We start from the raw sequence: 72089 nt of genomic DNA, 5'->3' as shown, positions 1-72089 counted from the left end.
GTGAAGATCAGTGACAAAAAAAATCTCAATTTATATACACTGGCGGAGCCTACCCGTCGCTTCGCTGATGGACGAATTAGTCATCCTGTTTGCCAAAATAAATTTCCCCTTGCGAAGAGTGCTTACCTCAGCATTACCCAGGTAAAAAAGGGATTGTAATACCCTCTGCCACCACCACCAGGTGGCGCGACACAGTACCATTCACCAAGATAATTTACGCATGCACACCACACCCCCATGTGAGGCCACAGTCACGAAGCGCATGTTACCCTCCGCCCCCCCCCCCCCCCTACCCACAAAGTTGTATTTGTACCCTGAGTTTGGAGTTTGTAACGATGACGTGGCATTGAAAAGATAGAGAGAGAGATTTTTGCCTTTTATCGGTATACAACAGGCATTTTAAGGCCATTTTCCCTGCTAGAGCGGGGGTTAGCCTTGCGGTCCCCATGACAATCTTCTCCATTTTGCCCTATTTTCTGCATCTCTCCTTGTTAACCCCCTTGCCCGCATTTCTTCTTCCACCACCTTTAGCCAAGTCTTTCTCAGTCTTCCCCGTCCTCTACTTCCTTCTACGTTCATTTCCATGACTCTTCTCAACCAGTCACTTTCATCCTTCCTCAACACATGACCAAACCATCTCAACCTGTTTGTCTTCACAGCATCCATCACAGGCTCTATTCACATCATCTTTCGCAATTCATCATTTGTCTTCCTCTCTCTCAACGATACTCCGCACATCCACCGAACCATTCGCATTTCCACCCTTTCCAGCCTTCGTTGCTGCTCTACGTTCATTACCCATGTCTCGCTCCCATAAATCATACACTTCTCACACATGCAGCATACACTTTTCCCTTCAGCTTCAACGACACTCCCGTCCTCATCAGCACGCCACTCAGTTCCTGAAACTTCTTCCATGTTTTATGACAACCACACGTTAACGACACTCAAACTCCTTTTATCGGTATGAGATATATATATATATATATATACACACATAAATATATACAGTCACGTGAAAAAGTAAGTACAGTAGTACACCCCATGTAAAGTTTTGACTTTTTCAACATATTTCAACATACAGCTATTTGATTTTCATTTCAACAATATTGATAGATAAAGGTGACATAATATAATAAATATGATGAAATATTTGCATTTTGTTGTCCATTGTATAATTTAAATAAACATAACTGAAAATTTCGCATGTAGAAAAAGTAAGTACACCCCTACATTTATCACTACTTCAAATACCTAAAATTAGAATCAGGTGCACCAGCTCAGGTGCAAATGATTAGAACATCGTTAGAGAGGATCTTGGAGGAACCTGTCTTATTCAAACCTCAGACATTTAGTTTGATTTTCTCTTTGTTGTTGAAGTGTGCAGTGTCACCATGCCTAGATCAAAAGAGCTCTCTGAGGCCTTCAGAAAGAAGGTTATAGATGCCTACGAGTCTGGGAAGGGATTTAAAAAGATCTCCAAACAATTTGAAATCAATCATTCGACTGTCCAGAAGATCATCTACAAGTGGAGAAGATTCCAAACAACTGCCAACTTGTACAGGCCAGGCCACTCCAGCAAGTTCAGCCTGCGAGCAGACCGCAAGATGCTGTAAGAAGTCTCTAATAACCCCAGAATGACATCACGGGACCTACAGGTAGCTCTTGCCACTGCTGATGTCAAAGTGCACGAGTCTACCATTAGAAAGAGGCTGCACAAATTTGATCTACATGGGAGGTGTGCCAGGAGGAAACCTTTGCTGTCCAGAAAGAACATCAGGGCAAGACTAAAGTTTGCCAATGAACACCGAGGCAAAGACCAGCACTTCTGGAACAATGTGCTCTGGACAGATGAGTCAAAGGTAGAGCTATTTGGCCACAGTACCAGAAGACATGTTTGGCGAAAACCAAAGACAGCATTTGACCACAAGAACCTGATACCAACTGTAAAGCATGGTGGGGGAAATATTATGGTTTGGGGCAGCTTTGCTGCATTAGGGCCTGGGCAGCTCACCATCATAGAATCCACTATGAATTCTTCATTGTCCCAGAGGGTGCTTGAGGATAATGTGAGGCCATCTGTCGGAAAGTTGAAGCTCAACCGAAGGTGGACCTTGCAAAAATGACAATGACCCTAAACATACCAGTAAATCCACCAAGGAATGGCTGAAAAGAAAGAAATGGAGGGTTCTGGAATGGCCAAGTCAAAGCCTGGATCTAAATCCCATCGAGATGTTGTGGGGGAATTTGAAACGAGCTGTGCATGCAAGAAACCCCTCAAACATCGCACAGCTGAAAGAATTCTGAATGGAGCAGTGGGCAAAAATTTATCCCCGTCGATGTCAGAGACTGGTACACAGTTATAAGAAACGCCTACTTGAGGTTGTGTCTGCCAAAGGGGGCAATACCACCTATTAGAGCCAAGGGTGTACTTACTTTTTCCACATGCGAAATTTGCATTTATGTTTATTTAAATTATACAATCGACGACAAAATGTAAATGTTTCATGATATTTGTTCTATTATATCACCTTTATCGATCAATATTGTTGAAATGAAGATCAAATAGCTGTATGTTGAAATATGTTGAAAAAGTCAAAACTTTACATGTGGTGTACTTACTTTTTCACGTGACTGTATGTATTATATTGTTAGTTACTCTGTTGAGTTACGAGGGTGAAAGCGCGCCGTTGATTAATCACGCTGTGAGGAACCGCCGAGCTGGGCGAGATACGCCCTGCGAGGATCCCTCCCGCCTGCCTGCCTGCCTTCATCGAGGGACGTGCTGTGACCGCAGAGGGCCGCGGTTCGGGCGAGCAGTTCCTGAACAACAAAGCCGGCGCGATCAGCACATGAACCATCCTTCCTTCATTCCCCCCTGTGAGTGTGAACGGGCCTGTTGTCTGGGTTATAAGCTAAGACTGCTTAAGTGCCTGCTCTGTGTCTCTGTGACTTGTATAGTTGTAAATAAACCTGTGTTCTTCCTTCTATTTGATCGTTCCCATCATTTCCCTCTATTGACTAAGCGTGGTACGAATTATATCACTCTAATCGGGTTCCAATAATAAGGTAACTGCACGGACCACGTGGTACGCCATTCGCTCGGACGCACTCAAATTATGCATGGTTCGTGCGAGACTTGATCCCCGCTTCCACGGCGGCGTAGGTACTTAGGTACGTGTGAGAATTGTCCCGAAACCCTATCCTGCGTCTGCTCGGGAGTGGCGACTCGAGTCTCGCGGTTGTGACGACCCAAAAAGAACAAGGGGCTTAATCTCCCCTTGGTAAGGGAACGAGGGTCGCGCGCAAAACCGTAGCATTTGGTGTCAGGAGTGGGATTTGGAACCCTGGAAAAAAAAATTTGGACACCAAGTTGTACATATTGGCCGTAACATTTGGTGTCCGGGAGTGGGATTGGACCTGGAGTGCGCTTCACGCACTCGAAATTACGAGCGAACGAAATTTAGTGTTAAGATCCAAATTGTATTCGTACCATGGCTGGCCAAGGCGGTCAAATGCCAGTGGGGGTAGAAATAAAGGAAGATTTAATGACCCAGGACTCACAAGAGAGACAGTTGGTAATGGAGGAAGCCGAAGAGGGGGCGGCAGCAGGGGTAGAAAATGGCGGCACCTCGCACATGGCGGTGGCAGCCGGGCCCGCTGTGCAGACCGGGCTCGACATTGGGTCATACCAGGCCCAAATTATGAAGGAAATGAAAGAAATGCGCGACGAAGCAAGGTGTAACGGGGACAAAACCACCAAGGAAATGAAAGAAATGCGGGACGAAGCAAGGTGTAATGGGGACAAAACCACCAAGGAAATGAAAGAAATGAGGGATGAAGCAAGGTGTAACGGGGACAAATCCACCAAAGAAATGAAAGAAATGAATGCAAAAATGGATGCCGAAAAGAATGAAATGGATAAAATGAATGAAAGAATGGACACCCAAGGGGAGACATTGGAGAAAATGAGGGTGGCGTCGAAGAAAGAAATAAAAGAAATGGGGGAGGACATTGGGCGCAGGTTGAGCGGGAAGGTCGTGATGGCGCGCGACGAGGTGACGCGGTGTGAGGAACGCATGGGGAGCGAGTTGAGGCAGAGCACAGCCAAATTGACCGGGGATATGGAAATCGCGACGCGGGGTGTAGAAGAGCTGATGGTCGCCGAATTGGACAAATAAATTTTAAGGGTGCCGGCGGTCGTCAAAGAAATAGTTGGAATTGAAGAAATAATTGGGGCCGAAGAGACGGTAGAATCGGGGAGCAAATCACGGGAGAAGGTAAAGGAATGAACACAAAGTTCATATTCACACCGTGATGCCGTGCTTGCTAACCCCAATAATAGTTTGCAGGTGCTGCCGGGGAAGGGGGACCCCGAGGTGAGTGGAAATAATGGCGCGAAAGTGTTTGGCGCGAACGGGTTTTTGGCACGCTTGGGAGAGAGACGAGACAGGGGCGGTCGCGGAAGGTCCATTGTGCGGTGTACGAGGGCGACTGGTGCGCGGTATGAGAGAGAGTGTGTGCCGAGGTGTGAGCGAGAAATGTGTGCGCCAGGGTGTGCGATGATTGGGTGTGTAACAGGAGAATTAGATTCTTTTCAGAATCATTGGAATCTCCCGCGATGACGCTATCTCCGAGGGCCTTTCACTTACTCACCGCAGGCAGGTTGGTGGTCTTTCCGTCTTCTACCGACTCCTCTCCGGCCTTGCTCCCCCAGCTCTCTCTGGGCTCTGTCCCCCAAATATTCCTGCAGGTCGCACAAGATCTGCCTGCAACCCTCTTATGGTTAAACTGCCAAAATCAAGACTCTCTGCTCACCTTCACTCCTTCATTCCTCTTTTCTCCCGCCTCTGGAACAAACTCCCTCACTCTCTTCAATCCCACTCCTCCCTCCAGGTCTTTAAAACAGCTGTTCACCACCATCTCTTATCTTCCCCAATCCAAAACCTTGATCTTTTCTACCCCCGCTAATTTCACCCCAAATGCACTTTTCTGAGGTGACTTTTGTCTTCTTTCCTGGAAGTCCATGGTGTCCTTGCGTTTTATACCTATCCTGCCTCCCCCCAGGCCCTCTGCCTCCCACACATCTCCCGATGTCCCTGCCCTCAAATGTTGTGTTTGTGTGCTTCCTCCCCTTCTCTCCCCATCTTGTCGACCGCTCCCATTTTTATATACTTTGTTTACTTGTTTGTTTGATTTGTTTGTTTGATAAATGTAAGCTCTTTCACAAGCCTTGACTCTGTATAAAAAATTTTTTTTTTTAAATGCACACCCGAGAGTGTGGTAAAGGAGCGTGTAATGGGGAGAGTGTGTTACAGAGTGTGTGCAGGAGTGCACACCTGAGAGTGTGGAAGAAGAGTGTGTGATGGCCGAGTGTGTTACGGAGTGTGTATCAGGAGAGTGCGCACCTGGTAGTGCGGTAAAAGAGTGCGTGGAGGAAGAATGCACACCAGACTGTGTGTGGGAAAACTGTGTAACAAAGTGCGTGAAAAGCGTGAGTGCGCCTAGGTGTGCAGGTACAAGTATGGGGTGTGAGGGAGAATGCACACCATAGGATGTGGAAAGAGAGTGTACGGTAACGGAGTGTATGGGAGGCGCAGGGACGCCTGGGTGTGCGAGTGCGGAGTGGGTCGCGAGTACTGAGGACGCGGCTCAAGCATCGACACCGACCGGGGTAGCGCCTAGCAGGACGGGTAGCGGACGCGAGCCCCCGGTGAGTTGTGTGCAGCAGGGACCGGCTGGGATCGGTGCCACGGCGGTTTCACAAGGACCGACGTGCACGATTCGTGCCGGCCACCGGGCCGTGGCGGCAAAGCCGGGGTTGGTGCCGGGCCGTGGCGGCAAAGGCAATTGGCGAGTTTCAAGGGGAGGTAGGAGATTTCGGAGCCGCGCACCCTAGCGGGTGCGGTGCTCCGACCGTGGGTGGTTGGGTCATCGTGCGTGGGACCGCGAGGCCCCGCACAGGAATGGGGCCCTGCACCTCGGCTCATCCATACCTCCTCCCCTGGATCGAAAATGCCGGACGGACCCAACATACAGGAGACCAACCACCCACATGGATCGCTCGGCCCTCCGAGGCCGAGCCATGACGACAATGTACATCCACTTGGTGAGGCTCGAGTGTAGCGGACTGATGAGAGTAGTGTACCCTACATGGAGGAATGGTAATTTCACCATTCCTCATACAGGGCCCATGAGCATTAGTTTAGGGGGATGGCAGTGATAGGCACATGGGGGTGCCAGCAATGGTTACCTCCATGGGGGACCGAAGCTAGCCGAGGGAGGGCTAGGATAATGTTAGGGAATTAGAAGACTGTAGAGCCAAGATTTAAGTCATGACTCTTGTACTGTAGAGGGGACGTAGAGAGATTAGATGGTTGATAATGACAAAGGGAGTGCTTAGTTTAAAGGGAAGACGGGGAAGCACGAGTTTTAGGGGAAGTAGTTAGCTTGATGATGCTGTGTGTGTGAGGAATTGTATTGAGACAAATGGAATTGTGTTGAGGGGTATGGAAAGTAGTGTGCGAGACAAAAGGTGTGCGAGATAAGTGGTGTGTGAATAAGTGGTGTGGAATGCTTGGTGTGGGAATAAATGGTGTGGAATGCATGGTGCGAAGGAGTGAATGGGGGGAGGTGGAACCCATTTGCAAAAGCCCGGGGGGGTAGTGTAAAGCCAGGTAGAGGGCATAGGCAAAATTTGTATGGATATTGACACCTGTGGTGCGGGTAGTGGAAAAGTAGTGTTTTGTTGGGTGCATGAGTATGTGGAATGGCTGGGCATGTGGCTTAATTGGTGAGTGTGGTTATTGGGGCACTCCGCCACTGGTAGTTTGTCAGCCAGGTGAGGCTGCAGGTAGGCTCTGGGAGCCAGTTAGGGTAGTTGTGAGTGGGGCCCGAGGATCCAAAGGAAGGACCCGGGTTGCCCAATGCCAAGGTGGGCATCAGGGGGTAAAGAGCCAGGAGGGGCCTTCCCCAGTTTAAGTACTACTGTGTTCAAAAAGTATCCGACCTTTATTTTTCGTGCGTAAAAAAAAAGAAGCTAGGGAGGCGTTGATTGGTGCACGTATGTAGGCGATCCTAATGCACATGCGTGAATTTTTTCCCACCTGCAGAAGCTGTCATTCGACGGCAGACCGCCGATGAGTGAGGACATGTAAGTGAGCGCCGTCGGATTTTCGTTTTTGACAAAATGACGGAAAAACTTGAACAACACTGCTGCATCAAATTTTGTGTAAAGCTTGGCGATTCCCAAGTGGAAACGATCCGCAAGATTCAACACCGTTCATTCCATAATGAAGGAGGATTTGGGCTTCAGGAGAATCTCAGCGAAGTTCGTACCAAAGCTGCTAACGATTGAGCAGAAGCAACTCCGTTTGGAGATCGCACAGGACATGCTGGAGACTGTGAACAGCGATCCCAGCTTCCTCAACACAGTGATCACTGGCGATGAGTCCTGGGTTTATGGGTACGACCCAGAAACCAAGTTGCAGTCATCACAATGGAAGCATCCAACATCCCCGAGGCCAAAAAACACAAAATTTGATGCAGTAGCGTTGTTCAAGTTTTCCGTCATTTTGTCAAAAACGAAAATCCGACGGCACTCACTTACATGTCCTCACTCATCGGCGGTCTGCCGTCGAATCACAGCTTCTGCAGGTGGGAAAAAATTCACGCGTGTGCATTAGGATCGCCTACATACGTGCACCAATCAACGCCTCCCTAGCTTCTTTTTTTTTATGCATGAAAAATAAAGGTCGGATAATTTTTGAACACACTACGTAGTTGCAGGAGCAGGTAAGCTTGGGTGGCGACTTCAGTGGCGGAGGTGCGCAGGTAGGTAGACCTGCTAGTGGAGCCACACGACCCAGCCCCGAAATTGTGCAAGGGCACAGAGTGAAAATTTGTGGGAGTGAGACCCAAATTTTGGAGGGCACCAGGTGGGCAATGGGAATTCGGGTTCTTAGAACCACATAGTTTAAAGATGGCCGATTGGCAGGGTACAACCCCGGGCAGTTTAACAGAGTAAATGTCAGTAGTGTATTTAGGATGTGAGAAATCCCTTCGCACCATCCACAGCCAGTCACCAAGGAGGACGAAGCTCCACACCAAGGCTCTGTGAAACTGTTTGAGTGGTGGGACGCATCGTGACGTGATGTGACATTGTGTTTGTTCCATTCCTTCCTTCCTGGGAGGGATTGGGAGACGAATTTGGAATAGAGGGGGATATGGGAGACAAGACGTAGTGACGAATTGTAAATACAAGGAGGGCTAGGGTAGTGTAAGCCGACGGTGGGGGGTACGTGCGGCTAGGGACGAGCCTGCTCTGCTCGCTCTTCCGCGCCCCTCGCGTTGCATTACCTTGTGTTTTTCTGTGCCGTTGTGCCATTTCCGCTTTGCTGGTCATGCTTTGTCTCTCCCCCCACCCCAGGACCATTTTGGAGGTGGAACTGTGCAGCACCATCGACCTGTGCAGCATTCCTTCTGCACCTTGTTACATCTGTGCAGCCGAACGGCGCAGCACTTTGCTGCCGTATCCTTCTGCTGCACCCTTGTTATATCTGTGCAGCCAAACTGTGCAGCATTTGATGCCATATCCTTTTACTGTAACTTTGCTGCACATGTGCAGCACTTTGCAGCCACAAACACTTTGCTGCACCTTACACACTCATGGACCACAAGCTTTGTGGCCTTGCACCTCTGCTGTGCAGCACTTTGCTGCAAAATCATCTTGCATCTTCGGACCACTTGTTTTGAGTGGCATTAATGTCACGAAGTCGGACCACGTAAGGTTGGCCCTGCCTGGCAACGAAATGAAATAAAAGCATGTTGTGTGCATTTTTATTACTAGGGCATGCCCGTACTATATATATATCTAAAATTATATCCCCCCCCCTCTATTTACATGAAATGGTTTGGTCCATTCGCAAAGCCAAAGCGAACGGCTTGCGAGTAGGGTGACAATCCCCCCCCTCTATTTACATGAAATGGTTTGGTCCATTCGCAAAGCCAAAGCGAACGGCTTGCGAGTACGGTAGAACCCCCCCCCCCCCCCTCTATTTACATGAAATGGTTTGGTCCATTCGCAAAGCCAAAGCGAACGGCTTGCGAGTACGGGTAAATAAATCGCCATAGCTCGGTAACTACTTCTCCGATTAATATGAAACCTTGAAAAGGCACATCCTCAGGTCCCCAGCAATATACCTGGCAAGATTCAAGTATATCGGACCCGTGGTTGTCGAGAAACAGCGGTCACAGACAAACGACACACACACATACACACACACATACACACACACATACACACACACATACACACAGAGATTACTGGAATTATAGATAGACTAGGGCATGCCCGTACTATATATATATCTAAAATTATATCCCCCCCCCTCTATTTACATGAAATGGTTTGGTCCAAAGCGAACGGCTTGCGGAGTTTGGTAAATAAATCGCCATAGCTCGGTAACTACTTCTCCGATTAATATGAAACCTTGAAAAGGCACATCCTCGGGTCCCCAGCAATATACCTGGCAAGTTTCAAGTATATCGGACCCGTGGTTGTCGAGAAACAGCGGTCACAGACAAACGACACACACACATACACACACACATACACACACATACACACACACATACACACACACATACACACAGAGATTACTGGAATTATAGATAGATGGTGTGCTAGGGATGAGAAGATTTGTAAGTTTAGTTAGCCCTGAAGATCAAAAATGGCCTGTATGCCGGTTCGGGGGCTAGCCGGTTTGATATATGCACACAGAAGAAGCAAGAAGCAAGATGCAAGAAGCAAGCAGCAAGTGTTATGATTTAATTGATGAGTGTTTTGTGTTTTTGCTGTGCTTTCTCTCCCCTCCAATCTTCTCTTCCAAAAAGGACAGGTCCTGGGTCATAGAATTGTAAATAAAAGTACGTTTTTGTGCTTGTAAATATAAAAATGCTACCCACCGGCTATGTGTTTAGTTTGACAAATTCCGGAATTCGGTTAATTGTGGGCATGAATCTGATAGGTAGCTGCTCAACGCAATAGGGGGGACATATTTAGTGTTTTAAAACTGTCGCATACACGGGTTAGAGTAAATGTTAGGGGGAACCACACCTATATGTCACATGTAAAAGTAAAGTTAATTTTGCATGTCATTCTCAAAACCGGTCGTTTCAGTTGTTGGGTTCGACTCGGGGACGAGTCTGACGAGGGAGGGGTGTAGTGTTGCGGTTTTGTGTTTTTACAAATAATGGTTAATTTCCCCCTCATAGTTTAGTCACACTACAACACATAGCCTCGCAATAGTTGTTATTTCATAATAAATGTAAGCATAGTCCTTTTCCTGTGTTAGTTTTGCGTCGAGTAGAATAATGAGAGTTAGGTCCCCTTCCAATGCTTTATGCCGCCTCGATGCTTTGAGTTTTGGCGCAAATTACCACGAGGCCGGCCTGACAAGTCGAGGCAAGCCGAAGGAAGGCGGGACAGTGGGAGTGACTGGTAAGCACGAGCCGCCAATCAGGGCTCGGAGGGAGTGGCTTAGCACTGCGTCAAAAGGCGTGGCTTGGAACATTCGATGCGGGCTAAGGGCGTGGCAATATAACCCTTTGCGTGAAGCCCCCAAGTTAGTTATGAGCCGGGGTCCTCTGTTGAACAGTTCTGAGAGTACGCGGTGTTGAATCAAGTTACAAGTTAAATGCTCGGTTGAGCTTGAGGCAGATCCTCTGTTGAGTTACGAGGGTGAAAGCGCGCCGTTGATTAATCGCGGTGAGGAACCGCCGAGCCGGGCGAGAGACGCGCATATTCGCCTGCCTGCCTTTGTTCGAGATACGCGCTGCGAGGATCCCGCCTGCCTGCCTGCCTTCATCGAGGGACGTGCTGTGACCGCAGAGGGCCACGCCGGGCGAGCTGTTCGTGAACAACAAAGCCGGCATGTTCAGCGCATGAAACATCCTTCCTTCATTTCCCCCTGTGAGTGTGAACGGGCCCGTTGTCAGGGGAATAAGCTAAGACTGCTTAAGTGCCTGCTCTGTGTCTCTGTGACTTGTATAGCTGAAAATTAACCTGTGTTCTTCCTTCTATTTGATCGTTCCAGTCATTTCCATCTATTGACTAAGCGTGGTACGAATTATATCGCTCTAATCGGGTTCCAATAATAAGGTAACTGCACGGACCACGTGGTACGCCATCCGCTCTGACGTACTCAAATTACGCGTGGTTCGTGCGAGACTTGATCCCCGCTTTCGCGGCGGCGTAGGTACTTAGGTACGTGCGAGAATTGTCCCGAAACTCTGTCCTGCGTCTGCTTAGGAGTGGTGACTTGAGTCTCGCGGTTACGACGACCCAAAAAGAACAAGGGGCATAATCTCCCCTTGGTAAGGGAACGAGGGTCACGCGCAAAACCGTAACTATATATATATATATATATATATATTGTTGCGGATATGGGATTTGGCCTCCATATCCGCTTGTAAATATTCCCCTATTTCCCCAATACTCCCCAACTATCCCCAATCCCCCATTCCCTAGTCCCATTGTCTGTAAACAACACTCTGTAGAACCGACCTTCCCCTTCTTCCCCCATTAAATGTCGTGCCCAGGTTCACCGCATCTCACGTAGACAACTATAGGACATCTTGCTAGTTATTCTTAGTCTATGTCAGTTAAGGACTCGTTTCCATTAATTCTGACTCTTCGTTGCACCAGAATGTGATTGTATGGCACCAGTAGTGAGTTTAGGACATCCCCATACCTCCTCCCATCTTCCTCATGAAACAACAACAACAACAACTACAACAACAGCGCGCGGGGAGTGTGCGTCCTCACACCGGCTTGGTTAGCCGCCATTGCCCATGTGCTCTGACGGGGTTACCACGAAGGGGCTGCCTGTCAGCTCCTCGTCAAGGGCGGAGCCCGGTAACCCCCCCGCACCCAATAAGAAGCGGCGGGCCGATTCCATCTGGGGCGGAGCTAACGAGCCGAGGGCGTGTCACTCCCCGCTGGATATACGCAGCGACTTACCGGAGGTGACGTGAGAGATGCGCCCCCAGCTTGGAAAGAGAAGTCGCCACCTCCGAGCGCTGAGAGACCTCCCGCATCTCTGGACCGGACCGGGTCGATTCTGCCCCTGAGCCAAGGTGCACCTTGTGCTGTCCATCGACTACCTGCCCTTCCTTGCCATCAATCCCTGTGTGAGTCAGTTTTGTCCTGTTTATCTGTGGTCTGTCGGGGCTACTATAAGACCGTGATTAAGTGCCCACCTTCCTATGCTGTCCCTCTTGTCCTTGTAATCTAAACGTTCCGCATATCCCATATTATAACCTCCTCCGGAGGTCTTGAGAACTGTACCCCTGGTGTCGTGTCATCTAACCCAGCCGTTGTGTCCTTTCCTTCATTGATCTAGCGTAGCGCGACTCGGCCAACGTTCGAGTATAATCGGGTAAACTGTGCAGACGCGGTCATACCAAACCGCTCGGTAAACTAACATCCAAAACCGCGTCTGTAACATTTGGTGTCGAGGAGTTGGATTCGGACCTGGGACTAAATTTGTTAGGCCCAAATTTTGGAACACCAATTGTACCATTAGGGTAACATTTGGTGTCGGGAAGTGGGATTCGATCCGGAGCGCGTTTCACGCGCTCGAAATTATAACAGCGAAATTTAATTGTGTTTTACAAAAAAAAGAAAAACCCGAATTTTGAAAGTCGCGCTATGGCAGACCAAGACGGCTGGGTTCCGGTAGAAGAGAGTGAGGCAGGGTCGATCCAGGACCAAATTGAGGGTCATAAGGAGAGCGAAGCAGTGAGGGTGGCAGGTTCGCAAAATAGCGTCGTCGCGCACGAGGTATCAGACGCTGCTCTGTGTTCAGTCTGTCAGTCTGTGTTCGGATCGTGATGATGTGCTCATTAACCGGATGAGGGATTCGCAGGTGATGGAGGAGAAGCGAAGAGGAAGAGGACCCGGTGTAAGTGGTGACCAATATGGTCGTGCGTATGATGCGCCAGGGGATTTAAGGAGCTTGGGGGTCGAGATGGACCCGGGTGTTCGTGAGAGGCCAAGAGTGAGGTCTATGGCTGGTCCGGAGGGTATGGAACGAGAGGTGCGAGGTGTGGGTGAGCAAGGTTGTGGTGGTATGGAATGGGTAGCGGGTTGCGGAGGTGTGACCCATGCATCGACACCAACAGGGGTAGTTGTTGGAGGGACCGGGGAGGCACGAGAGCCCCTTGGGGGTAATGTACTGTGGGGGCCCGGCCGGTTCGGCCCCGCGCTGACCCCGCAAGGGGCGACGCACGGGGTCCGGCAGGCGGGCAACGACTCGCATACGAGGTGGTCCCACAAGGTCCCACTCGCGCCGTATGACGGTGGGTAAGGGTGGCATCCCTGCCACCCTTCCCATAGTGGGGCAAATGCGCAATAGCTTATGGGGTTTAGGGCAGTGAAAACTAGCCCGGGTGGGTTAGGTTATATTGTGTGTAGGGATCTAGCGAAGATGACATTAGGTAACGTTAAGTTTAGTTAGTGACTGATACCTGTAGTGGGGACGCAGGTAGGTTAGTGTGGATGATAATGACGTGGGAGCGCAATAGTTTAAAGGGACGACTGGGAAGCGCAAGTTTCAGAGGGGAGTAGTTAGATGAGATGATGCTGTGTGAGAACTGGACAGGTGTGTGGAGCAGTGTGTGGAGTAGTGAGTGTGTGGATCAGCGCGAATGCGCTTGGGGAGAGAAGGGTGCAGGTGGCACCAAGAGTGAGAGCACAGGTGTGCAAGTGCAGGTGTGTGGAATATATGGAGCAGAGAATGAGGTGTGTGGAGAGAGTTGGAGTAAGTGGTACGGAGTGGTGTGCATGGTGCGAAGGTGTGGATGGGGGAAGAGTGGACCCCTTTCACGAGTACCCGGGGCAGATAGTGTAAGTGTTAGGTAGAGGGTATAGGTAAATTGTGGTTGGATATTGGCATCTGTGGTGCGGGTGACAGAATGGTATTGTGGATGGGTGCATTAGTGTTGTGGAAATGGCTGGGCGTGTAGCCTGGTAGTGTGTGTAGTTGGTTGGGCACTCCACCACTGTGAGGATGTCGGCCAGGTGAGGCCGCAGGTGGGCTCTGGGAGCCGTTAGTGTCAGTGGGGCCCGAGGATCCGGAGGACGGACCCGGGTAGCCCAGTGCCAGAGAGGGCACCGAGTGGGGAGAGCGCCAGAGGGCCTTCCCCAGGTAGTTAGGTTAGGGTAAGGAGCAGGTAAGCTCGGAGGCAACTGCAGTGGTGGAGGTGTGCAGGTGGGTAGACCAGCTGGGAGAGCTACACGTCGCGGCCCAGAAATTGTGCGAGGGCACCGGGAGATGAATCGGGGGAGTGAGACCCCAAATTGAAAAGCACCACAGTTTGGGCAATGGGAATTGGTTTTTAGAACCCATAGTGTAAAAGGGCCAATGGTTTGGCAGGGGAAAGACCCCGGGTAATGTAAAGTTGTTAAAGTCATTTAGGAAATAGTTAGGATTGATGAACCTGTCGCACCATACGCAGCCACTTACCTGTGGTGATGATGATGACTCCACACCTGTGTTTTCTTTGTTTTGTGTTGCAGGAAGTAAGGATTGCTGTTGGATTTGTGAGATGCATCACGACGTGGATGAGACATTGGGGTGATTCCATCTCTCCCTCCCTAGGAGGGACTGATGATGGGAGGGACTGATGATGAATTGGTGATAGCAAATTATGATGTTGAGTTGGAGATGGCAAATTTTGATGAGAGTTGAAAATGGCAAATTTGATTGGTTAGGAGGGAGAGAAGACGAATTTGGTTTATGGGAGGAACGGGGAAGACAGTAGGGATGTTTGTTGATTTGTAAAGTAGATGTTTATGGGTAGTGTTGTGTTTTGTGGATACAGTAAGGGGTAAGGGAGGGGCAATGTAGGTTACCTGATGGGGTGGGGGGGGGGCGTACGGTAGGAACGTACCTGTCTCACCTGGTTCCCATGTGCCCCCAGTGTGCATTACCTTCTATTGCGTGCACTTTTGCGCCCTTACCACCTTACTCACTTGTCTTCTTCTTTTGTCTCCCACCTCCGAGGATCTGGTTTTGGGGCAGAGAGAGAGGAGAGAGAGGTGCTGGCTCCGCAGTTGTGGGCCTGCACTTTCGCTGCTTGCTGCCGGGATCGATACACCATATGGACCGCAATTTTTGTGGCCGCCCACCATGGACCGCAGTTCTCTTGCGGGCAAGCACCACCCGTGGATGGACCTATTGGTCAACGTGGCACCTATGCCATACAGGTGAACCACTAATAGTTGGCCCCCTGACGGCCACAATTTAGAAATGGACGCGGTTGGCGCCTTTCTTTATTTTTAAAGAAGCCAGAAGGCCAAGTGCACCACACGAAGGCAAGACCAGCGGCAGAACATCGGCCGGCTGCGACACCACCGGTGATTATTGAACACTTTATTGGTGCACCGGATGGTGCTGACTGTATGAATAAGGGTGGTGCTTTTGGTGCTTGGATGGGGTGCTCTGCACATTATTAAAGGCCGTAAGGCCACAGAGCACTCGTGGGTTGGTGTATCGATGCTGGCATGCGTGCTCTCTCTCTATGCATAACATCTGCATGTGTTCCTCCAAAAACAGGTCCTGGATCGTAGTGTAAATAGCAGCGTAGTCTTGTGTAAATAGTGCTCCCTACCGGCTGTATGTTTAGTTGCGAATTCTTTCCGCGATTCGGTTATCCTGTGGGTGTGTTTCTGTGAGGAGAAGGGTGCAACGTCGCAGGGGGACATATTTACTCATTTGTGAACATCTGTAAAACTGTCGCACTCAGGGTAGAGTTAATAGTAGAGGGAACTACATCTGAGTGCCACACTAACGTAGGTAAAAATTTATCGGGTCGGGCCGCCCCGAGGGTAGAGAAGGGTGCAATGTTGCGGATATGGGATTTGGCCTCCATATCCGCTTGTAAATATTCCCCTATTTCCCCAATACTCCCCAACTATCCCCAATCCCCCATTCCCTAGTCCCATTGTCTGTAAACAACACTCTGTAGAACCGACCTTCCCCTTCTTCCCCCATTAAATGTCGTGCCCAGGTTCACCGCATCTCACGTAGACAACTATAGGACATCTTGCTAGTTATTCTTAGTCTATGTCAGTTAAGGACTCGTTTCCATTAATTCTGACTCTTCGTTGCACCAGAATGTGATTGTATGGCACCAGTAGTGAGTTTAGGACATCCCCATACCTCCTCCCATCTTCCTCATGAAACAACAACAACAACAACAACTACAACAACAGCGCGCGGGGAGTGTGCGTCCTCACACCGGCTTGGTTAGCCGCCATTGCCCATGTGCTCCGACGGGGTTACCACGAAGGGGCTGCCTGTCAGCTCCTCGTCAAGGGCGGAGCCCGGTAACCCCCCCGCACCCAATAAGAAGCGGCGGGCCGATTCCATCTGGGGCGGAGCTAACGAGCCGAGGGCGTGTCACTCCCCGCTGGATATACGCAGCGACTTACCGGAGGTGACGTGAGAGATGCGCCCCCAGCTTGGAAAGAGAAGTCGCCACCTCCGAGCGCTGAGAGACCTCCCGCATCTCTGGACCGGACCGGGTCGATTCTGCCCCTGAGCCAAGGTGCACCTTGAGCCTCGACTACCTGCCCTTCCTTGCCATCAATCCCTGTGTGAGTCAGTTTTGTCCTGTTTATCTGTGGTCTGTCGGGGCTACTATAAGACCGTGATTAAGTGCCCACCTTCCTATGCTGTCCCTCTTGTCCTTGTAATCTAAACGTTCCGCATATCCCATATTATAACCTCCTCCGGAGGTCTTGAGAACTGTACCCCTGGTGTCGTGTCATCTAACACAGCCGTTGTGTCCTTTCCTTCATTGATCTAGCGTAGCGCGACTCGGCCAACGTTCGAGTATAATCGGGTAAACTGTGCAGACGCGGTCATACCAAACCGCTCGGTAAACTAACATCCAAAACCGCGTCTGTAACAATATATATATATATATATATATATATATATATATATATATATATATATATATATATACGTATATATATATTGTTGCGGATATGGCATTTTCATCCATCCATATCCGCTTGTAAATATTCCCCTATTTCCTCACTACTTCCCAACTATCCCCAATCCCCCATTCCCTAGTCCCATTTTCTGTAAACAACACTCTGTAGACCCGACCTCCCCCTATTTCCCCCATTAAATGTCGCACCCAGGTTCACCGCATCTCATGTAAGACAACTATAGGACATCTTGCGAGTTATTCTTAGTCTATGTCAGTTAAGGACTCGTTTCCATTAATTCTGACTCTTCGTTGCACCAGAATGTGATTGTATGGCACCGTTAGGAAGTTTAGGACCTCCCAATACCTCCCTGCAGCTCTTCCTCACGGTTCAGCAACAACAACAACAACAACAGCAGCGGCGGGCGCGGGGAGTGTGCGTCCTCACTCCGGCTTGGTTGGTAGGGGGTGTTGGGAGGGCACCAGGCCTTTCCAACGAGCCGCCATCGAACATGTGCTCGACGGGGTTACCAAATAGGGGCTCTCTGTCAGCTCCTCGTCAAGGGCAGAGCCCGGTAACCCCCGCACCCAATGGAAGCGGCGGTCCGGTCCCATCTGGGGCGGAGCCAACCAGCCGAGGGCGTGTCACTCCCCGCTGAGCATGCGCAGGAAGAGGGAGGTGACGTCAGATGCGCGCTGAGCTTGGAGAAAGAAAGACGCCACCTCCGAGCGCTGTGAGGCCTCCCTGCATCTCTTGGACCGTGCTTGATCCTGTCCCCGAGCCAAGGTGCACCTTGTGCTATCGAACTACCTGTCCTTCCCTGCCATCAATCCCTGTGTAAGTCAGTCTTGTTCCGTTTGTCTGTGGTCTGTCGGGGATAAGATAAGACTGTAACTAAGTGCCCATCTCTTCTGTGTCTTTTACCTCACTCTACCTTGTAATCTACCCCTTTTCTCCACCACTAATTATATCCTCCTCCGGAGGTCTTGAGAACCGTACCCCTTGCGTCGTTTCATCTATCCCAGTCGTTGTGTCCTTTCCATCATTGATTTAGCGTAGCGCGATTTGGCCAACGTTCGAGTGGAATCGGGTGAGTTGGGGAAGAATCGGGGGAACTGTTAGGTCGCGGTGGACCATCCGCTCGGCCCATAATAACATCTAATCCGCGATCCATAACAATTGGTGTCAGGAGTGGGATTGGACCCGAAGCGCGCTTCACGCGCTCGAAATTATTAACTGTGAAATTTGTTTTGTTTTAAAATAAAAACCCGAATTTTGAAAGTCGCGCTATGGCAGATCAAGACGGCTGGGTTCCGGTAGAGGAGAGTGAGGCAGGGTCGATCCAGGACCAAATTGAGGGACAAGAGGAGAGCGAAGCAGTGAGGGCGGCAGGTTCGCAAAATGGCGTCCTCGCGCACGAGGTTACGGGCGCGCAAAATGGCGCCTCGCAGATGGCTACGGCGACCGCGCTCGCGACCGTAGCAGCGCCGCTGGTGGATTTGAACCTTTTTTTAATACAAATGAAGGCCCTTATGGCCCAGAATAGCGAACGGTTAGAACAAAGGATGGGGTCCAAGAGCGAGAAATTGAGGGAGGACATGGGGTCCAATAGCGAGAAATTGAGGGAGGACATGGGGGCCAATAGCCAACGGTTAGAACAAAGGATGGGGGCCCAGATCGGAGGGTTAGGGAGTAGAATAGAGGGATTAAACAATAGATTAGGGGAAATACAGGAGGGGTTAACGGGGGTGGAAAATAGAATGGCTGCCCAGGAGAATCAGATAGAGGGAGTGAAAAATGGGTTAGAGGGGTTAGAAAACAGTATGGAAGGCAAATTGAGGGACATGAGGGACCAAGCGGAGAGGGAAGTTTAAAAAATGGGGCAGCAGATAGAGGGGGTCAGAATGGGGGTAGAAACTAAATTGGATGCTCACAGGGAGGAAATGGAGCAGATGAGGGTGGCATCTGGGCAGGAGATGCAAGTGATGGGAGAGGAGATCAGAAGAGGTGTGAGTGAGGAGGTCGGAGGAGTGCACGAGGAGGTGAGGCACTGTAAGGAGCGCATGGAGAAGGAGGTGAGAAAGGAGACTGTAAAATTGCAAGGTGGTATAGAGGAGTTGACGCTGGGAGTAGAACAACTGACAGTGGGACAAAAGGAGTTGGGGGACCAGGTAAAGAAGAACACAGCGGTAATAGAGGGTTTAAAATCGACACAGAAGGAGATGAAAAAGGACGTAGGGGTAATTAAAAAAGAGTGTCAGACGGTACATGAGGACCTGACGAGGAAAATGAACAAGGTGCTAGAGGTGATGGAGGTTAAAGAGCGGGAGGTGCAGGAGCACATAGAAAAAAATAAGGTGGAGTTAGAGGAAGAACTTAAGGGGCGCACGAGGAGATGAAGGAGGTGAAGCAGAAATTAGAAGAAGTGGAAGAAGGGGTGAGCGAAATTAAGAAGCGACGGAGAGAGGATAAGAAAGAGATAAAGGAGGAAGTAAAAGAATTGGTCCAAAGTCTGTGTTCGGATCGTGATGATGTGCTCATTAACCGGATGAGGGATTCGCAGGTGATGGAGGAGAAGCGAAGAGAAAGTGGACCCGGTGTAAGTGGTGACCAATATGGTCGTGCATATGATGCGCCAGGTGATTTAATAAGCTTGGGGGTCGAGATGGACCCGGATGTTCGTGAGAGGCCAAGAGTGAGGTGTATGGCTGGTCCGGAGGGTATGGAACGAGGGTGCGAGCGAGAGGGTCCGGTGATGGGAGAGGTGCGAGGTGTAAGTGAGCAAGGTTGTGGTGGTATGGAATGGGTAGCGGGTTGCGGAAGTGTGACCCATGCATCGACACCAACAGGGGTAGTTTTTAGAGGGACAGGGGAGGCACGAGAGCCCCTTGGGGGTAATGTACTGTGGGGGCCCGGCCGGTTCGGCCCCGCGCTGACCCCGCAAGGGGCGACGCATGGGGTCCGGCAGGCGGGCAACGACTCACATATGAGGTGGTCCCACAAGGTCCCACTCGCGCCGTATGACGGTGGGTAAGGGTGGCATCCCTGCCACCCTTCCCATGAAGGGGGGCAGATGCGCTATAGATTATGGGGTGTATGGCAGTGAAAACTAGCCCGGGTGGGTTAGGATATTGTGTGTAGGGATCTAGCGAAGATGACATTAGGTAACGTTAAGGTTTAGATAGTGACTGATACCTGTAGTGGGGACGCAGGTAGATTAGAGTGGATGGTAATGACGAGGGAGCGCAATAGTTTAAAGGGACGACTGGGAAGCGCAAGTTTCAGAAGGGAGTAGACAGAGTAGATGATGCTGTGTGAGAACTGGACAGGTGTGTGGAGCAGTGTATGAGTAGTGAGTGTTGTGGATCAGCGCGAATGCGCTTGGGGGAGAGAAGGGTGCAGGCGGCACCAAGTATGAGAGCACAGGTGTGCAAGTACAGGTGTGTGGAATACATGGAGTATTGGAATGAGTGGTGTGGAGAGAGTTGGAGTAAGTGGTACGGAGTGGTGTGCATGGTGCGAAGGTGTGGATGGGGGAAGAGTGGACCCCTTTTCACGAGTACCCGGGGAGGGTAGTTTAAAGAATAGTTAGAAGGTATAGGTAAATTGTGGTTGGATATTGGCATTTGTGGTGCGGATGCAGAATGGTATTGTGGATGGGTGCATTGGTGTGGTGAAATTGGCTGGTCGTGTGGCCTGTTAATATGAGTGTGAATGGTTGGGCACTCCGCCACTGTTAGATGTCGGCCAGGTGAGGCCGCAGGTGGGCTCTGGGAGCCGTTAGTGTCAGTGGGTGCCTGAGGATCCCGGGTGTGGATCGGGCAGCCCGTGCCAGAGAGGGCACTGAGGGGGTGAGAGTGCGAGAGGGCCTTCCCCAGTTAGTTAGGTTAGGGTGAGGAGCAGGTGAGCTCGGTAGGCAACAACAGTGGTGGAGGTGTGCAGGTGGGCGGACCAGCTAGGAGCGTCACACGACCCAGCCACCGAAATTGTGCGGGGGCACCGAGTGATGAATCGGGAGAGTGAGACCCCAACTTGAGAAGCACCACAGTTTGGTCAATGGGAATTGGTTTTTAGAACCCATAGTGTAAGTTGGCCAATGGATTGGCAGGGAAAGACCCCGGGTAATGTAAAGTTGTTAAAGTCATTTAGGAAATAGTTAGGATTGATGAACCTGTCGCACCATACGCAGCCACTTACCTGAGGTGATGATGATGACTCCACACCTGTGTTTTCTTTGTTCTGTGTTGCAGGAAAGGAGAATTGCTGTGTGGATTTGTGAGACGCATCACGACGTGGATGAGACATTGGGGTGATTCCATCTCTCCCTCCTTAGGAGGGACTGATGATGAATTGGTGATGGCAAATTTTGATGTTGAGTTGGAGATGGCAAATTTTGATGAGAGTTGGAAATGGCAAATTTGATTGGTTAGGAGGGAGAGAAGACGAATTTGGTTTATGGGAGGAACGGGGAAGACAGTAGGGACGTTTGTTGATGTGTAAAGTAGATGTTTATGGGTAGTGTTGTGTTTTGTGGATACAGTAAGGGGTAAGGGAGGGGCAATGTAGGTTACCTGGTGGGGGGGGGGGGGGCGTACGGTAGGAACGTACCTGTCTCACCTGGTTCCCATGTGCCCCCAGTGTGCATTACCTGGAATTGCGTGCACTTTTGCGCCCTTACCACCTTACTCACTTGTCTTCTTTTGTCTCCCACCTCCGAGGATCTGGCTTTGGGGCAGAGAGAGAGGAGAGAGAGGTGCTGGCTCCGCAGTTGTGGGCCTGTACTTCCGCTGCTTGCTGCCTGGATCGATACACCATATGGACCGCAATTTTTGTGGCCGCCCACCATGGACCGCAGTTCTTTTGCGGGCAAGCACCACCCGTGGATGGACCTCTGGGTCAACGTGGCACCTATGCCATACAGGTGAACCACTTTTAGTTGGCCCCCCTGACGGCCACAATTCAGAAATGGACGCGGTTGGCACCTTTCTTTATTTCTAAAGAAGCCAGAAGGCCAAGGGCACTCCATGAAGGCAAGACCAGCGGCAGAACATCAGCCGGCTGCGACACAACCGGTGACCATGGACACTTAATTGTGCATTGTTACTGAACACTTTATTGGTGCACCGGATGGTGCTGACTGTGCATAATGGGGTGGTGCTTTTGGTGCTTGGACGGGGTGCTCTACACATTATTAAAGGCCGTAGGGCCACAGGGCACTCGTGGGTTGGTGTATCGATGCTGGCATGCGTGCTCTCTCTCTATGCATAACATCTGCATGTGTTCCTCAAAGAACAGGTCCTGGATCGTAGTGTAAATATCAGGGTAGTCTTGTGTAAATGATGCTCCCTACCGGCTGTATGTTTAGTTTGAGGATGCTTTCCGCGATTCGGTTATCCTGTGGATGTGTTTCTGTTAGGAGAAGGGTGCAACGTCGCAGGGGGACATATTTACTCATTTGTGAACATCTGTAAAACTGTCGCACTCAGGGTTGAGTTAATAGTAGAGGGAACTACATCTGAGTGCCACACTAACGTAGGTAAAAATTTATCGGGTTGGGACGCCCTGAGGTAGAGAAGGGTGCAATGTTGCGGATATGGGATTTGCATCCATCCATATCCGCTTGTAAATATTCCCCTATTTCCTCACTACTTCCCAACTATCCCCAATCCCCCATTCCCTAGTCCCATTTTCTGTAAACAACACTCTGTAGACCCGACCTCCCCCTATTTCCCCCATTAAATGTCGCACCCAGGTTCACCGCATCTCATGTAAGACAACTATAGGACATCTTGCTAGTTATTCTTAGTCTATGTCAGTTAAGGACTCGTTTCCATTAATTCTGACTCTTCGTTGCACCAGAATGTGATTGTATGGCACCGTTAGGAAGTTTAGGACCTCCCAATACCTCCCCGCAGCTCTTCCTCACGGTTCAGCAACAACAACAACAACAACAGCAGCGGCGGGCGCGGGGAGTGTGCGTCCTCACTCCGGCTTGGTTGGTAGGGGGTGTTGGGAGGGCACCAGGCCTTTCCAACGAGCCGCCATCGAACATGTGCTCGACGGGGTTACCAAATAGGGGCTCTCTGTCAGCTCCTCGTCAAGGGCGGAGCCCGGTAACCCCCGCATCCAATGGAAGCGGCGGACCGGTCCCATCTGGGGCAGAGCCAACCAGCCGAGGGCGTGTCACTCCCCGCTGAGCATGCGCAGGAAGAGGGAGGTGACGTCAGATGCGCGCTGAGCTTGGAGAAAGAAAGACGCCACCTCCGAGCGCTGTGAGGCCTCCCTGCATCTCTTGGACCGTGCTTGATCCTGTCCCCGAGCCAAGGTGCACCTTGTGCTATCGAACTACCTGTCCTTCCCTGCCATCAATCCCTGTGTAAGTCAGTCTTGTTCCGTTTGTCTGTGGTCTGTCGGGGATAAGATAAGACTGTAACTAAGTGCCCATCTCTTCTGTGTCTTTTACCTCATTCTACCTTGTAATCTACCCCTTTTCTCCACCACTAATTATATCCTCCTCCGGAGGTCTTGAGAACTGTACCCCTTGCGTCGTTTCATCTATCCCAGTCGTTGTGTCCTTTCCATCATTGATTTAGCGTAGCGCGATTTGGCCAACGTTTGAGTGGAATCGGGTGAGTTGGGGAAGAATCGGGGGAACTGTTAGGTCGCGGTGGACCATCCGCTCGGCCCATAATAACATCTAATCCGCGATCCGTAACAATATATATATATATATATATATATATACATATATATATATATATATATATACATATATATATATATATATATATATATATATATTGTTACGGAACCCAACGTCGGCCTATGGTTCCCCTTTGAGGGGGGATTAGTCCCCTCGTTTGTTACTGACCGATGTGGTCCCTGAAGCTGCACAAGCTCCCTCCAGAGGCAGGTGAGCAGCTTCGTTCGCGACCGCGGATAAGATGTTAATTTGCCGAGCGGATGGCAGCCGCGGCACCAACTATTAACATTGACTAGACCCGATTCCTGAACGTTGGCCAAAATCGCGCCACAGGTATTCAATTTGGAAAAGACAAAGACGACGGATGTGAAGAAGAGGAAGACAGAAGTAGGAAATACGAATATAATTTATTACTACTATTTACAACCAAAAGAAACCAAGGAAGAAGGAAGGATAATAAAATAAAAACAGAAGAAGAAGAAGCGGACACAGTGCACCTTAGCTTACCTATGCAGTCTTACTTAACCCAGGACAGAACAAACAAAAGACAGACTCACACGAATGGGGAATGAAGGGTGGATTGGCTGGAGGGATCAGAAGGTTCAGGTGGTCCACAGAACTGGAAGGATGCGGGTGGTGGGTGTGATCCCGGCTCGAGTTGAGCAGCCGCCGACTCTCCCCAATCATCTCCGCACGGCGACGTGGCTTCTTGGCCGCAACTGCCATCACCGCCGGACGCTCCAAGCTGCGGTGGCTAAACCTGCCGTTGGTTCAAAGCTGCGGTTTGTTCAAAAGCTGCTGGTTCGTTCAAAAGCTGCGGTGGACTCTTTTGTGCATCTTTCTCCCTCAATCTCCTGCTTTTTGCCGCCGTGGGGATGTCGCGTGCTTTTTTCAGGACTCCTCCTCTGCCGTATCTTATCTGGACTCATCTCAGGTGGGGGCGTCTCCCACGGGTTATATAAGCCCCACCCTTGAACCTTCGCGAACCTACTCGACGGTTCTCCCCACGCCCTCTCAAAGCCAAACCCCTCGTTCTGGGTTGGTCGGCAAGGGCTGGCTCACTCCTCCCCTCTATGACGAGGTGGAGACACGCCCTTCTTCTCCGAGCCGACCGCGTGCTCAATGGAGGCAAATGCAGTTGGTAGTAATGGCTTTAGGAATGGGAATGAAAGGGAATCTACTCTATTTGAATTCGGTGCAATGGAGTATTAATTAATGGAAGACAAAGCCTTAACCTAATACACAGAATAAGGAAATAACTACCAACAAGGAGGAAATCTATGATTGGCTAACGTGATTGTATATGACCTAACTAAGGGACGCCCTTTGACCTTTATACACAACTGGAGGAATGAGGGTGATATTTTTACAACAATAAAAAAACACAATTCTCATTTCCACAACAATATATATATATACATGTACATATATAATTTCAAAACAGACCTGCTCACAAATGTGCCTCACTGACTGGGTCCTCAGTCGAGGTCCTCAGCATCATCCCGTTTCGGCCCTTCAACCTCGATATGGTCAGCTATGGGGGTCAGCAGGGGCACATACGCCTCCACACGCAGCAGCTACACCTGGATGCGTACACACCCGCACCCCCAGCCAGTGAGAACACAGACTACAACAACAAAACTGCTGACACTCCCAGAATCCACAGCCCCTCATCCACTCACCCATACACCAAAAAAATATATTTAAAAAAAACTGACCACCTACCCTTACAACATGCACCACTCAAACAAAAACACATTCATGCAAAACCACTCCTGCAACACACACACACACACACACACACACACACAAACACACACACACCATTCACACATCTCCATTTCTCTTCAGTGCTCAGTCACTGCCCGGCCCCTTTCGGCTGAAATGAACCATCACCCACAACCTCAACCTACACCGTTTGATGTTCCTCCATAAACTTCCTCCATGTCCAAAGTGAGCCTTTCAAGGCAACCTGGGCCACCTTGTCACACATCCTCCTTCTTTCTGTCTCACACACTCCAAGCTGAGCAAGAAATGCAGAAAAGGAATTGCCAATATACCCTCCACACCCCACCTCAAATGGCTGACAAGAAACTCGCCAACCGTTCTCCAGACACTCTTCCTCCAGCTCACTGTACTTTCCTCTCTTCCTCTCTTTCACCTCCTCCATGTTCTCTTCCCAAGGTACAGACAATTCCCATAAAATGACCTGTCTTGTTGCACCTGCCCAAATGACAATGTCAGGCCTCAATCTTGCTACACAGATCTCCTCTGGGAATACCAATTGTGGCTTTGGGTCTGCCACCACCTGCCAATCACAAGCATCTGACAGCCGTCTTGCTTTCCACCTCCTCCTCATTCCACCTCTTACCACTTGGCCTTCTTTGACAAACAACACCTCTCCCCCATCGGTCTCCTTCTCCACTCTTCTCTCTCTTGATCTCAGCACCTCTTGTTGCACCATCTGCACTACCACCGCCAGCACCTGATCATGTCGCCACCTGTATTGTCCTGCTGCCAATGCTACTGAGCATACACTCAGGGCATGCTGCACTGTTTCCACACCTCCACACAAAGAACATTTCTCCTCCTGCAACAACCCCCACAATCTCAAGTTTACTGGTGACGGAAGCACATCATACATTGCCCGGAACAGGAAATTCAACAATATTGGCTCCATCCTCCAAATCTCTTGCCACTTCAACATCCTCACCTGCACACCTTCCCACTTAGTCCAAGCACCTTGCTGTGCCTGACCGACTGCTTTCACATATCTCCCCTCCTCTTCCTTTCTTCTCACCTCCCTCTCAACCATCTTCCTCCTCTCTTTCACACATGACTTTCCCCATCGCTCATGATTCATCCACCCCAAGCCATGCTTCATCCACCCCAAGCCATGCTTCCCATGCTGTACCATCCCCATGACCTCCTCCTGTTGCAACCGCTCCTCCATCTCGTCCACCTCTGCCCTTGCATTCCACTTCCAACTTCCCTTCTTCTCTGGGAGAGCATTCTTTACCACTGCATCACTTGAATCCCACAACATCATGAACTCCCACACTCTCACCACCTTAAACTCCTCGGTTCATGATGTCAAGGGAAACTGGAGTTTTCCACCCTGACCATAAAAGGCAATGTTCGTCAAACAGCGTGGCACTCCCAACCACCTCCTCACAAACACACTCACCACAACCTCCATCCTCTCTACATGCCCAATCACAATATCATACACAATCAATGGCCACAATACTCGTGGCATAAATCCAAACTTCAAACACCATACCTTCAACTTACCTGGCAAACCACATCCATCAATCCTCTTCAAACCTCTCAAAAGCTTGTTCCTCACCTCCTCCACCCTTCCCACGTCATTTAACTCCACTGTATACCATCTTCCCAAACTATTCACAGGGGCCTCCACCAATGATGGAACCACCTCCCCTCCCAGCTCAAACCTGTGCATGTTATCCACCACTCCTTGTCTCACGACCACACTCCTCGACTTTCTTGCTTTAAATCCCATTCTTGCCCACCGCATCACCCTTTCCAGTCGTCCCAGTACCTCTACTGCTGCATCAGCGGACTGTTGGACAACTGTCAGGTCATCCATGAAAGCAAACATTGCTGGCAACCTCTGACCAGGGGCTAGCTCCACTTATTTCCCATGTCCACTCACCACACGTATCAACAACTTGATAACCAGCACAAACAAAATAGGGGAGATGGAACATCCCATCGGGATCCCCACTTCCAACTTCTGCCACTCTGTTACGTAGGACTGTGTCGCAAACCGCATCCAAAACTGATCATAATATGCCATCAAAAAATCCCTAAATCTCTGTGGAACCCAAAATAAATCCATGGCATACCTGATCAAGGCATGCGGCACTGACCCATATGTATTCTCCAAATCCAGCCATACCACCGCCACATCCTTCCTTTGCCTCCGGTAACACTTGCCAGACCATTGTCGAGTGTTCATTGCATCCTGCCATACTCACTACCGGTGTTTTGCTGAAGCATGACAATGCTCGGCCCCATACTGCCCGCGCTACAGCTACAACAATCGAGGACCTGCATTTTGAGTGTCTTCCTCATCCACCCTACTCGCCAGACCTTGCCCCTTCGGATTACCACATCTTTGGGCCACTTAAAGAGGCACTTGGTGGAACCACATTTTTTTCCTGGGAAAACCACATTTCAAATCTGGCCTCCAAAGCCAGTCGCCAACTGGGCATCCTCCATCGTGCGAAGTTCTTCCTTGGCACACCTGAGCTCCTCACCACTTATAAGGCTTTCATCTGCAACTCAATGGAATACTGTTCCCCCCTCTGGGTTGGTGCTCCTGCCTCACACCTAGCTCATCTTCACACTGTTGAAACCAAAGCGTTCAGAATCATTGGAATCTCCCGCGATGAAGCTACCTCCGAGGGCCTTTCACTTACTCACCGCAGGCAGGTTGGTGGTCTTTCTGTCTTCTACCGACTCCTCTCCGGCCTTGCTCCTCCAGCTCTCTCTGGGCTCTGTCCCCCAAATATTCCTACAGGTCGCACAAGATCTGCCTGCAACCCTCTTATGGTGAAACTGCCAAAATCAAGACTCTCTGCTCACCTTCACTCCTTCATTCCTCTTTTCTCCCGCCTCTGGAACAAACTCCCTCACTCTCTTCAATCCCACTCCTCCCTCCAGGTCTTTAAAACAGCTGTTCACCACCATCTCTTGTCTTCCCCCATCCAAAACCTTGATCTTTTCTACCCCCGCTAATTTCACCCCAAATCCACGTTTTTTGAAATACCAACTTCTTTCCTGGAAGTCCTTGGTGTACTTGTGTTTATACTTCTCCCACCCCCCCCCCCCCCCCCTTCCCACGCCGCCTTCCCCCAATCCCTCTCCCTCCCACACATTCCCGATGTCCCTGCTCTCAAATGTTGTGTTTATGTGCTTCCCCTTCTCTCCCCATCTTGTCTACCGCTCCCCTTATTATATACTTTGTGTGTCTGATTTTTTAATGTGATTAATGTTAGCTCTTACACGAGCCTCGATCTTGTACACAAAAAAAAAACAAAAAAAAACACTTTCTGATCCGATGAAGAGATCCAAGAGGCAGTGCACGAATGGCTACACAAGCAGCCAAAAGATTTTTTTTCTCGAGGAATCCAGGCTGGAAACTATTAAAATGGTACATCCTGCTGGTGGCGACATGCACTTCGGCCTGGTTGGTGCTGGAGGAGGATTTCTATTGTCTGGAAACGGTTAAAATAAGAGTAAAGCGCCAGAAAAAATGCATTGAACGCAATGGAGATTATGTTGAAAAATAACACAGTTGTTACACACGTACATGTAATAAACAAGTTGTGAAAAATATTTTAAGGTTACTTATTGGCTGCCCCTCGTGTATATATATATATATACAGTTAAGTGAAAAAGTAAGTACACCCCATGTAAAGTTTTGCCTTTTTCAACATATGTCAACATACAGCTATATGATCTTCATTTCAACAATATTGATAGATAAAGGTGATATAATATAACAAATATCAGGAAACATTTACATTTTGTAGTCCATTGTATAATTTAAATAAACATAAATGCAAATTTCGCATGTGGAAAAAGTAAGTACACCCCGACATTTATCACTATTTCAAATACCTAAAATTAGAATCAGGTGCACCAGCTCAGGTGCAAATGATTAGAACATCGTCAGAGAGGATCCTGGAGGAACGTGTCTTATTTAAACCTCAGACATTTCGTTTGGTTTTCTCTTTGTTGTTGAAGTGTGCGGTGTCACCATGCCTAGATCAAAAGAGCTCTCTGAGGCCTTCAGAAAGAAGGTTATAGATGCCTACGAGTCTGGGAAGGGATTTAAAAAGATCTGCAAACAATTTGAAATCAATCATTCGACTGTCCAGAAGATCATCTACAAGTGGAGAAGATTCCAAACAACTGCCAACTTGTTCAGGCCAGGCCGCCCCAGCAAGATCAGCCCGAGAGCAGACCGCAAGATGCTGAAAGAAGTCTCTAAGAACCCCAGAATGTCATCATGGGACCTACAGGTATGTATATAATGGGGTTTTTCCCCCTAGTCAGTCTGAGGTTGTGTTAAATAAAACGAATCCGTTTTCTTGAATACCTTAAATTCAATAGTGGAGTTCTTTTTCAACTAAAACGGCACTTGTAAGAGAGCATACTTCCACCTGGTTGGCCATATCACTCAATGGTGAAGAATCACTTTTAAAAATCTATTATCTGGATCTTCACCAAAATTGAAACGATTCTTCCTTGTCACACACAAAACCTGTCCAACAAGTTTCGTCCAAATCCATCCATAACTTTTGAGATATCATGCTATGTATTGTTTTTGGCCCTATCTCCCAATGGTGAAGAATCACTAAAAAAATTAAATAATTCTCCTATCCGAATCCATATTCAGATCTTAACTAAAATCGAATCGAATCGTCCTTGTCAGACACCCAACCTGTCCACCAAGTTTCGTCCAAATCCATCCATAACTTTTGAGATATCATGCTATGTATTGTTTTTGGCCCTATCTCCCAATGGTGAAGAATCACTAAATAAATTAAATAATTCTCCTATCCGAATCCATATTCAGATCTTAACTAAAATCGAATCGAATCGTCCTTGTCAGACACCCAACCTGTCCACCAAGTTTCGGTCAAATCCATCCATAACGTTTGAGATATCCTGCTTTGTATCGTTTTTGGCCTTATCTCTCAATGGTGAAGAATCACTTAAAAAATTAAATAATTCTCATATCCGAATCCATATTCAGATCTTCACCAAAATCGAATCGAATCGTCCTTGTCAGACACCCAACCTGTCCACCAAGGTTTGTTCAAATCCATCCACAACTTTTTGAGATATCCTGCTTTGTATCGTTTTTGTCCCAATCTACAAATGGTGAAGAATCACTTAAAACATTATAGTAGTCGGATCGGAATCCGGATCTTCACCAAAACCTAATCATTTCGTCCTTGTCACATACGCTACATCTCTGCCAAATTTCGTCCGGATCTGTCTACAACTTTTTGAGATATTTTGTTCACAGACAAACGGACAGACAAACAGACAGGGGTGAAAACATGTAATGAAGTTTCGATAATTAATAATAATAATAATAATAATGCATTTATTTTATATAGCGCTTTTCAGGAAGCCCAAAGACGCTTTGACAGAGTGCAAAACATAATGCATAGCAAAACATAAAAACAATTGCAAAAAAAGAAGAATCAATAGGGAAATATTTAAAGCAAAAGGAGGGAGAAGGAGAGGAGATAGTCAGGGGTTAGATGCTGTGGGTTAAATGTTGAATGCAGTGTTGAACAGGTGGGTCTTGAGTGATGTTTTGAATGTGGTGAGTGAGGAGGAGTCTCTGATGGTGTGAGGTAGCGAGTTCCAGAGGGTGGGAGCAGCGATGGAGAAGGCCCTGTCCCCCCAGGATCTAAATTTGGTCCTGATGGGGGGGGGGGGGGGGGGTCAGGAGGTTGGTACCAGCAGAGCGGAGGTTGCGGGTGGGAGTGTGTCTGGAGAGGAGGTCAGCCAGGTAGGATGGGGCCAGGTTATGGAGGGCTTTGTAGGTCAAGAGGAGGATTTTGTACTGGATTCTCTGGGAGATGGGGAGCCAGTGAAGCTTGTAAAGGACGGGGGTGATGTGGTCACGGGTCCGGGAATGGGTGAGTAGACGGAGAGCGGAGTTCTGAATGTATTGGAGTTTATTGGTGATTTTTGAGGGTGAACCATAGAGGAGGCTATTGCAGTCGTCCAGACGGGAGGTGATGAAGGCGTGGATGAGGGTTTCTGCAGCCACGGAGGAGAGGGATGGACGGAGACGGGCGATGTTTTTCAGGTGAAAGAAGGCTGTCTTTGTGATCTGTTTAGTGTATTTGTCGAAGGAGAGGGTTTGGTCAAAGATGATGCCAAGATTCCGGATGTGAGGGGAGGTGGATACTGGGAAACCGTCGATGTTGAGGGCAAAGTTATGGGTGGATTTTGTGAGCGTTTTTGGGCCAATGATGATTATTTCAGATTTATCATAGTTAAGCTTGAGGAAGTTGATTTGAAGCCAGGATTTTATTTCAGTGATGCAGTTTGTCAGGATAGAGTGGGTGTCGGTGGAGATGGACTTGGTGGAGATGAAAAGCTGGATGTCATCGGCGAAGCAGTGGAATTGGAGACCATGACGGCGGATTAAGTGACCGAGGGGGGACAGGTAAAGGATGAAGAGGAGGGGGCCAAGAACTGAACCTTGGGGGACACCTTGGGGTAGGGGAGCAGTGGGGGATTTGCAGTTATTGATGGAGATGAACTGACGTCTGTCAGAGAGGTATGATTTAATAATTCTTCCTGCCTCAGGTAATAATAATAGTTCAATAATAATAATATAATAATAATAGGCAAGAGGTAATAATAGTTCAATTTAAACGGTTGCCTGCCTCAGATTCATCGACATCTGACGTCAATAGCAATTCGTACTAGTTAGTAGTTACTCGTGCCACTTATACAAGGTGTATTTATTTTTCACCCCTCACTCGTCTGCCATTCGCTTTACGAAGAAGAAGAGCACACCCGCCAACCACGTTCTTGTGAGGACTTGACGGTTTCTTGACTGTTTTTAATCTTACGATTGAAGAAAGTATTCTATTAAATTAAAAATTCTGTGCTTCAATTTTAAAAAATATTTTATTGTCGTGTTGTACTTTCTTGCGATGAAAATGATGCTCGTAATGGAGGTGTAGAAAACGATGGTGTACACCACCAATAATATTCGCTCGACTGATTGCCATTTTTATTACTTTTCACAACGCAAGCTGCGTCCTACAATTGTATAAAGTAGAATGCTGAAGTAATGCATAAATTATTTGCGAGGCATAGTTGAACTAGAAACGAAACGACAATTGTTTTTAAAAAAACCGCGCATGCGCACTTCGGCCTGGTTCACTGGTTGGTGCTGGAGGAGGGATTCCATTGTCCGGTCGGTCCCCTTTGTCTGGAAACGATTAAAATAAGAGTAAAAAAAAGGCGCCAATGCGCTTGGAAATATCGACCGATTGTAGCAGGTGAGATCGGTCCATCGGCGAGATGTCCTTGAAACAACAGCAACAACCACCGCCACCACCACCTCTCCACCAACAGCAACATCTTCCACATCCGCAGCAGATGAAAGAGAAGGAAGAGAAAGAAAGGTCGATGGAGAGCGGTGAAGAGAGCGAGGTGGCAGTTCTAACGTGCACAGATAGGACGCCCAAGAAGAAGGACAGGGGGTCCCCGGGTCACCCCGAGGGGGACGTTGACGGGACCATCGCAGACACTCCAGAGGGTCGGCGGACGAGCCGCCGCAAGCGGGCCAAGGTTGGAGCCCCGGTGTGCCCTGCCTCCTCTTTACGTTTCCCTATCGAGGGTTTGGGGGTCGGGGTGAGGGACAGGGGGGTGTCGGGCCGAGCCTGTTACACTCCACTGCATGTAACGTGTGTCGGCAGCTCCTCACGTCGTGTTCTCGATGCGCTTTAATAAGGATTTCTTTCAGATAAAATCTCTAAAAAGACCTCAGAGAATAAATAAATTAACAATGGAGGGGATCGTGCGGACTCTTCTTCACCGCGGGCTAAGGGAACGCGCCCCCGCAACCCTTTGGTGCTCCGTTTATAGCCTGACGAAGGAGCCACGTTTTTCACACGCTTCGTCGATCTTATTCTGTACAATTAGTCGTTCTGAAAATCCGAAGTAATGTGAGGTAAATCGAAACAATTATTCGCGAGACCGTGCGTTTGTGCGTGATGACGTCATCTTCGGCCGAAGCCAACGTTATTCAAACAGCTACGTCATTAAGTGCTTTCTGAAATGATTCCAAGTATCGAGTAACTAAGGTTAAAAATTAAATTGGCTCGTGGGGGAAGGGGAAGGGCGTTGGATTATTTTTTATTTTTATTTTAGGAAATGTCGAAATATTTTATCCGTGACGTCATGCTCATTTCCAAAATATAAAATGACCTTGTAGTGTCCCTTTAAAATGCTGCAGTGTATTGGTTGTGGTCACTGACGGCTTCAGATGGATGATTAGAGGTGAGGGAAACCTCTGGACGATTGTAGATCAATGGGACGGTTAACGGCCTCGTCCAAGGTGTCTGCCTCGAATCTTAAGATGAAGGGGGTGATGGGAAGATGTGAGTGTGAATGTGTAGCACCACTTCAGGTGGTAGATGATTATAATACTAATAGTATATCTGTATGAGGCTTGCAGGATAACCTAGACTTCGAGGTACGCACACTCTACACTAAGCGGTCCAGCCTGGGTTTGAAATCCTGACCTAGCTCGAAGCCGTCATCCTGATGTTTCACCAACAAGGTGATTCGTCAACGTGTGTGCTGTCTCCTGGTCGTCCTATCTGCTGGCATTAATTGGTGAACGTTAAACATCCCACGGTGTTGTTCAGGAAGAGAAGGCGTGCTGTCACTGGCACTCCGAACAAATTCCTGCCCTGACTTCCAGGGAGGCATTGCATCAGCAGCACAGCCAATGATGCTACCCCGCAGCCTTGTGCTGCAGCTGAAAGAAGACGATCTCTGTGTCCAATTTACACACGTACCCTTTATTTTATGCACCTCTAAACCGCTGGATGAAATAACGCGGTAGTTGTACTCCGGGTGTGCATGGGAACGTGCTACGACGTTGGGATGGCCACCTCCAACTTGAATTCTCCTCCCTCCCATTTGTTGCTCCCATGGGGAGTGGGTGTTTCTAATGTATGTAACGATTAATATATGAATCGGTGTGAAGACTCTGGGGCCAGTTGTGTGTTTTGTTGACCCAGAGGTCTGTGTCCTTGGTTCCTTGCAGGTAGTCTGTGTTGTCGGTCCAATTTTTTGGATTTTTCCTTTGGATTTTGTTTTGATCAGGATTTTGTTTTGATCAGGATTTTGTTTTGATCAGGATTTTGTTTTGATCAGGATTTTGTTTTGATCAGGATTTGGTTTTGATCAGGATTTTGTTTTGATCAGGATTTTGTTTTGATCAGGATTTTGTTTTGATCAGGATTTTGTTTTGATCAGGATTTTGTTTTGATCAGGATTTGGTTTTGATCAGGATTTTGTTTTGATCAGGATTTTGTTTTGATCAGGATTTTGTTTTGATCAGGATTTTGTTTTGATCACGATTTTGTTTTGATCACGATTTTGTTTTGATCATTGTCGTTGAGGTGTTTTCTCGTGGCAGCGTGCTGCAGTGATGTACCTTCATTTGTATGTGTTCTGACAATAGTTAAGGATTGTTCAAGTCTGCCTTGGCATCGGATCAAGATGTAAGCAGTCCTCAGAATATTATTTTGATTTAGTTTTTGTTTTGTTTTGTAATTTGCAAGATCACGGTTTTCACTATGCTTCCGCTAAGTATTGTGAACACGTTTTGTAATCTGGCTCGAGTTTAATTTAATATGGCGATCCAATTTGGATTGTATATCTATAGGGAACGACTGCTTTGTCATTAGTCGTTTGGTTACGTTTTACTTCTGTGGTCCCAATTGTGGCAGGTGGAGTACAAGGAGATGGATGAGAGCCTTGCCAACCTATCGGAGGACGAGTACTATTCGGAAGAAGAGAGGAAGGCAGAGAAGGAGCGCAGGCAGACACCCAGTATCCCACCGCCGCCACCGCCTCCTCCACCGCCACCGCCGCCACCTCCCGAAGAAGAGGAAGACAGTGATGTTGACGAGCCCTCAGGTACGTAATCTTTACCTCTGCCGCTGAAGGTGGATGGAGATTATGTTTTCACCCCTGTCTGTCTGTGAACACGATATCTCAAAAAGTTGTGGACGTCTTCAAACGAAATTTGGCAGAGAGGTAGTGTATGTGACGAGGAGGAAATGAATAGATTTTGGTGAAGATCCGGATCCGGCTAGTCGAATTTTAAAAGTGATTCTTCACCATTGTGAGATTGGGTGAAAAGCGATATGTAACATGATATTTAAAAAAAGTTTTGGACGAGTTATAGCTAAACTAGGTGGACGAGTTGGTTAGGTGACAAGAACAAGCCGATTAGATTTTGGTTCAGGTCCGAATCCATATACGGCCTATCAGTGGGTACAAAACATAAACTGTTCAACCTGGCGGAGGTATGCACTCTACTGGTTTATGGTGTCATCAGCAGATGATCTGCACTTTTGATACATTAAGGACTGCCTGTTCACTTTGGTCATTCATATTGCTGAAAACAAAGGTTTATTCGGAGTTTTTATCTCTTAACTCAAACTTGCCCTTTTACCAGAAATTTATAGTGATTACGGTCCAATTCGCAGTTGATTGTGAATGCCTTTGTATGGTCCGCTACTTCTCGAGCTAATAATTGAAACGTAAACGTTTTTGTCTTTTCTCTTTGCTTCAGTAACCAGGGTGACTAGTTCTCATGAAAAAAATAAGGGACACAGGCAAGGGGAAAGTAGACCACCATCGGCTGTCTTGTGGCAGGAAGGGACAGCGTCCATTGAGGGGTCAACGAGCAAAGCCCCCTGAAGTGATGAGGTTTTACTTGGTTTAATACTGGCAAGCCGCGACGTTTTAAGTATTTAAACGAGTGTTTCTAATGTTGGTAAGCACAAACCATAATCGCATTTTCTGCTTTAACGTGTGTGCTGAAAATCAAGATAGGGGCACGTGAGTTAACAGGGCATGGAACAGCGAAACATTTTTAATTTTCCGTTCAGGGATTCTAATTACCTTCGCAAAAGCGGAAGGTTATGTTTTGATCGCTGTGTATTTATTTGTATGTCTGTGTGTGTGTGTGTATGTTATTCGCATAACTCAAAAAGTATTCAACCGAATTGCATGAAATTTGGTGGGATGATTGGTTATTATACGGGACACATTTGATTAGATTTTGGGAGCAATCGGGTCAAAGGTCAAGGTCAAGGTCACGAAAAGGTCAAAATCGTATTTTTGTTGTTCTGTTCCCTACACTCCCATGCCAAGTACAGAACAGTAGCTGCGGCGAAGGTATGCGCTCTACCGAGTGCCCGTTCTAGTTCTTGCCTTGCGTTTGCTCTTACACGAGCCTCAAATCTCTCTCTCTCTCTCTCTCTCTCTGTCTCTGTCTCTCTCTCTCTCTCTGTCTCTGTCTCTCTCTCTGTCTCTGTCTCTCTCTCTCTCTCTCTCTGTCCCTCTCTCTCTCTCTCTCTCTCTCTCTCTGTCTCTCTCTCTCTCTCTCTCTCTCTCTCTCTCTCTCTCTCTCTCTCTCTCTCTCTCTCTCTCTCTCTCTCTCCCTCTCTAGGTAGATCTTTATAGATGGGTGCTCCGATGATAGGTAGAAAGAACCATTTCAATGTACATAAGTCAGGGACCTGTTTAGCCCGAATGTCGGATTAAGTGTATATATTTGACCCGATTACGAGGAATGGGGTGTGTTAATTCCCCTGTGTGTGAAACCTCTGTGATCTATCCTTTGTCCCTTATGGCACTGCACATAAACACTAGTGAGGAATCCCACCATTATGATGAGCAGTCACGTGACAATATATATATATCTATATATATACTAGCTCGCCTCACCACAATCATTTCAGAGGAGTAGGCATCTTTGACCATGTCTGCTGCCTCAGGGAGTGTGGGATGGCAGGAATGGTGAGTGGGGGTCAGTGGTGGTGGGGGAGAGCATCAAAAATTGGGTCTTCATGGACTTTTGGGTCTTTTGAGCCTCCTGGGTATTTTAGGTCTTCAGGGTCTTTTGGTTTGGTGCCTTCTGGTTTGTTTGGTGTTTGGTCTTTTGGTTCTTCATGTTTGGTCATGTGTTTAAGAAGGATGAAAGTGACTGGTTGAGAAGAGTGATGGAAATGAATGTAGAAGGAAGTAGAGGACAGGGAAGACCGAGAAAGACTTGGCTAAAGGTGATGGAAGAAGAAATGCAGGTAAGGGGGTTAACAAGGGGAGATGCAGAAAATAGGGCAAAATGGAGAAGATTGTCATGGGGACCGCAAGGCTAATCCACGCTCTAGCAGGGAAAATGGACTTAAAATGCCTGTTGTTGTTTGTTGGGGTATTTTGGTTCCTCTGGGTCTTTGGGGGTATTTTGGTTCTTCAGAGTCTTTGAGGGTCTTTTGGATCTTTAAGGATCTTCAGGGTGTTTTGGATCTTTATGGTCATCAGTGTATTTTGCATCCTCTTTATACCCTTTAAGGGTATACTCTTTATACTCTTTATACCCTTTCTTTATACCTTTATATCCATCATACCCTTTAAGGGTATTTGGGTCTTTGGGATCTTTTGTTTCCTCTGGGTCTTCAAGTGTATTTTAGGTCTTCAGGGTCTTCACGGTCTTTGGGGTCTTCAGGGTGTTTTGGGTCTTCAGGGTGTTTTGGGTCTTCGGGGTGTTCTGGGTCTTCGGGGTGTTCTGGGTCTTCGGGATGTTCTGGGTCTCGGGATGTTCTGGGCCTTCGGGGTGTTTTGGGCCTTCGGGGTATTTTGGGTCTTCAGGGTGTTTTGGGTCTTCAGGGTGTTTTGGGTCTTCAGGGTGTTTTGGGTCTTCAGGGTGTTTTGGGTCTTCAGGGTGTTTTGGGTCTTCAGGGTGTTTTGGGTCTTCAGGGTGTTTTGGGTCTTCAGGGTGTTTTGGGTCTTCAGGGTGTTTTGGTTCCTCTGAATTTTTAAGGATCTTTGGGGTATTTTGGGTCTTGGGGTCTTTCAGATGTTTTGTGTGTTTTGGGTCTTTTGGGTCTTTAAGGGTATTTGGGGTCTTTAAGGGTATTTTGGGTTTTTAAGGGTATTTTGGGTGTTTAAGGGTATTTTGGGTGTTTAAGGGTATTTTGGGTCTTCGGGTCTTTAAGGGTATTTTGTGTCTTCGGGGTCTTTAAGGGTATTTTGGGTCTTCGGGGTCTTTAAGGGTATTTTGGGTCTTTAAGGGTATTTTGGGTCTTCGGGGTCTTTAAGGGTATTTTGGGGTCTTCGTTTTTTTGGGGTCTTTAAGGGAATTTTGGGTCTTTAAGGGTATTTTGGGTCTTTGGGGTCTTTTGGGTCTTTAAGGGTATTTTGGGTCTTCGGGGTCTTTTTGGGTCTTTAAGGGTATTTTGGGTCTCCGTGCGTACGTGCGTGCGTGCGTAAGCGAAGGACCGAATTCTCATTTGGTGTGTGGGTGCAACCCACGTCAAAACCCAAGATGACCACCACCATGTATGTCTGACACCATGTATGTCTGAACCTTGTGAGCAGAATATCTTGAAAAATAAGCGAAGTACCAACTTCTAATCTGGTGTGTGGGTGTATCTAGGCATAAGGAAGAACGCTATTGAAAATTGGGTCGCCACGTCAAAATCCAAGATGGCCGCCACCATATATATGTCTGAACCTTGTGAGCGGAATATCTTGTAAAATAAGCGAAGTACCAACTTCTAATCTGGTGTGTGGGTGTATCTACGCATAACGAAGAACGCTATTGAAAATTGGGTCGCCACGTCAAAATCCAAGATGGCCACCGCCATGTATGTCTGAACATTGTGAACGGAATATCTTGAAAAATAAGTGAAGTATCTACTTCTAATCTGGTGTGTGGGTGTATCTAGGCATGAGGAAGAACGCTATTGAAAATTGGGTCGCCACGTCAAAATCCAAGATGGCCGCCACCATATATATGTCTGAACCTTGTGAGTGAAATGTCTTGGGAAAATAAACGAACTACTAACTTCTAATCTGGTGTGTGGGTGTATCTTCGCATAAGGGAGAACGCTATTCGAAATTGGGTCGCCACGTCAAAATCCAAGATGGCCGCCTTGCGTCTGCCACTTTGTCAACTCGCATCACTTCACCGACGGGGGACCTAGGCGTAACGCTTGTTTTATTTGAAGAAGACGTTTTGGTCACAAATAAAAATAAACATACAAACATCACCTGATACGTTTGCTCTATTATAATAAGATATACTATATCATCTTCTTCTATTATTATTATTTATTTATTATTATTTTTATTATTATTTATTATTATTATTATTTATCTCTTCTCTTCTCTGCTCTTCTCTTCTCTTCTCTTGTCTTCTCTTGTCTTCTCTCCTCTCTCTTCTCTCTATATTATAAAAGAAAGTTTTTGTTTGTTTGTCTGCATGCGCTAATCTCCTGAACGTTGAAAGATAGGAGGAAACCTCTGAAACAGAAAATTTCGGGACGGGCCCCGGGAAGGTTATAGGCTAGGTGGCGAGGCCGGTCGAGGCCGTTTCGGCCGAGCTGGGCCCATTTCGCAATTAAAAGCTGAGCTGAATTATAGTAGTCATTCTTCTACTGCCACGAGTAAAAGCTGAATTATGGTAGTAAATTCATTCAAAAAGAACCCGGGCAACGCCGGGTGCTTTCGGCTGGTATATATATATATATATATATACATATATATTCCATTCCCACACCACAAGCTCTCAATACACACCATGGAGGCTTTTATCCCCAACAGTCACAAAATAGTGTTGTGTTTTGGGGGTTTTTTAGTGAAATTGACTCCGCACAGTGGCAGTCGTTCATTTGCCGCACAGGGTTGGAGGGAGCTGCCTTCCAGAGCCGACTGCCCCACGATCGCATGACATCGCAGGAAGCTGCCTGCTTTCCAGACATCATCAGCAGCAACATGCAAACGCAGAAATCCTTTTTGTTCATTCGGAACCGCACGGTGGGTTCTTCTTCGCTTCTTAATGTTGTCGCCGGTGGTCTAACTCCATTTCCACCGTTAGCCTTGGTGTCACGGTAATTATAAGTAGAGAGATGTACGAGGGCGTCAAAAGAGGGGGTGGTGAAGTGCAAAGAAAAAATATTTCTGGTAGGAGAAGTTCGTTGAGATGTTTATTTGGGAATGAATGTTCAATGTTCTTTACTTGGAGGTTTTATTTTTCTTGTGATGTAATGGAAGGAAAGTTGAGATTGTCCCACTTTTCTGTTCATTCATTCCTTTGCTTCTCGTGTCAAACTGTTACCCCATTGCTCCACGTTCAGCTCATTGCCTCTTTTTTTTTTTTTAACCTGACATCACCTCGCTCACTCTTCCATGAGCCTCGATCTTGTATTTCAAGAATAAAATGTGAGAAAATGGTGTTCATTTTTATTATTTTCATTGTAGCTTCAGCTGTGGCTGGACAACCCGAAAACGCAGCTCTCGTTCGATGCGACGTTTCAGCAAATCGCTGCTCCTTACAATGGTTTGTATTGGCTTGCGTGATTATAATCAGATATCCATTGTGAAAAGGTGCAATCCGATCATCACTGCATTTTTAGCTCCATGTTTGGTAGATAACTCTACTGTGAGCAAGCTTATGAAAGCAAAATACCTCGATAGAAGGACATAATGAAGTCATTAAGATTTTGGTAGACTCACTCCATAGGTACGTTATAAAACCGTAGGTACGCAAATGAAGTGAAACAATTGGAAAGTTTTGAATATAATGATGTTCATTTTTTTAAGGGTTTATAAACAATACATTATGTTTGACATCATCATGCAGGTGAACCTCAACTCGTTCATCGCATCCACAGCTACCTGGAGAGACATGGGCTCATCAACTTTGGCATTTATAAACGCGTGAAACCTTTTCCAAGTAAGATTGTATCGTCTGAATCCGGTGTTCCGGTATCTTAAAATGTTCTCCGACAAAACCGGTGCGCTTCTTCTGTACCGTATTCGTTCCCGACATCTGATTGTTACCTGCGTGCTCATGCCAGTAAAGAAAGTCGGGAAGGTGATCATCATTGGCGCTGGGGTGTCGGGATTGGCTGCTGCGCGGCAGCTGCAGAGTTTTGGGATGGATGTGACCATTCTCGAGGCAAGGGTAAGCCTTGGGATTCTTTAATCCTTTTTGCCTCATGTTCGTATTTTTTCCTGTGCAATGTCACTGGAAAAGACCTATTGGGTTTGTTAAGTAAGCCTCTCCCTTTTGGACATGGAGGGGGGAAGGGGGATGAAGGGGGAAGGAGGCTTATAGCTGTCTGGTTTGTTTCTGCAATTTGTGCCCCCAATTTTTAATGGTACCCCAGAGTTTGTTTTTTTACACACTCTAGGAATTCTAAACCACCATTCAGGTGTTTCTGCCAATGTCTGAGGACTTTCAGAAGGAAATTTTGCATCAATAATGGGAATAAGTATGTGGGGATTACAATTATTTTTGACCTTCACCTAATTATAAAGTACATGATACAATTATAGACATTTTAACAGTTTTTTTTTTTTACAGTAACTCGACTAAGGTTTGTCCGATCGGAACTAAATTGCCCTCTCTAGTGCCTAGAGCAAGCCACACTTACTCTTAATTTATATCATATCCCTCCGGGTTAAAGGTCAAGGTGAAATGGTGACATGAAAAATAAAATGCTATTTTTTGTCTTCCATGATAAAAGTGTGTGTGTCGGTCTGTGTCGGTCATTGGTTTTTATCTCCAAATGCGGGCTTCAGAGGGTGGAACGGAGCCCTCCCAGGTCTCGATGTATCCACCTTTATGTGTGTTTGTGTGTGCATGCGTAAAATGTGTAATATGTGTCATGCACAATATGTGTGTGGACAATACACTGTACAACATGCCACGCATAAAATGTGTGTATAATATGTACATGTGTATATAATGTATAATATGAATACAATAAAATGTGTATAATATTGTCGTGTCACCAGGGTTAAGATCCCTAGGTGGCGGATGGCCAACCGAGCTTTAACTCCGAGGCGTCACAGCCGAATTGCTGGCGGTGATATCTCTTCAGCACGCGCGGGGAGGGGTACCGAGATCCTTACCTGCATGGACGGACTGCACACGGGGGAGGGGGGGGGGGGGTTATCCGATCCCCACAGACAGAGACGGGACAGCAAAATCCATAATACAAGAAAAGTAGGAATCGACAAATAATGATTTAATGAAGGAATTGCAAACAATTAACGTGAATGTGAGGTAAAGCTACAATTCCTAAATGAGGGACCCTCCATACGGACTCGTCTACAGACACAGGGAGAAATCAATAAAATGTGGTGTGGTGCGTTGGCCGGTACTCGGCTTTGGTCTCCTTACATGACCCTCGAACCCTAGCGTTCGTCGAATGGGTCCCTGAGGCCTTGCGCGGGAATGCTCAGGATGGCACGCAGTCACGCCCGTATCAGCCACCGACCCGCTGAGCGGCAGCCAAACTCCTTCCTCCTCTGATCGTTCCACGCTCCACACAGCTCCGATGTTTCTCAAGCACACACCACACGAAGCACAACCGTCACGAGCCAGCAGCAAGAGAGAAAGAGTTGCATCCGCCTTTCACGCAGCCCGGAACAGAGGGAGCTAAAATGCGACTGATCACGACAGCCCAGAACGAGAGAGCAAAATGGCGGTCGCTTCGCCCTTTTGCTCCATTGCTAGAATGTTCGATGATGACGTCACACTCTAACCAATCGTGCAGCGCCGTCGCATCACCCCATTGTTCCTCGACCAATCTTCCTCCGGGGCGTGGGTTGTTAGGGTTAGGTGTCACGTGGTGTAGCAGCCATATTAGCTTGAAAGCCGATATTTAAAAAAAATCCCTTCTCTGAAACCGCTTCACCAATCGATGTGAAACCTGTCATGGCTGGTGAAAATGTGATATTTGAAAACGGCTGTAGGGATTTAAATCAAACTTGTTAATTTTTTTAGGACAGTGAACGAGGGCATCTACCCATTGTGGGACTATGCAGAGGCATGTTGGCGACAGTCACATTGCTCTAGTTTCACTTTTTGTTGTGTTACAGCATGATTTTAAAATGGATTAAATTGAGATTTTATTTTTGTCACTGATCTACACATAATACCCCCATAATGTCTGGATGGACTGTTTTTTTTTGTTTTTTTTAATTTCTTTTACAAAATAATTAAAAATGAAAAGCTGAAACGACTTCAGTCAATAAGTATTCAACCCCTTTGCTATGACACTCCAAATTGAGCTCAGGTGCATCCAATTTCTTTTGATCATCCTTGAAATGTCTCTACAAATTGATTGGAATCCACCTGTGGCCAATTGAATTGAGTGGACACGATTTTGAAAGAAACACACCTTTCTATACAAGGTCCCACAGTTGACAGTGCATGGCAGAGCTCCTACCACAAAGTCCAAAGAACTGTACGTAAAACTGAGGTATAATTGTGAGTTGGCATAGGTCTGGGGAAGGGTCTAAAACAATTTCTATACTGTTGAAAGCTCCCAAGAACACAGTGAGCTCCATCATTAGGAAATGGAAAGAATATGGAACTACCGAGACTCTTCCTAGAGCTGGCCGTCTGACCAAACAGAGCAACCGGGTAAGAAGGACCATAGTCAGAGAGGTCACCAAGAACCCAATGACCACACTGACAGAACTACAGAGTTCCTTGGCTGAGATGAGAGAAGCTGCTGGAAGGACAAGTCTCTGCAGCACTTCACAAACCTAGGCTTTATGGGAGAGTGGCCTAACGGAAGCCACTCCTGAGAAAAGTGCACATGACAGCATGCCTTGATTTTGCAAAAAAAATGCACGTGAAGGACTCTTGGAGCATGAGGCAAAACATTATGTGGTCTGATGAGACGAAAATTGAACTCCTTGGCCTGATTGCAAAGCGCTACATCTGGCGGAAAGCGAACACAGTTCATCACCCACCGAATACCATCTCTACATCAATAATGGATTGAAGGATGGTGGTGGCAGCATCATTCTATGGGGATGCTTTTTAGCTGCATGGACTGGGAGACTTGTGAGGATTGAGGGAACAATGAGTGGAGCCAAATACAGGCAAATGCTTGAGGAGAACCTGCTTCAGAATGCAAAAGACATTAGACTGTGGTGAAGATTTACGTTCCAAAAGGCCAATGACCCCAAGCATACAGCCAATGCAACACTGGAATGGCTTCAGAACACGAACGTGAAAGTCCTTTAGTGGCCAAGCCAAAGCCCAGACTTGAATACCATTGAAATTCTGTGGAAAGACTTGAAAGACTTCTGTGGAAAGACTTTTGTATTCAACTTGAAGATTGCTGCTCACCGATGCTCCACATCCAGCATGACAGAGCTTGAGGAAATCTGCAAGGAAGAATGGGAGAAATTCCCAAATCCAGATGTGCAAAGCTGATACAGACATACCCAAGAAGATTTGAAGCTGTAATTGCTGCCAAAGGAGCTTCTACAAAGTATTGACTTTCTGGGGGTATTGAATACTTGTGTAAATGAGATATTTCTGTATTTCATTTTTAATTATTTGGTAAAAATTTGTATAAATAAATAAATAAAATTCCACTTTGACCTTGTGCAGTATGAAGTGTTGATCAGTGACCAAAAAAATCTCAGTTTATTCAATTTTAGATTCAGGCTGTAACACAACAATATGTGGAAAAAGTCGAGGGGTGTGAATACTTCCTGAAGGTACTGTAATACACAGCATAAGATATCATGCAAAACATGTGTATAAACCATAATCATGCATGTGTAAATGCAAATCATGAACCCCCCCCCCCCCCCCACCACCTCCAGCTTCAAGGCCAGGCCGAGTACCAAACGTATAACGCAGACCCTCCCACCCGTGGTCCACCAGACCTCTGGCCCCCTCCCGCCCGGATCCGCCAAATCTCGGGCGCTCCCATCCCTGCATGTCCTCGCTTTGACTTGTCTGACAGTTTCTTTTGGACCTGCTTTTACTTCTCGGACGCACAAATATTAGATTGGTTTGGCAGTTGTTTTGTCTCTCTTACTCCGTACTGTGCCTGTGTAAGAATTGTTGTACTGTGTCGAAGGTGAAAGGTGAAAGGTGAAAGGCAGGGAAAATGGTGAAGGGAATTTGACCGGTCCTGAGTATAACTGTGTTTCCATCGGCAAGGGGCCCATTAGCGAATACGGGATTTTAAATGGGGTAGGAGAATTTGGCCTCCTGGGAAAATTTGTTTAGGATTGGATTAATAATGACCGAATGTATCACGGTCACACAGACGGAGACAGACACCAAATTGCGTATTTTACTATGATTATTGTTATCTTTCTAGATCTGAATGCTTCGGCCGAATTGAATTTTTGACCCCGTTTCCTGTTTTTTTTTTTGTTTGTTTGTTTTTTTTCATTCATGAACAACAAATGGATTTGGCGGCCGGACGAAACAATCGCAGTTTGTACAATCATGATGCATGATGCGATTACAATATCAGTGTGGCCTGCACATGTGCTTGCAACATACTTTTTTAGTCATTATCCGTTTGATTATTGATGCAGACTTGTGGTGAACGCGTCGTTTTTCAGGATCGTGTTGGTGGGCGCGTTGCCACATTCAGGAAGGGAAATTATGTGGCTGACCTCGGAGCCATGGTGGTCACCGGATTGGGTAAGTTGCGATCCGGCACCTTGTATCACGACTGCTATGGCTTCCCCTCGTTCACACGTTGACCTCGGCCTGCTTGATGGGATGCAGGCGGTAATCCAATGGCCGTTGTCAGCAAACAGGTGAACATGGAGCTGGCGAAGATCAAGCAAAAATGTCCCCTGTATGAGACCAACGGACAGTCTGTAAGTCTAATTGGGTGCTCTGGCGGACTCCGATTGGCCGTTCTAACTATGGCGTGTGCCAGAGCTCGTGGTAGACTTGGCACGCGCTGATCACCTGCATGATTGTGTCTCGAGGTTTGAACATTAGCCGGATTAATGGATTGTCCGTTTGTACCTCCCTCCCTTGCTGTTGCTGCTCTGGGGCTTGTGGACAATCGAAGGGGGAGAGATGCACGAATGTACGTATTGCTCGATTAACAACCCGTGAACTGTGACCGATACCATTAAAAACTCTGCTTTGATTCTTGACGATTCAGGACCTTTTACCTTTTTTAACAACGGCGACAGTGTTTTGATAATTTGTTAAATATCCCATTGCGAATTGATTTGCCATGCAACGTGTGTACTCCTTTTGTTTGGAATTTTTCCAGTTAATTTGCCACATTACACGTTCTGCACAAGGACAGAACTGTCTCCCATGGTAATGCAGTGTAATAAAGCTGACAAGCCATGCTACCATGCGAATACAGCTCGCATGAGAAATGGAAGGATCATACACTAGGTGTTGGCTCTCACCCGTCGGAATGATAGTGCCAGCAGGACATGCAGCTATTGATGGAAATTCATTCAAATAAATATTTAACAGGGATCTTAGGCTCATAATGGGGCTGACACACACACACACACACACACACACACACACACACACACACACACACACACACACACACACAGTCACCTCCCTTTGTCACACACATGCACACACACATGCACACATACATATACACGCTTACACACACACACACACACACACACACACACACACACACACACACACACACACACACACACACACACACACTTACACACTTACACACTTACACACACACACACACACACACACACACTTACACACACACACACACACACACACACACACACACACACACACACACACTTACACACACACACACACACGCACATCTCTCTGTCTCACAAACACACACAGCACAGTCACTTCTCGGAGTACTCCTAGTACCAGCGACGACACAACAATGGCACCGCCTTCACCCCATCTACATTTTGTTGAAAAGTATTGTTTGTCATTCACATTTGTACACGTTTTAGCCAGTGTTGCTGCTATCTCGGTATCCCACACCATGGAATTTGTTAATTTGTCCAATGTCTCCTCATGTCATTGTCCTGCATGTGACCTGTTATGGACAAGCTTCTCTTTACTCCTTAATAAATAAATGAAAAGTTTACGCCATCCTAGCTCAACTAGAATTCCATCTTCTCTTGCAGGTGCCGAAGGAGAAAGATGAGATGGTCGAGCGTGAGTTCAACCGCCTTCTGGAAGCCACATCCTACCTGAGTCACCACCTGGACTTCAACTTCCTCAACGGCAAGCCTGTCTCGCTGGGACAGGCTCTTGAACTTGTCATCCAGTACGTTGCCTCGGCCTGGGCTGTGACCTGAATTAAATCGGCATGAACTCTCACCGAATTAATAGCTCGCTCATCCATTACAGCTCCATCCAATGTACAAGGTGCTGTATAAGGTACATACCTTGGTGTATATATGTGGTGCAGGCTCCAGGAAAAGCATGTAAAGGACGAGCAGATTGAACACTGGAAGAAGATAGTGAAGACACAGGAAGAGCTGCGCGATTTTCTTAACAAGGTGCTTCCGTCATTCGGGCCTTGTACATTGTGGACAAGCTGCTATTGATCAAATTAAAATTAAACCAGAGCGAAGTTAATGATGCACCATCACGAATCCCCACGCTTCCCACCTAAAGCAAAGTTGAAAGATGGCAAAAAGTTCCACCAGGAACGGCCCAATATCAAATTTTGAGGTAAAAAAAAATCTTCTGTTTCGACCACTGTGATCCGAAATCCCAGCTACTTGGGGTTTTGACCCCTATGATCCCCAAGTCCCAACCCCCTGGGGGTTTTGCAGTATAATGAAGCTAACACGCCTAGCTGTGCTAATATAGCTCGCATGAGAAATGGAAGGATCATACACCAGGTGTTGGTGCTCACCACTTCCTCACCGCCATCCTTTGGTGACTCCCAATGACTTTCTCAGATGGTGGCACTAAAAGAGCGGATTGTGGAGCTGCACCAACAGCACAAGGAAGCTGCGGAGGTGAAGCAGCCACGAGACGTCACTGCAGAGTTTCTGATCAAGAGCAAGCTCCGCGACCTGTCGGCGGCCTGCCGGGTTTGTTCACATTTTCTTTCACTTATTCCTGTAATTATTCTTGTTGAGATCTGCAGAATGGGACGCCCATTCAACATCTGTCCTTCTGGAGACAATTTAGTGATTTAATTTTTGTTGTAGCCGCTGTATCGATCGGTTGGAAGTGTGAGGTGTGGCTCCATCTTGCTGAAAGCATTGCACAACCCTGTCGATGTGGCGCTTCCTTCCTCGCTAATGCAACCCAGGACTTCTGGATAACTTTTAAGTATCGTTCAGTGGTTGTGGTTACCAGTTTCCCTTCTTCATCTTGAAACCAGAAAGGCCTAATGGTGCCAGATTTGCTTAGGGCAACCCATGCAGTGCATTTTCTGGCTATGCAATGGCCTTTCAAGAACCCCATCAGGAGAACCAGAACCCCAAAACGCGTTGTTTTTAGAGTTAACATTACCACTTAAAAAGAAAGTGAGCCTCGTCAGAGAACCTCACATATATACCTATAAAAGGCTAAAATCTTTCTCTGTTTGCATGTGTTCTATGCATGGCCACACCCTTTGTTACAAACTCCAAACTCAGGGTACAAATACAACTTTGTGTGGGGGTTAACATAGGGTATGTGGCCGCGGCCTCACATGGGGATGTGGGGCCAGGTTGGAGGGGTGAAAATTCTCCATGTAAATTTGTATGGTGGAGCATCAACTGCTGGTGGCGGCGGCAGAGGGCATTACAATTTCCTTTTTTTTACCTGGGCAACGCTGAGGTTAAAACACTCTTCACACGGGGGGTTAATTTGGCCTCCTTCCCTTGTGCGCCCCCACCCCCCTTAAACTGAGGGCCGGTTAAATTCCCTCCCCGTTCCCGCCAATGGGGTATATCCTCCCTCTCCCCTACCACTCCCCTCCCTTGTCCCTTTCCTTCCCTTTCTCGCCCCCATCCCCGGGCAAAACCGGATACTTCAGCTAGTTACTCATATAATTTGGATCCGACATCTTTTCCTCAAACCATTCACACATCGTCGCACAGAGTTGTTTATCATTGTCTACGTTTTTGCTTCACTCGTTTGCGATGCAGACCGTACATTTGCAGTTCCTACTTCAGAATTATATTTGTTTTATTCCTAACCCTAACAATTCTCGGATCCGAATCCGGATCTTCACCAAAACCTAATCATTTCGACCTTGTCACATACGCTACATCTCTGCCAAATTTCGTCCAAATCCGTCCACAATGTTTTGAGATATTTTGTTCACAAACGGACAGACAGACAGGGGTAAAAACATAACCTCCATCCACCTTTGGTGGTGGAGGTAATAATGCAAATGATTTATAAAATTAACCCCTCCCCCTCCATCTCTTCTTCCAAATTTCCAGTTTTCCTTCCTGAGAGTTCTCTTCTGTATCCTTTTTATCCATCCCAGGCATCCTCTCCTGCCCCTCATCCCTCCCCCCTCCCCCCACACCCATTGTCCACTTTCTTCTGTCTTGGCCTTCAACTCTGCTGTTGGTGTTTCCACCTGTCTCTCTGCTGGTCCTTTTTGTTGTTTTGATTTTTTTTTTTTTTGCTGTTGTGTTGACGATTATTATTTTTTATCTGTGGGGATATCTGAAACACAATGTCTATGAGGGGAGGCCCAGCACTTTTTTTTGACCACCCTGTATAATCCGAGCAATGACGACAACTATTGGGCAAATAAATTGAGTGTTTTTTTTTGTCCTTTCGAAATGTTTCCCGAGACAAACAAGATCAAGAACAAATATTTTGTGAATGTTTTTAAAGGAGTCGTTTAATTAAAATAGAAGAACTGCATTGGGATGCATGCCAACGGTGATTTTCAAGTCTAATGTTAATTTGGTGCAAAGTGTTCCTGATAACATGTCACGTCCCATAGGAGTACGACGATCTTGTAGAAGCCCAGGTGAAAATGGAGGAGAAGCTTCAAGAGTTGGAAGCAAATCCTCCCAGGTACAGAATCGGGTTTTGTAAACCTTGTACTCCTCTGGTGTGAAACAAACTGTGGGTTTCCTTGAATTTTAATTTGTGTTTTTTGGTTACAGTTTTTTTTATATAAAGATAATTCTCCAATTAGTGGTTTATAAAAGACACTAGCATTGCCTACTGTGATTCCCCGCACCTATCCAAATCACCAATGGATGTGCACTGTGCATGTACCACGTACGTTGCAGCGACGTCTACCTCTCGTCTCGAGATCGGCAGATCCTTGACTGGCACTTTGCCAATCTCGAGTTTGCCAATGCGACACCCCTTTCTACACTCTCCCTCAAGCACTGGGATCAGGTGAGCCTTTTAAAATGGGATTTATTGGACGAGGTGAAAGTTGTTCTGAATCTCCATTTTTTTTCCAAGAACGTTCTTTGAAACATCTGGATAAGCATCAGCAATTGTGAAACAGTATGAAGAACACTAATCACCTCGGGGACGAGGGGAGAAGAGGCTGATCCTTCAGGCTGGTCGTCAAAGAAGGGGCTTGTTCATGAAATGTGTGCGGTCTGTAGAAACCTAGGGGGTCAAAGCATGGAAAGAGCAGAGGTGCAAGACCAGAAAGAAGGCAGTAGAAGACTGAGAGACTACCAACCTGTCTGCAATGGAAAAGTGATAGGCCCATAGACTCGGCTTCGTCACAGGAGATTCCAAAGATCTTGAAGGCCTTTGTTTCCATGATGTCAAGTTCAGGATGAAGGACCTTGTAGGTGGATAGGAGTTCAGGCGTGCCAAAGAAGGACTCTCCAAGACGGAGGATGCCCAGTCGGCAGCTGGCTTTGGAGGCCAACTTTGAAATGTGGTTTACTCAAGAAAGATCATGGCTGTTGATGAGACCCAGGAGCTTGAATGACTGGATTTCATCGAGAGGATTGTTAAGAAACTAGATTGGGGGAGGGATGGGAGTGCCAGACAGTCCTTTCGGAGAGAGATAGTGAGTGTGAGATTAGTCACGATTGAAAGACATATTTCAAGTGTTTGACCATCTTGTGATTATAGAGGGGCATGAGGCTGCTGCCTGTCTGTTGATTCTGTCCATCGAGGTGTTTTGGTTGTCAGGTAGTTTTGAAGGGTCTGTGCTCGGTTTGAAAGGAGCCATTGTCTCCGTGTATGCAGGATGACGATTTTGAGTTTTCTGGGAGCCACCTGACAGTGCGCAATGGATACTCTTGTGTACCAGTCGCTCTTGCCGAAGGCCTGGACATAAAGCTAAACACTGCGGTGCGACAAGTCCGTGTCTTGGCAACAGGTATGACCTCCATTTGTCACGTCTCTTCGACCTTGCCCATCAAAGTTTGATCCAACCGCGTTTTTTGTTATTTTGTCGATTTTGATGGCAGGCTGTGAGGTTGTGGCGCAACACACGCGTTCTTCGAGCCAGAGCTTCCTGTACAAGTGTGATGCCGTGCTGTGCACTCTTCCTCTGGGCGTACTCAAGCAGCAGCCTCCTGTAGTACAGTTTGTTCCTCCGTTGCCTGAATGGAAAACTTCTGCCATTCAGAGGATGGGCTTTGGCAACCTCAACAAGGCAAGTATCATGCTGCACCTTTGTCAGTTCTTCTTCGTGGTGAGACTGTGCTGAAATGTCTAAGTGGTAACTCTATTGGAAATAATGAATGAATAAAATAAATAAATAATGGTGCGCTTGTTCTAAATGGTGTCCCCGCTCCTCCACCCCTGGATGTGCCAGGTTGTATTGTGCTTTGACCGGGTGTTTTGGGATCCCAGCGTGAACCTCTTTGGTCACGTGGGCAGTACCACAGCGAGTCGCGGAGAACTTTTCCTCTTCTGGAATCTCTACAAAGGTGCCTGCACGGGACTCTCACCAACAGGCTCGTCCACACTATGCTGACTTGCTTCCAGTTTCCCCGACTCTTCCCCTTTCCTCAACCCAAACCCCGCTTCTGAATTCCTGAGCCAGCATCGCATCTCACTCATATTCACCTGTCCATTCATTCACTCATCACACGATTCCATTTGCATGTTCATACATTGTGACTGCGTTTGCGTGCATGTGTATGAGTGCACGTGCACACATACACACACACGCACAAACATTATGTTAGTGCTACATCCGTCATGTTGAGCATGCGCCTGAGACATAAAGCCTAACTTGTCATTTTGCCAGCTTGGCTCAAAGATACGATCAATTTGTTTTTATCCTCCCTTTTATTTTCCCCGCTGTTGTGTTGATCGATGTTTGATGTCCTTTGCTGAGATTATCTTGTCTAATCCACGTTCCAACAGAGATGGTCCCGCGTGGATTTACGGACTTAACTTCGATTTGAGCAAAACGATTTTATGGTCGCACAAATTTTTGAGAACTTTCGAAAGTGTATAATTACAAGCAGTTTCACCGACAACCCTGAACAATTTTTTTGTGCACGTTTCTGCGGAATGGATTTTCTTCCCCATCCATTTTGTGACGTTTAGGGAGCGTTGCTCTCATATAACATTCGCAGTTGACCAAGTGCATTTGGGTGTCGGATCAGACAGGATCGGGTGTAGCAGACTACTTCTCTGGACATTACGAATGAACGTCATGGGTTTTTCATAAACAGTTTTATGAACCTAATACCGCTTCCTCGAGCTATATTTGGACGTGCAACCTCTTGTACGCCAGTTCAGTATATCAATACCGCCACAACCGAACTGTCAAAATTTGATAATCGTGGCAGTGTTTGGTGCACCTGGGCTACCTCCACAGTCTGCGGTGCCAGTATTTGCCATCTGACCTTTTCCCTGCTTTTGAAACCGTCACAGTGCCCATCCTGTTGGCTTTGGTGGCTGGCGAGGCAGCAAGCATCATGGAGAATGTCAGCGATGACGTTATTGTGGCTCGAGCCCTGACTGTCCTCAAGGGAATCTTCGGCAACAACGCGGTGCCGCAGGTATGATCGCAACTCCTGGTACCGCCTTTTATGAAGCAGCCAACTAGTGCGTCGGTAATTGCAGTCTGGAAAGCTGCAGATTTATTTTCCGCGAAATTCTGGGACTTTCATTCTCCCATCTTCTTTACAGCCAAAGGAGACGGTTGTGACCCGCTGGAGGTCTGATCCTTGGGCTCGTGGGTCTTATTCCTACGTTGCGGCCGGCTCGAATGGCAACGATTATGACCTGATGGCGCAGCCAATCGCTCCGCCACCTTCAATCCCCGGAAGCCCTCAGGTTAGTGCTGGTTTGGGTTAAGCTAAAATGTTAATGTTCCTTTAATTACAATGAGTAAAAGAGATACCCGAGAGACGTATAATAAAACGTGAGTCTCATTTGAGCCTCTTAATGCGATTCCAATGGATGCGTTGTTGTAAACAAAGCGTTTATGGGAAGGCGGGCAGCATTTCCAGCAGTCGAGGGTGCTCTGCATTATCTGTAGCCATCTGTATGTTCAGATTTGCCAGCGGGAATTGATGATGATGAGGTGAGGAGGGAAATATTTATGTAATAAGAAACGTGTACTTGTGTTCTTTTTGTTACACAGTTCACGTGCAATCTTGAGTACAGAGAGGCGTTTATGGGAATCGCAGACGTTTTATGTGTAAGGACATCAGAAAATGGTGCATTGTCAAGGGATAGAAACCAGGTATGGTGGACGCATGCAGTAGCAAAGGCAGTTGATGAAAAGGAGGTTTGGAAGAGCACAGAGAAGATGAAGGATAGAGGGAGGCAGCCGGATATGCAGGGTTGCTGCAGCTGTATGGGCAAAATAAGAAAGCAGGAGGAGAGCGGTGGATATGGTGATTGATGTGGAAAAGGAGGAACACAATAAGTTAGAAGAGGATGGTAGGAAGAGGATCATCTATAAATTGCCTCGTGACAGGGATGAGGACAGTAAGGACATGAAAGGGGGTACAGTGATTGCGGACGATGGCAGGTGGCTAATAACAGAGAGGGGGCAGTAGTGAAGGTACGGGAAGGCTATTTCGAGGAGCTGTTGAACTGGGGAAGAAGGAACAGTGACCTTGAACTTCCGTATGATGTAGAGGTGAAAGTGGAGTTGGTGGAGAATGTGGGACAGCATTAAAGAGCATGAGAAGGACAGAGCACCGGACATTGATGAGGTAGGTTCATACATGATAATTGCAGTGGGAGAAGTCTGAGTCAGTTGGACGAAGTGACCGTTGAATGAGGAGGTATGAGAGAGGGTTTGATTCCAGAGGATTGGCTAATTGTGCCGATATGGAAGAGGGAAGGGTGATGCTCACGATCTGGGCAAGCACAGAGGCATTACGCTCCAAAGTGACGTAATGGAGGTACTTCCGATTCTGTCCGATCTGGATTCTGTCCGATCGAGATCGATCCGATGATTATGATTATGGAGAGGATTCTGGAGGGAGGATAAGGAAGTGTCGAGATGTAGATGGACGAATAATAACAGGGGTTTATGAAGGGTAGGGGCATAATGTATGGGATGTTCACGCTGAGACAGCTGGTGGAGAAGAGGTTGGAGGTGCAAAGTGAAATGACTGAGATGGATGGGTCTGGAGAAGGCCTATGACACTGGTCCGAGATAGATGGTAAAGGCGACACTGAGATGGATGGGAGTTCCAGAAGCAGGGAGTTTGGTGGAAGGAATGTACAAGGGTACAAAGGGAAGAGTTTTGGTCGATCCTCGGATGTTGGGGGAGTTTATCGGTTAGAGGCAGGGAAGCTCTCTCAGCTCACTCATGTTTATCATGGTGATGGAGCTGGAAAGCAGGAAGGTAAACTTGAGGGGTAGTATGGGGAGGATGTTGTATGCTGATGATATGGCTGTTGTGGGAGATGCATGAGGTACTGGGTGAATGGAAGGATCCATTCTGGAAACATGGAATGAAGAATGGTATGGAGAAGACATAGGTGATGTGGGTCGGGCAGTAGAGAAAATAAATGAATATTAGGTTAGAGGGGCTGGAGATCAGATGGGGAAATAGGTTTGAGTATCTGGGGGGAACAGTGCTTGGTGGATGATAGGTCAGGGGTGCGGAGGAGGATTCTGGTGGGTGCAAATGCAATGAGGGTGGAGGGATTTATGGCAGAGAAAGATATCAAGGGATTTGAAAGGGAAAGATTTGGCAACTTTTGTGATGCCGGCTTGAATGTCCGGAGACGGTGGCACTGACGGAAGACGATGAGAACAACTGTGTCTGGAGGATTGCGGGAGTGAAGAGGGTGTATAGAAGGATGATGGATGAACTGAGGGAGGAGTTTGGTTTGCAGATGAGCTTGATGGGGAAATTGGTAAGAAGCCGGTTGAAGTGGGCTGGACACTTGGCATGGATGGGGGAAAAGAAAATGGCAAAGAGAGTGGATAAGCTTGAGGGAGCGAGGTCGGAGGAAAAGGTAGACCGCGAGCACAAAAAAGATTGGAGCAGATGTTTATAACTGTGACTATTTGTGGTTGGTAGTCACGATAGGTAAATTGTAAACAAATCATCATATTGTCCAGGGTTTTAAGCATGTTTCTTTCATTTTTCGTTTTTCCAAAACGGGATTGGGAGAACTTTATTTAATCCTCATGTCGTGTCCCTGGCAGCCCATTCACCGCTTGTTTTTCGGAGGAGAGCACACTATTCGCAATTACCCCGCGACCGTGCACGGCGCGCTGCTCAGCGGTCTCCGAGAGGCCGGACGCATCGCCGATCAATTTCTCGGGGCACCGTACACCCCACGGCAACAGAGTGCACAATGAAGGGTGTTCGGTTTCGGTTTGGTTGGTCGTTCACCGAGCAACCTCAGCGAGCTCCGAATTTGACCTTTCTATTTGTGCTGTCTGTCTTCTTTGGTGCAGATCGACTCGTTTAATCTGCGATGATGAACCGGTGAACAAACACCTGAATATTGTGGGATTTGTATGTGCAGGACAAGTGCGCCTGAATGACAGTCACACATCCTCGATGTCGAATTGCCGAGTTTTTTTTTTTTTTGGAGGGGTTGAGGGGTGGTTGACGGGAAGAACGGCTGAAGTCGGTGGTGGTGGTGGTGGTGGTGGTGGTGGTGGTGGACGTGGTTCCTTCTGGGGTAGATTTGATGTTCACGACGACTCCGTTGTGTGACCTTTTATCAGGTTTTGTTTACAATCTCAGTACGAATTTTTGGTTGCGATTTGTTGTTTTTTATTCCGATGCTATTGCCCAGCTTCAGTTAATTTTGGATTATTTGAATTCTTTACGCCCTCCTGTCACCCCTCCCCCTACTCCACTCCGTGTCCCCTCTTTTCCTTTATACATACCAGGATAGCGAGTTGCTGGTGAGCTGTATTCTGTCTTATTTTGGGTTTACCTGTATCCTGTCAAAAGGTAGAACTTTTTTGTAATAATTAGAAATATTTTTATAAAAAACAAAAAAACCGAACGAACATGTTGGAGTATGATGGTGTAAAAAAAAATTCAGGCTTTTCGTCTTTTCCCCCTGGAAGTGGGATTCTGAAGTGCAAAAAAAAAAAATGTTACAACAAAGGGTCACATGTATCACAACAATGTGGAAAATGATTTCAGCAAAACCTTGATGGCATCTTGGAATGGAAGAACGTTCCAGAACTGGATTGGTCATTCTCACGTCTGCAGAATCTCAAGTACGGTTTCCATTATTTACGTTGGTCATGTGATGTGATGTGACGGGAATCAACCGTCTTGTTTTTGGAGATTTTTTTTTTTTTTTTCCTGGAGTGTTTTTTTTATTTTTTAAATAAACAAAATGATATTGATAATGTTTTATTTTATTTTTTTAATTCGACACAATTGTGATGGTAAAGTGTGATGGGGCAAAGACATTTCAATTGAAGCGACTTTTTGTTTTGTTTCAGCACTGAAACGACTTTTTGGCAGGTCAAGGGAAATTTATTCCCCGAGAATTGTACTTTACAGAATGCATCATCAGAGCAACTTTCAGGATGTAAAAGTTCAAATAATGGAAAGCTTAAAATACAAATTGGATTCAAAGTTAAAAATTTTAATTATTTGCAACATGAAAGAAATAAAGTGTTCATAAAATCAATCGCCGGAGTATTTTGCTTATTTATATTTGTACGTTGCCTACACTTCTGGTTTCTGCGTCTCTCTCCCCATCTCCTCCTTTCTTCCCCCCACTGTCTGTGTTCCCCTCTCTCTCTTCCTACCCACCTTTCTGCATCTCCCTCATTCTCTTACACTTACACCCTCCCCCCTTTTTTCTCCACCCACCCCCTCTCTTTTTCTCCCTGCTGCCCCGACCCTTCTCTCCTCCTTTAGCATCTCTATATCTTTAGACCTATCATATTTAGACCCCTTCCTTCTCTCTATATCTCGACCCCGCCCCTTCCCTTTCTTCTGTACACAACCACCTCACCCACCTGGATTCGATTTTGGTGAAGATCAGGATCTGGAACCGGTTTTTTTTTTTTTTTTTTTTTTTTTAAGTGATTCCTCACCATTGAGTGATAGGACTAAAACCAATATATAGCATGATATCTCAATGTATGGATGGATTTGGACGAAACATGGTGGACAGGTTGGGCGTGTGACGAGGACAAATTAATTAGATTTTGGTTCTGGTCCGAATCCAGATCCGACCTATCAGTGGAATACAAAAGGTAAACTCTTCAGCTTGGTGGAGGTGTGCTGTCTACCGAGTGCCGCACTAGTTTTTAGCTCACCTGGAACGAAGTTCAGGGGAGCTTGTGCGATGGCGCGTTGTCCGTCCGTCAGTTCGTAAACACTTGCAGCTTCTCCGAAACCGAAGAATGGGTTTGCGAACAAATTTGCCACAAATGATATTTGTTGTGTTGTGACTAAAGTTTGTTTACGGCATCAAAAAAATCGGGGTCTAAGGGGGTCTACCGGGGTCAAAGTGGATCCATGTTTGCCCCTCTCCCCCCTTCCCCTCCCCCAAAAAAAATATATAGGAATTTGCTTTTTCCTCTGAAACACGCTTTCGATGAAACTTGACCACAATCTTCATCCCCCATGATGTACCGAAGTTTGTTCATGGCACTAAGAAAATCAAAGTCTAAGGGGTTCTACAGGGGGTCAAAGTGGGTCCAGGTTTGACCCCCCAAAATAGGTATTTGCTTTCTTTTCTGAAACTACACACACGATTTTGATGAAACTTGACCACAACCTTCACCACCCAGGCTGTACCAAAGTTTGTTCACAGTATTAAAAAAATTTGCCCCTTTAGGGGTCTACGGGGCAGATGCCCCCCACAATAGGTATTTGCTTTCTTCTCAGAAACTACACACACAATTTCGATGAAACTTCACAACCTTAATCACTCATGATGTACCAATGTTTGTTCAAGGCATTAGAAAAGTTGGGGTCTTAGGAGGTATCTGTGGTAGGGGGAGTGAAGGTTTCCCCCCAAAATAGGTATTTGTTTGTTTAAAGTCTTATGATTATGTTAGTATGATTCCACAAGCTGCCCTGTCTTCTAGCAACCATTGAAATTGGTTTAAAATACCCTTAGCCGGTGCAGTATACTGCTTATTCTACCAGGTGAGTGCCAGGGGTAGTGCCCCTATGTTTAAATGGTACATGCTGCTTCTTTGCTTGACATTCATCATTTAAGAAGTTAAGGGCAGGTACAATCTGTGTTGTGTTGGCATCCATGGGGAAGATAAATTCCCCTCTGAGTGCAGTGAGAAAAGCGGCGTCATTGTTTTGACGTCGCTGTTACCCAGAGTATCCCAGGAAGTGACGGCAGTTCCCCCCAAGCTCAGTGGCTGTGTTGTGTGTGTGTGTGTGTGTGTGTGTGTGTGTGTGTGTGTGTGTGTGTGTGTGTGTGTGTGTGCGTGCGCGCGTGTGTGTGTTCGTGTGTATGTATATATATATACACAAAGAATTAAGTTAAGCACCCCCCCCGTTTTTTTACAACCTCGCACATTACAAGTTTGTTGTCGTCAAAACAGTGTAATATACCCATGATATTGCTATATTTTCTGGAGAAGTGATATTATGGTCACATAAAAACATAACAATCATGCCGTTTTCAATATTTTATTCTGAATAATTTAAGGTGAAATTTTTTGGGAATTTTAGGCATATTTTCACCTCAATTTAAGTATGGAGCTATAGGTCCATCACGGACAGTGTGGATGACGTTTATGTTTTCTAACGTACAGTCATTGTTCTGAGAAGACCTCTAGCGATCTTTGCGTCAATAACGTGTGTAGGACCCACGTGATCGGATCACTGACTCAACCCTACGTCTCATAGACCCTGTAAGCCGTCGTATGCGTTGCTGTGGCAGGTTGTTCCATTCCCGATGTAATGCACGTTCCAATTCATCCAGATTGGCTATTGGAGGGACCATCTTCGCAATTTGTCGTCCCAACATGTCCCAAACGTGCTCGAGGGGGTTCAACCTGCCACAGCAACGCATACGACGGCTTACAGGGTCTATGAGACGTAGGGTTGAGTCAGTGATCCGATCACGTGGGTCCTACACACGTTATTGACGCAAAGATCGCTAGAGGTCTTCTCAGAACAATGACTGTACGTTAGAAAACATAAACGTCATCCACACTGTCCGTGATGGACCTATAGCTCCATACTTAAATTGAGGTGAAAATATGCCTAAAATTCCCAAAAAATTTCACCTTAAATTATTCAGAATAAAATATTGAAAACGGCATGATTGTTATGTTTTTATGTGACCATAATATCACTTCTCCAGAAAATATAACAATATCATGGGTATATTACACTGTTTTGACGACAACAAACTTGTAATGTGCGAGGCTGTAAAACAACGGGGGGGGGGTGCTTAACTTAATTCTTTGTGTATACATATATGAAAAAAGGGGATCCAACATGGAAGTAACACTCAACACCAGGTATGTCCATCTCCATTGGCAATCACTTCATCGAAGTCCACGGAGTGTGTTTGCAGTACTTTGGGTCCGCTTGAAAACCATTGTGTAATGGGTCGTGTGAATTTGTCTGTCTTTAGCGGGAGTTGTCTTGTGACGTATCTCTCGTTGATCTAGGGGCTTGATGACGTCTTCTCTGGTCATAAACAGCTCCTCTTGACAAGGTATTGCTTGCAAACATGGCTCATGGAAGACCCATGCTTGATGATATCCAATGATTGCATTCCTCATTTTCCTGACAGACGTGTCAATGGATTATTACCCAGCTCACGCAGCGAGAAGCACGGTTAATCTATTGGTTCACTTTTGTCTGTCTATCGACAAACGTCGGTTTATGATCGAGGAACAACTTAATTTAAATTGAATGATTTATTTTGAACACGAATCGGAACACAAACCTGTAGGTTAGCAGTAATTTAGCTCTGAATGTGTCCCGATCGCGCATGTGCAGAGACGAGTGAGATAATAGTTTTGCTCCTTCTGTCTGTCCTTGCATTAAAAAATTGGAAATCATTCCAAACAGGAAACGTAATGTATTTTTAAGGACGCCATAAAGGACAACAAATACAAATAAATAATGTAACATGTTAGATAGGGTGGTGTAAAAGACGCTGCGACAATGGTGGTAAAGTTCCGAATTATTTTTTTCTGACCCTTAAAACCTTTATTTTATTTCAATTTAATTATATACTTGAACTGCAGAACACAAATGACCTTTTTTGACACTTTCCAACCCCTCCCGTTTCACAGACCTTGTAAAAAATATTATGGCATTTTACGACCACGACCAATGACATTTGTCGCTCGTAGACCCCGCCCATGTCCTTGTTTCTCAAGACTGCATGGGGGTAAAGTGATCTATGAACTCTAGTTATGACGTAACCGTTGTGTTTTTTTTTGGATGATCCATACGCTCGGGTCGTGAAAGACTTTTTAATTTGTTCAGAATGACTCGTGTCACCTCTTAAAAACCTATGGGTGCATGAGTTGAATGTACTGAGCGATTATTTCATGAGGCAATTACGTTATATGGAAACTTGCAATCAAGTGTTCTGCACATCCCTCGTGCCACAAAAAGCACTTGGAATGAACGCTGGAACAATCCTTCAACAATGACGTTATCAATTGTACATGTTCACTTTTTGATGGTGGAGTGTAAAAGGTACATTGAAAGTGCAAAATTAACTTGCGGTTAAATGAGATGTAAAAATGTTATGGATACACAAGACGTCTTTGTCGAGCTGCGTGCGGACTTGCTGACAATCCCCTATAGCTCTCCTGTCCCTTTGCGACAAGACGAAGCTAATTGAAGCCAAACCATTTGCTCTTTATTACCGTTGCCAGAGGAGAGGGCATTGCATTTGAGCCCGTTTGTGTCTGTCCACGCAGAATAAATGATTTTCTCTGCAACCATTGGTCCGATTGACAAGAAATTGTCACCATAGGTGCACCTCATCCTGTAGAATTTTTTTTATGATAATGATGTCATAGGTCACGTGGTGCGGCAGCCTTTTTGGAAAAACTGAAAAAAATTTGCACTTCTATCCCCGAAAGTGCTGCATCGAAAAAAAATTGACATGGCTCATTGTAAAGAACTTTCCATGGGGAATATTCGTTAATGATGATGTCATAGGTGCCTCCATTATGACATCATAATTCGACAAGTACAAAACTTCATCCGATCAAGATGAAATTTCCTGAGTGTCATCTAGGGATAAATTGGTGGAGAAAAAATGATGACGTCATCGGTCACGTGGTTCGGCCGCCCTATTCGTTTTTAACACAAAAGCCTTAAAAACCACTAAAACATGTCCTGGAGGGTCTGTGATCTCTGATTCCTCTTTCTTGTTTTAATTTGCAAACAAAGGGTTTTGAAAGAAAATATTCCTTTGATTGAATGCACCGACATTGGCTTAGCGGTTAGGGTGCCGGCTTGGGATCCCGGGTTCGAATCCCGGTCGATCGCTGAATTAACGCCAGATCCTTCCGAGGTCAGCAAATTGAGTACCAGTTCACTGGTAATTCCGTGTGTCGCAAGAAGCGACTAACAGGGTTGGTGACAGGAAGGGCATCCTGCCATAAAACATTGCTTTAAAAAGGGGACCACGGTGCCCGAAAAAGGCCAACCCCCGCTCTGCGGGGAAAATGGATTGAATCCAAAGGTGGTTGGATTGGTCTAAAGTCTAAACCATCTAAAGGTGGTTGGATTGAATGCATCGACATGTATATTTGTAAACGTTTGAAGCAAAACTGGAAAATGTGTAAGAGCAACAATTTGCAGTTTTCAGGTGTTTTCAAATGGTTTTCAGGTAATGAAGAAAGGGTTTGGGAGGATTCTGGAAACATTTTCTTAACGGGACGTTTCCTGAATAAATGTTTTTCTTTTTGCAGAAATCAATTATCGGCTCTTCATATCAAGAGGTAATTGCAATGTTTATCTGAGATTGATTCGATAAGAATCATTCCGGAGAGCCGAGGTGGCCATTGAACATTTAATCAATAGAATTCACCACTGGTTCTTCAAAACACGCCGGTGTGAGGGTGAGCCTTCAATTTGACTTGTGCTCCAGCAGAGGGTGGTAATGCTCAAAAGTCGGACTTGCAATACAACTCTGCATCAGACGACGTCACATGCTTTCTGTTCATGTCTTCATTGGAAGAATTGGACAACCTACTTGACACCAGGAAAAAAATAGTTTATAGTTGACTGGATGGCAGAGTTTTTTGGACTCTTACCTGTAAGTGCAATGCTCTGTTGGGTTTGAAGTTCAAATCGCAACCACTGGTAAATTTCAAGCTTGTGATTAGTTCCTCTTAAAGATTTATTTCATTTTTAGCTCACCTGGAACGAAGTTCAGGGGAGCTTATGCGATGGCGCGTCATCCGTCCGTCCGTCAACACTTGAAACTTCTTCTCCGAAACCGCTGATGGGATTGCGACCAAATTTGGCACAAATGATATTTGCTGTGTTGTACCAAAGTTTGTTCACGGCATTAAAAAAATAATTTGCCCCTTTACGGGTTTACGGGGGTGGGAGGTTCCCCCCAAAGTCGGTGTTTGCTTTCTTCTCTAAAACTACACACTCAATTCCGATGAAACTGATGAAACTTGACCACAACCTTAATCACCTGTGTTGTACCAAAGTTTGTTCCTGGCATTTAAAAAAATCGGTGTCCAAGGTGGTCTATGGGGGGTCTTGCCCCCCAAAATAGGTATTTGCTTTTTCTCAGAACATACACACACAATTTTGATGAAACTTCACCACAACCTTCATCATCCATGATGTACCAACGTTTGTTCAAGGCATTAGAAAAATTGGGGTCTGAGGAGGTATATGGGGTTGGGGGAGGTTGGGGTTGCCCCCCCCCCCCAATTTTTTTCTTTCTTTGTTTGTTTAGTCTTATGATTATGTTAGTATGATTCTACATGCAGCCCTATCTTCTAGCAACCATTGAAATTGCTTTAAAACTAGGGCATGCCCGTACTATATCTATATCTAAAATTATATCCCCCCCTCTATTTACATGAAATGGTTTGGTCCAAAGCGAACGGCTTGCGAGTACGGTGACAATCCCCCCCCTCTATTTACATGAAATGGTTTGGTCCATTCGCAAAGCCAAAGCGAACGGCAGTTACGATGAATCGCAAAGTAGTTTTAATTAGTTTTAAAACATAGTTTAATGCCAACATAGTTTGCCAACGTGAAATAAATGAATACGCTCTCAAATGTGCCGTCCGAGGCAGAGTCTGTTCGGCACGTTCGGCACACGTGATAGCTCGCTGCTCTCTGATTGGTTGAATCGTTTTTTGGACATAGCTCGGTAACTACTTGTCCGATTAATATGAAACCTTGAAAAGGCACATCCTCGGGTCCCCAGCAATATACCTGGCAAGTTTCAAGTATATCGGACCGGTAGTTGTCGAGAAACAGCGGTCGCATACACACACACACACAGACAGAGATTAGTGGAATTATAGATAGATACCTTTAGTCGGTGCAGTATACCGTTTATTCTACCAGGTGAGCACCAGGGGTATTGCCCCTATTTTTAAACAAATTTTAGTAAAAGTGGAGTCCCTTTCCTCTATCTCTAACCTGCTCTTTTTCCCCTTTATTACTCCGTGCATGCGGAGCGAGGAGCAGGGTTAAGGAAATCTTTCATGTCCGGCTGTCTGTCTACAAACGTCAGTTTATGATCGAGGAACAACTTAATCGAAATTGAATGTTCTATTTTGAATATGAATTAGAAAGCAAACTTGCCGGGTAACAGTACTTTGCCTGTGAATTCATCTGAATTGCACATGCGCAGAGGAGTTAGATAACAAAAAAGTACTCTGTCTGTTTGGGTCAAACAAATTGAAAATCATTTATAGTGTACTTTTAAAATCGGTGGCAATTTATTTAGAACTTTCCATCAATTAATTTTGTTCCATGTATTTGTCCAACCAATGGCACATGGCAGTAGTGGAGGCTTTATGTGGAGTGTGCAAACGAGCTTGGAGAGAACGAGCCACTGATCTCTATACTAACTGGATTGGAGGCTCGACGCCAAATCAACGCTAATCGGTCCATTCGCTGTGAAGTCACCGGAAGTAGATTTCTCGCCAAATTGGTTCCCCCAGAAAATCTGCGTCCGTTCATTGTCTTTATCAAAAGACAATGCCTGCTATATTTTATAAAACAAGCGTTACGCCTCGGTCTGCCGTCGTTGAAGTGATGTGAGTTGACAAAGTGGAAGACGCAAGGCGGCCATCTTGGATTTTGAAGTGGCGACCCAATTTTCAATAGCATCCTCCCTTATGCGTAGATACACCCACACACCAGATTAGAAGTTGGTACTTCGCTTATTTTTCAAGATATTCCGCTCACAAGGTTCAGACATACATGGCGTCAGACACATGGCGGCGGCCATCTTGGATTTTGACGTGGGTTGCACCCACACACCAAATTAGAATTCGGTCCTTCGCTTACGCTCGCACGCACGCACGCACACAGGCCTTACCTGACCCGGGCCTTACCTTAAACTGAAACTGGAGAAGACATTTGAAACTTATTCAGGGTATTGATTTATATATATATATATATGTACAGTGGCTTCACAAAGTATTCACACCCCTTGACTTTTTTCACATTATGTTATGTTACAGCCTGAATCTAAAATGGATGAATTTGAGATTTATTGCCACCGATCTACATATAATACCCCATAATGTCAAAGTGGAATTGTTTTTTTAGAAAATTTTACAAAATAATTAAAAATGAAATACAGAAATATCTAATTTATATAAGTATTCAACCCCCAGGGTCAAAACACTGTAGAAGCGTATTTGACAGTGATTACAGCTTTAAGTCTTCTTGGGTATGTCTGCATCAGCTTTGCTCATCTGGATTTGGGAAGGTTCTCCCATTCTTCTTTGCAGTTTTGCTCAAGCTCAGTCAAGTTTGATGGGGAGTGTCAGTGAACAGCAATCGTCATGTCGGAGGGGAAAACCATAGAACCCCCTTTCGCTCCGCGGTGCGACGGGGGACAATAATTTAATCGAAATTTCAACAAAACATTCGATTCAAATTGACTTTAGACAGCAAGTTGCTGTGAGGAAAGATGCCGTCCTGTACACATGTTGCTATTTTATATTCTGTGATTATAATTTATCATAATTTGGCAATATCCTGACATGTCTTGGAGGAGAATAACAAAAATATTTACGATGACCATCATGCTTCTCTGCCCAGAAGTATAACTCAGAAGTTTGTTTTCACTATACTCTTCTGATTCTGATTCTTTGATATAAAAATGAATGAATGCAATGAATGAATGAATGAAAATGAATGCTTTGATAAATGGATGCAATTTATTTTCAATGGTTCTCACTTCGGTAAGAATGTTGTGCCATGTGGAATGAAAAAACAAAACAAAACAAAACCAACACTTGACCACAAGTATGGTACGTTAACATGTCAATTTATTTTGCAGATCCATGTTATATTATCAGCCATGAAAAAGTAAGCGCAGTCCTATTTTCCCATTCTTTAAATTTTTAAAGAATATTTAATTACTATTAATATTTAATATTAATATTATTTAATATTTAATTTAATTATAATTAATTAATTAATTATTTAATATTATTATTATTTATTATTAGAATATTTAATTTATTTAATATTTAATATTTAATTAGAGGGAATTTAAAGAATTTAATATTTAATTATCAGGATATTTCCTTCCGAAAATTCCACCTTCCCACTTTGTTTTATTCCATTCCGAATTGATTTTAATCCGTTCCAGGGTTGAAAAAGCATTATTACAGGATTGATGAAATGCCATCGCACGCTGCTTCCGGTTATAAAAACCGCAGCGGTCGATTTGAATGAAGAAGAGGAATCACATTACATCGGTAAATGACTTTCGTTTTGGGGAATCGTGGGGGAGCAAAGATGGCGGACAAATGGCTTCAAAAATGAGCTTCTCTTCCTATCCAGTTAGTATTGAGATCAGTGGAACGAGATGCTTTACGACACTTTACGACACTATTGAGACAGTAAACGCGGACTGAAGTTGACCCGTTCACTGCCCTTCTTTCTGTGCTGTTCAGCTTCTTCACCCGTGGTTTTCGTGCCACGTGTCGTGCTCACGACTCCTGTTTTTAACAACGGTTTGTTTTCTTCACTCAGGGGACGATGATGATCTAACTATTCCAGTGAGCAGATTATAATCATGGACGCTGATCATCGATGATGCACAAGTGGATTATATTACTGCGTGGGTCTGACGTCGGATTGACCTGCTGCTGATACGCCATTGCTTGCTTCGTATTGAACTTGGTTAAAATTGCTATTGGTTACAAATATGGTCCGAATCCAGCCCATGGAAGGTGGTAAACCCGGACACCTATTTATTGAACACGCGTTCATTAAACGCAATTGGGTGCGACTTGGATATTTATTGTTTTGTTTTTTTAAATACGCAATATGCCCTCAAAATGGACGGAGTCAGTTACATTTGTCTCGTCATAGTCAACGATGTTGCTCAGGGGGTACCCCGTCCAGCTCTGACTTCAGATTGTCGAAGTACGAGTTGATCATGTCTGGTCCAGCCTCTGCACGTGCAAGTTTAATATTTTGAGACGGTCTCTCGGAGGGATGGCTACCACGTCTTTTCATGGATCCTTTGGCCCATTGGATGTCTGGAATTTTATTGCGGAATGCCTTCATGACCTTTCCTCAAGCGTCGAAGGAGGATTTGACAATGACCCTCAAATCCATCAGTCATTGGATGCCCCAAACTCCCACACAAAATAAGCCTATCCACCATGATCCTTTCCTCGTCATCCGAAGGAGAAGTTTGTCGTCTTTGTTTACTGCCATGTCGACCCATGACGTAGTCATAAAGGGTGGACCGTTTCATTTTGTAGTGATCAACTGATTTCTGAATGGTCCAGCCTCGCTCTCTCTCACTGTCACTGCCTTGACAGCTGCTGCCAACATCTTTGGACGAGACGGAGTGGCACGACTTCCATGGAGATTTTTGTTGTGCGTCCTAAGGTTTCACCTGTGTGTAATGAGTGGTTTAACTTAAAATTAAGCTCCCCCACTTATCTAAGGAGTTTTAAGATGCAACTCAATTGTTTAACCAACACAACAAACATGAAGACCAAGGAGCTTTCCAAAGAAGTCAGACATAAAGTGGTGGAGAAGCACCGTTCAGGAGAGGGTTATAAGAACATTTCAAAGTCACTCATTATCTCTGAGTACGGTGAAATCCATCATTAAGAAGTGTAAGACCTATCATACCACCCAGACTCGAACCAGATCAGGTCACCCATCCAAACTCAGCAGCCCAGCAAGCACAAAACTGGTTTGGGATGTCACTGTAAATCCAACAATGACTTTGAAAGAACTGCAAGACCCTATGTCTGAGATGCGGGCCAGTGTTCATCAATCAACAATATCCCATTCCCTTCACAAAGCTGACCTCTATGGACAGGTGACAAGAAAGAAACCATTACTGAAAAAGACGCATCTAAAAGCTTGTATGGAACTTGTGAAAAAGCACCTTATTGATACTGCAGACATGTGGAGAAAAGTTTTGTGGTCGGACGAGACAAACATTGAACTTTTTGATCTAAATTCAAAGCCTTACGTCTGGTGCAAGCCAAACACTGCACATCACCACCCAGTCAACACCATCCCTACTGTCAAGCATGCTGGTGGCAGCATCATATTATGGGGCTGCTTTTCATCAGCAGGGACTGGCAAAGCTTGTCAGGATAGAAGGGACAATGCACGGTGCAAAATACAGGAAAATCCTTAATGAAAACATGCTAGAGTTAGCTATTAATATGTATCTGGGTAGGAGATTCACATTTCAGCAGGACAATGATCCGAAGCACAAAGCTAAAGCCACACTGGTGGCTGAATAAGAAGAAAATTAATGTTCTTGAGTGGCCCAGTCAAAGTCCTGACTTTAACCCAATTTAACATTCATGGCAAGATTTGAAGATTGCAATCCATCGAATATCCTCATCAAACTTGACAGAACTAGCGCAATTTTCATATGAAAAAGGGGCAAAGATTTCACCATCTCACTGTTTGAAGCTGGTAGATACCGACCCAGAAGACTCGAAGCAGCCATTTCTGCAAAAGGTGTTTCCACCAAGTATTGACCTGAGGGGCTGAATACTTTTACAACCAGTGAATTTTGATTTGTACATGTTTTTTGCAGGTATTCCTGACATGTAACCACCTTCAACTATAACAGTGTTTTGTTTGATATCTTCAGTTAGGAATAAAAAATTTAATTTGGAATTTTTTTCCTACTTTTGTTTGACCTCCTTCCCCCTCCCCTCCCCTATCAGTCTTCCCCACCAATCCCTCAGTCTCCCCCTCCATCCAACCCTCCCATATCAGTCTCCTCCTCCAACACCCCTCAATCTCCCCCCATCCAACCCCCAACAAGTCTCCCCATCCAACCCCTTCCGCCTGGCCCATTCAACCCCAACCCTTCCCTCATTATCTTTCTCTCAAACCACCTCTCCCTCTCAACGTTCAACCTCTGCCTCCTCCACCCCACCAACCTCCATCACCCTCTCATTGTCTAAATCTCTCGAACTACCCTCCCTCAGTTTCCAACTATCTCCTTCCTCAAGGAATAAATAAATAATAATTTTGATGTCGAGGAACAAAAACCAAACAGACTCAGCAATTCAAAGAAAGGGAAAACAAACGGCTGGAACTTGAGGGAGCACCTCGTGGGACAATTATCCTGAGGCTCCTGTTATTTATGGGCTATAAAAGGGATTTAGCGGAAGGGTGAGGAACACCATCCATCATTGCATCTCTGCAGATGATAAGATTTACTCCTCCTGCCTGTTTGTGTGACATCAGTTTCACATCAGTGTCTACCATCACGTCGGGCCAAGAACACACCGAATGATAGAGGGCAGAAGGGAAACAGAAATTCCAAAACCGGGTATAACTCCATGTGATCGTCATCAAATTTCAATTCCCCACCTTGCAGGAAACAATAATAAATACTCCATTTAATACATTACACAGCAAATTCAACTTCATCAATTCTCCTGTTATTTATGTGAACGCCAATCGTCAGTGGGGAGTCCATGATGTGAGACTCGTGATAAAAATGCTTACATAACCAATCCTGCACCAACGACGACGAGGCATGGACTTCATGGAACCATTTACAGATTCAAAACTCGGCCCTCACTCTTTTACCTTTAGTAGTCTCATCCTTAAGCGACTGTGAGGCAACAGTAATGTGTGTATGTGTGTGTACGCGTCTATATATGTTCGCTTAAAAACGTTTTTCTCTGCAACCGCTTGTCCGATCGATGCAAAACTTCAAACATAGGAGGGACTCCCCATGGAGAATATTTTATTTATAACTCTGACGTCATGTGACATGGTATGGCAGCCATATTGTATTTTTTAAAAAAAGTGGACATCTCTGAAAGCGCTCAACGAAAAAAATTGAAAGTTGGCATATGTGATCAACTCCCCATGTAATGGCATATATAGGGCGATAATGATGATGTCATCAGTCAAGTGGTATTCCAGCCATAATTAGGTTGAATGAAAATCCTTACCTGAAACATCTGAAACTTCATATGTCTGATCTACGACCTGATGCGAGAGAAATAAATGTATGGCGTCATTGGTCACGTGCTCTGGCTGCCATATTGGATTGAAAATAAAAATGTTCTCCAGAACTGCTTAACTGCCTTAATAGGCTATGAGCCAAGGGGGTTGGTCGGTACCATACAGATGGAGTAAGGCTCATTGTGATTTTTAGCAAGATATATGTCCCTAGATATGAAAAAAAGTGATAGCAGTGTACAACTCTCGGCCATCTCTGTGTTATCACCCGAAATATTATTATACGCCTGCTTCGCTTCGCCAAAAAATGTGATATTTGCTAAAATTGGAATAAATATATGTTTTTAAGGACCACAGAGTGCCAATAATTTGCATACTGGATGCCAACTAATATAATAATAGAAATATAGAACATTTGTGGGGGTTATTTATCAAAATATTGATATAATGACAAAAAAGATGTTAAATTTAGTGAAAAAGTGGTCGAAATCGCTTCGAGTTCAGAATTCACATTGTACATTTTTGTCAATATTTCAAAAATTTTAGCAATTTAGCGATGTCAAGTATAGGGGAGTGATCTCTTACTTGAGCAGCATTTATTAGGGTTTTCCATGATTCAAAACTTTGTGGACTGGTAAGTTGTTCATTTGGATCAATACTCAGTGATTCCTTGTGAATGATACAATGTCTTCCAGTTGGCACTTCGGCCTCATCTCTGGTTTGTTCTTCCATTGCGATTGTACTAGCAATACTGGGCAAGCACTAACACCACCACCACCACATTACCTGGAATGACAAAAGGAAATAACAATTTAGTTGGGTAATACAGATGCAAATACAGTAATGTTTAACGCTTTAGCACCTATAATATCAAAATTAGGGGGTATGGTTGAACATATTTTGAACTTTACCAAAATATGTGCCCCAAACAACCACCATATTACAAAGTAATGATATATTCCAATGCAGTGGTTCCTCGCGAAGATTTTGAGGGGTCAAATGTTACTCTGGGAGTTTTCATTTTTGAAATATTGACAAAAATGTACAATGTGAATTCTGAACTCGAAGCGATTTCGACCACTTTTTCACTAAATTTAACATATTTTTTGTCATTATATCAAAAATTTGATAAACAACCCCCACAAATGTTCTATATTTCTATTACTATATTAGTTGGCATCCAGTATGCAAATTATTGGCACTCTGTGGTCCTTAAAAACATATTTATTCCAATTTTAGCAAATATCACATTTTTTGGCGAAGCGAAGCGGGCGTATAATAATATTTCGGGTGATAACACAGAGATGGCCGAGAGTTATACACTGCTATCACTTTTTTTTCATATCTAGGGACATATATCTTGCTAAAAATCACAATGAGCCTTACTCCATCTGCATGGTACCGACCAACCCCCTTGGCTCATAGCCTATAATAATATTTCGGGTGATAACACAGAGATGGCCGAGAGTTATACACTGCTATCACTTTTTTTTCATATCTAGGGACATATATCTTGCTAAAAATCACAATGAGCCTTACTCCATCTGTATGGTACCGACCGGTCAATTTGGGGGGTCTGGCTCATAGCCTATAATAGATCAATGTGAAACTTCATACACATGATCGACTAGTCATAGGGTATTTATACAGTTTGAAAAAAAAAAAATCGCATTCATCATCATTGATGCAATTTAGCTTAAATATGCATAAAATTGGTCGTTAAATATTCCAATAATCAATCAATAATCAACAATATATCAGCGATCAGAAAACGAT

The 72089-nt window shown here is 46.0% G+C and overlaps 1 protein-coding gene across 5 annotated transcripts; it reads left to right on the top strand.

The window, feature by feature from the left end:
* Positions 1–32652: 32652 nt before the first annotated feature.
* On the top strand, positions 32653–57345 carry KDM1A (lysine demethylase 1A). 5 transcript variants are annotated; one of them, XM_068135850.2, is made up of 20 exons: positions 32653–33086; positions 35249–35438; positions 40216–40349; positions 40794–40872; positions 41176–41268; positions 41393–41499; positions 45930–46011; positions 46099–46193; positions 46394–46411; positions 47478–47620; positions 47765–47855; positions 48264–48398; positions 50264–50337; positions 50559–50670; positions 51490–51622; positions 51714–51901; positions 52064–52205; positions 53137–53264; positions 53395–53541; positions 55886–57345. In XM_068135850.2, exons 1-20 carry the CDS (start codon positions 32805–32807, stop codon positions 56039–56041), a joined length of 2529 nt encoding a protein of 842 aa, XP_067991951.1. In that variant the 5' UTR covers positions 32653–32804; the 3' UTR covers positions 56042–57345. The 5 variants fall into 5 exon arrangements, with proteins under 5 accessions (XP_067991951.1, XP_067991953.1, XP_067991952.1 ...); XM_068135852.2 differs by having other exon boundaries at positions 32664–33074; positions 52064–52178; XM_068135851.2 differs by having other exon boundaries at positions 32664–33074.
* The last annotated feature ends 14744 nt before the right edge of the window (positions 57346–72089 follow it).

Source organism: Myxine glutinosa, chromosome 14 (assembly GCF_964187855.1).
Source record: "Myxine glutinosa chromosome 14, kmMyxGlut1.1, whole genome shotgun sequence".
Classification (NCBI taxonomy): domain Eukaryota; kingdom Metazoa; phylum Chordata; class Myxini; order Myxiniformes; family Myxinidae; genus Myxine; species Myxine glutinosa.
The sequence above is the reverse complement of the archived record's forward strand: the minus strand, read 5'-3'. Positions and strand labels throughout refer to the sequence as shown.

Bases quoted from the DNA above. Each gene is read 5' to 3' on its own strand.
- KDM1A (XM_068135847.2), top strand. From the start codon at position 32,805: ATGTCCTTGAAACAACAGCAACAACCACCGCCACCACCACCTCTCCAC. The intron at 40,350-40,793 runs GTGGGTTCTTCT...TTTTCATTGTAG, and splicing joins TGTTCATTCGGAACCGCACG to CTTCAGCTGTGGCTGGACAA. The intron at 41,269-41,392 runs GTAAGATTGTAT...TGCTCATGCCAG, and splicing joins ACGCGTGAAACCTTTTCCAA to TAAAGAAAGTCGGGAAGGTG.